Here is a 72,089-nt window from a genome sequence, read left to right as displayed (position 1 = left end):
TGGCACACGGCACAAATTTTCTTTTCTTTTCCATTGTTTCTCTTTCCCCTTTTTCTGTGAAATGTCATTTGGAAGAAGGTTATTTCTGGATGCATTTATCATTTTGCAATTTAAGATGAATATCAAATTCCCTTTTTGTGCTGTGTGCCACTGTCTCACCCGACTGCCTCCAGTTTATTTTATCTGGAGGTCTTGGGTGACACACTGGCACACGACACAAATTTCTTCTCTCCCCCTCTCTTTTTTGTGAAGTGTCTCTTTAAAGAAGTGTGTTTTTTTATTTTTTATTTTTTTATTTTTTTTTAGATATATTTATTACTCTGCAATTTAAAGAATATCGACTTCATTATTATTGGATTTTATGATGTCCTCCCTCTTTTCTTGTTTAATAAATAGACACATAAGCATACTTCATAATGTAAAACTTATCTTTGCAATGTAATAGTTCCCTCTATTAGTTATATGAGTGATCACAGACGATTTGAGTAATGTTATTAGATATAATTTTTATTTGATCTTAGATATAACAACATATAATTTCTTATAAAAATTGTGTTTTATTATATCAGTAACAATATTATTATTATTATTATTATTATTATTATTAGTATTTCTCTATTAAATTAAATATCTTTTGATTCTTTTTTTATTTTTGATCTTTTTTAGCCCTATATTTTCTTCCTTTTTGTTTTAAATAAAATATCTATTTGAGCCCATTGGAAATGATTACCACTGTGGAACTAATAATAAATTAATGATATGTTTTAGAAAGCTATATCTGTATAATCCATTAAATAAATAAGAATGTGTATATTGTAATAGTCCTCATATATCTACACTAGATTCAGTATCAATTGTTTTTTTCATCTTCTTATATGTATTGTGATGACATACTATATTGGTTGAATTCATTTCAGCAGAGACCTGTGTTTAAGAATCAATTAATCAGCACAGCAGATGATTTTTTAATTAACATGGTATTTATACCCTGACAAGTCTTCACTTGCTTATTCATTTCCCTTCTGATGAAACGGCCAGTGCTACAGGCCGAGAAACGCGTTAAGGCACCCAAGTGAAGGACCCGATCTGACTGCGATATTCTCCTGATACTCCTGAGTTGTGTGGGCCGATCAGAGCTCAGCCGCATTATACGGACATTCTTCCAGCGGCGTGACACTCTGTACACTCATTGCATCGAGCCGCAGCACACCCAGCTCAGTACAGCACTCAGAACGAAGAAGCCTTCTTCCATCGGATGACACACCATAGGAGCAATTGGGTTTTCTACACCATTTCCATTTACAAATAAGGTATTAGCAAATTACCGGTGTCCACATTTCCACCTTTGGGACACTGTTTGCTTGGCCATACAGAGCCGTTTCCAACACTTCATGCGGCTTGTATGTGCTTAAAGAGAAGTGAGACTTTATTTGCAAATAGTGATTTACACTAGAGGTACCTCCTATAAGTCTCCCACTTATATTTCATGTTTTTCCGTGGACGCACGGTTGAAAAATCATCAGGCATCATTGCACCCTTTCAATAAGGTTCAACAAGACTTACTCCATATATGTCTTTTCAGGTGTTTTATTGCAGTCATATTCACCATCATATATTTATATGATTTTTTATTCATTGATTAATGGGTCATTTTATGTATGAACATTTTTATTTTTATTTCTGTCTATGTGTTTAATGAAACACTGTTTTATTCATTATAATAATAAATTTACTCTATAGACTCATTCAGCGCTCCCATTTTTTCCATTATCGTATCTCTGCCAGTCCACCTGCCCCCTCCGGCATCAACAATCCCCACTCCCTAGTCGCGGCGCAGGTGGAACAAAAGCTGCGGCGGCCACCGGCATAGATGTGTATGAAAGCGGCGCAGCGGAAGGCTTTCATAGCCCTCCCTGCGCCGCATACTCTCTGAGCCCCGGAGCCTCCTCTGCGCGTGATGTCACAGAAGTGCCTCCCCACTACAGCCGCGCCCAGAGGCCCTGACTCCGCAACACAGCACCTGGGCTGCCGGCCTGGAAGCCCCACGATGGCTAATGTAACGGATAGAGTGGGTGATATCGAGGAGGGTAATGTCTGGACACTGAAATTAAAAGGTGACAGTGCTGTGCAGTGCAGTGGGTGTGCAGTCAGGGCCGGTGCTAGGGTGTTTGGCGCCCCCTGCAAACTATACATAGTAACACATAATACCCACTGTAGTAGAGACACTTACACATGTAATGCCCCCTGTACCAGTGATGCTTACACACGTAATGCCCCCTGTACCAGTGACGCTTACACACGTAATGACCCCTGTACCAGTGCCGCTTAGACATGTAAAGCCCCCTGTACCAGTGACGCTTACACACGTAATGACCCCTGTACCAGTGACGGTTACACACATAACGCCCTCTGTACCAGTGCCGCTTAGACACGTCACACCCTCTGTACCAGTGCCGCTTAGACACGTCACACCCTCTGTACCAGTGCCACTTAGACACGTAACGCCCCTGTATCTGTGCCGCTTAGACACGTAACGGCCCCTCTACCAGTGCCGCTTACACAGGTAATGCCCCCTGTACCAGTGCCGATTACACACGTAATGCCCCCTGTACAAGTGCCGCTTACAAACGTAACGCCTCCTGTACCAGTGACGCTTACACACATGCCGCAGTCACACATACACACACAACACACACATATATATACAAACATGCACACATACATACTGTACATACATTACACACATACACAGTCACACATATATACAGCATACACAGACACTGTATATACACACACACACACACACACACACACACACACACACACACTCACTCTCTTTCCAGACACTTACCTAATGAAGTCTGGCTGGCCGAAGCTGTAGCAGCTCATCCTCCTGCTGCAGCATGGTCCAGTCTAGCTCCGCCCCTTACTCCCATCTAGCTCCACCCACTTTGGCTCCCACCCAGCCACTGAATGTCGGGGAGGGGGAGAGGAGGCTTTGTGCTGCCGGCGCCAAGGGGGGAGGAGGTTTTGTGCTGCCGGCAGCAGGGATAGCAGCAGCAGCTCAACACAGGGATGCAGAGCAGGGAGAACGCCTCTCCTTCCTGGTGCCTCCCTGCACTGCATCCCTTTGATGAGCGGCTAGCGCCGGGCCTGTGTGCAGTGTCACTGACACTGCATAGCACTCTCACCTTTTACATTGATTCAGCCAGTCACTTAGTTCTGCCAACCAGTCACTATTGTTAGCACCAGTGTCCCAACGCGCCGCATTACAGGGAAGAAGACGCACTAAACACACTACACCTCCCAGCAGCCCTTAGTGCCAAAGCATTCTGGCCCTTAGGGCTGCTGGGAGCTGTAGTTTATTGAGTGCATTTTCTTCCCTGTAATGAGGCGCATTGGGACACCGGCTGCTTGGCTGCTGTGCGAGTCTCCGGGAGAGCCAATGCCAATGGGAGGCCAGCAGCTTAGCTGCTGACAGGAGGAGAAGCAGGATAAGCATTACCTTCCCCTTCCCCACTCACAGTACCTCCGGGCCCCATCCGCGGCACCCCCTCCAGCACCCATGGTAGCTCCTGACCCCCTCCCCCACCCACAGAAACACTTGCACCCGCCCCTCCCCCACCCGGGGCACCCCCGCAACTGCTCCTCCCCCACCCAAGGTGCCTCCGAAACCCCCATCCGCGGCACCCACGCACACTCCCCCACCTGTGGCACCACTGCACCAGCCCCTCCCCCTGCCACGGCACCCCAGGATCCCATCTGCATTTTCCCCGCACCCGCCACTCCCCCAACCAAAGAACCTACTAGGTGATACATCAGGCTCTGCGCGCGCTGTTCATGGCTTCGACCCCTTAACCATTGCACGCCCTTTGTCCGTGCAATATTTAACCACTCACACAATTATGATTGGAGGTAATACTCCATATAATAAAAATATTGCACACCACAAGGGTGTGCAAGGGTAGCCCCTTACGACGGTGTGAAGAGCACCCGTAGGGTAGTATTATATATTAGTCCTTACACTGTGCTGTACTTTATTCCCCCTTTAAAAAAAGTCTGAGTTCGGCCGACATCCCTCATAGCCTCCGTACTCAGACTTCATACATCTTGGCCTATGTGAGGGTCTGCATTTACTACACAAACACGACCTTATTCTATGTAATATAGAATTGTATCACAGATAGAACTGAGACGGGACAGCAATGGGCCTCAGCATGTATACAGTATATAACATTGCCGTTATGATTCTCAGGAGAAATACTACTGGGATCCAGCTCAGTTTCCTAGGAAAATGAAGAAGCTCGGTGGTAATGATAATGTCTTGCTGGAGACCCTGTTTGGAATCCCAAGGTGAGCTCCTTATGTCTCAAGCATTAGAAAATCCCTTGGGCAGCGCTTAAAGTGGTCATAGAGAGGTGGTGGAACTCACCCCCCCGCCTATGTAAAAGGGATTGTGGCACGCGCCACAAAGAGGGCGCTGTCTCAAAAAGAAAGGGGGCATGGTCACAATAGTATCCCCAATTCAAATTATGCCACACAGTAGCACAATCTTTTTCACATTACACCACATAGTAGTATCCCTTATTCATGTTATGACACACATTGGAGACCCTTATATACAAAGCCCACAGTAGTAGTACCCCTAATACACATAATGCCCACAGCAGTAACGCCCCTGTAGTAATGGCCCTGTGTAGTAGTGCCCCCAGTAGTTATGCCGCCCAGTATTATTGCCCCCAGTAATTATGCCCCCAGTAGTATTGCTTCCTGTAGTAGTGCCCCAGTAGTATTGCTCCCAGTAGTTATGCCTCCTGTATTAGTGCTCCAGTAGTTTTGCCACATAGTTATGCCCCAGTAGTAGTGCCCCCCTGCAGTAGTGCCCCCAGTAGTTATACCCCCATAGTTATACCTCCTGTAGTAGTGCCCCCCAGTAGTAGTGCCACCAGTGATAGTGCCCCCAGTAGTAGTGCCCCCCAGTAGTAGTGCCCCCCAGTAGTAGTGACCCCAGTATTAGTGCTCCCCTGTAGTAGTGCCCCCAGTTTTAGTGCCCCCTGTAGTAGTGCCCCCAGTAGTAGTGCTCCCTGTAGTAATGCCCCCTGTAGTAGTGCCCCAGTAGAAGTGTCGCTTACACACACAAAAATAAACCCAAAAAACACAATACTCACCTTAAGCCCTGCTCCTGCGTCTGACCGCTGTAGTCCTTCTGGCCGCCCACTCCTCGGAACTATGGGAGAGACGGCTCCCATAGTGCACAGCCACACACTGCCAGAGCCGGAAGCCGAAGCTCAAGAGCAATCTCCAGCCTCTGGCTGCTACTGGGGGGAGGGAGCCAGGCGCACACTGGTAACAAAATCTCTTCCCTGCAGCTCCAGGCACACTTTCTGGGTTAGGCGGGCCGGAGGAGGTGGAACTGACACAACTCAGTTACGCCGCATTCCGGCTCACTTTAACCCCTGACCTTGGGGTGGGGCACACTAGGGGACAGTCCCTAAAACTGCAAACAGCCCGGAAGCAAAAAAAGCTCCTAAATCACAGCAACCAACTTGGTTTAGTATTTTTTGCTTTTATCAGTCTAGTGTGCATGGGGACAGATTAGCAATGACCCTGTGACAGCATGAGGATGACCAGTCACCCAGCTGGCCACACTGTAGGGCATAACTTAGTTTTAGAACTGTATTTCTATTTTTCTCACAAAATGATGCAATTTTTCTACTTTTACCTATTATAGCGGTGTGTGGCATAATGTGTCACAGGCATGTGTGGTAATAGGTATCATGGGCTATGCGGTAATTGGTATAATGGCTCAGGGGCATTGTGGTGTGTGGCATAATGTGTCACCGAACCCCCCCAAACTCCACGTGGTTTACACGGGTCCGAGGCAGGCTCAGTTATTCCCACCTGACTCGGAAAACCTGAACGAGGCAAAACGTCATCATCCCGCTGTCGGATTCTAACGAGATTCGGATTCCATATAAAGAGCTGCACGTCGCCGCCATTTTCACTCATGCATTGTAGAGAGAGCAGAGAGGACGTGGCTACGTTCTCTAGGTGGCAGATCTCAATATATCAGTGCTCATTATCAGTGCTTACTTATTGCTGCTCAGTAATATTAGTAGTGTGTCTCTCTTGTGCATATTGCTGCTCAGTGTCAGTTCTCAGTAGTATCCTCATCAGTGCTCAGTACCACTGCTCACTGTCTTGTGCTGCATTGTGGTGCTCAGTAATACTACAGTACATTACTAATATACTAGTCCAGTGTCTTGTGCTGCATATTGCTGCTCAGTGTCAGTTCTCAGTATTATCCTCATCAGAGCTCAGTACCACTGCTCATTGTCTTGTGCTGCATTGTGGTGCTCAGTAATACTATAGTATATTACTAATATACTAGTCCAGTGTCTTGTGCTGCATCTTGCTGCTGTAGGGTGCTGTGGTAGTGTCCTGTCACTGTGCATAGGTCATCATCATTCCAGTCACAGTGGTATCTTGTATCTCTCTAGTGGTATCTAATTCCAGACATTACCGCCGTCTAATTCCAGATATATTACTGGCATATAATTCCACACATTAAAAAATGGAGGACAAAAATGTGGAGGGTAAAATAGGGAAAGATGAAGATCCACTTCCACCTAGTGCTGAAGCTGTTGCCACTAGTCATGGCAGAGACGATGAAATTACATCAACGTCGTCTGCCAAGGCCGATGCCCAATGTCATAGTAGAGAGCATGTAAAATCCAAAAAGCAAAAGTTCAGTAAAATGACCCAAAAATCTAAATTAAAAGCGTCTGAGGAGAAGCGTAAACTTGCCAATATGCCATTTACGACACTGAGTGGCAAGGAACAGCTAAGGCCCTCTCCTATGTTCCTCATGACTAGTGGTTCAGCTACACATGATGATGGAAGCACTCATCCTCCCGCTAGAAAAATGAAAAGAGTTAAGCTGGCAAAAGCACAGCAAAGAACTGTGCGTTCTTCTAAATCACAAATCCCCAAGGAGAGTCCAATTGTGTCAGTTGCAATGCCTGACCTTCCCAACACTGGACGAGAAGAGGTGGCTCCTTCCACCATTTGCACGCCCCCTGCAAGTGCTGAAAGGAGCACCCACAGTCCAGTTCCTGATATTCAAATTGAAGATGTTACTGTTGAAGTACACCAGGATGAGGATATGGGTGTTGCTGGCGCTCAGGAGGAAATTGACGAGGAGGATTCTGATGGTGAGGTGGTTTGTTTTAGTCAGGAACCCGGGGAGACTCCTGTTGTCCGTGGGATGAATAAGGCCATTGACATGCCTGGTCAAAATACAAAAAAAATCACCTCTTCGGTGTGGAATTGTTTTAACACAAATGCGGACAACAGGTGTCACGCCGTGTGTTGCCTTTGTCAAGCTGTAATAAGTAGGGGTAAGGACGTTAACCACCTAGGAACATCCTCCCTTATACGTCACCTGGAGCGCATTCATCAGAAGTCATTGACAAGTTCAAAAACTTTGGGTGACAGCGTAAGCAGTCCACTGACCACTAAATCCCTTCTTCCTCTTGTACCCAAGCTCCTGCAAACCACACCACCAACTCCCTCAATGTCAATTTCCTCCTTAGACAGGAACGCTAATAGTCCTGCAGGCCATGTCACTGGCAAGTCTGACGAGTCCTCTCCTAACTGGGATTCCTCCAATGGATCCTTGAGTGGAATGCCAACTGCTGCTGTTGCTGCTATTGTTGCTGCTGGGAGTCGATCGTCATCCCAGAGGGGAAGTCGGAAGACCACTTGTACTACTTCCAGTAAGCAATTGACTGTCCAACAGTCCTTTGCGAGGAAGATGAAATATCACAGCAGTCATCCTGTTGCAAAGCGGATAACTCAGGCCTTGACAACTATCTTGGTGTTAGATGTGCGTCTGGTATCCACCGTTAGTTCATAGGGACTTAGAGAATTGCTTGAGGTAGTGTGTCCCCGGTACCAAATCCCATCTAGGTTCTACTTCTCTAGGCAGGTGATACCGAGAATCTACACAGACGTCAGAAAAAGAGTCACCAGTGTTCTAAAAACTGCAGTTGTACTCACTGTCCACTTAACCATGGACATGTGGACAAGTGGAGCAGGGCAGATTAAGGACTATATGACTGTGACAGCCCACTGGGTAGATGTATTGCCTCCCGCAGCAACAACAGCAGCGGCACCAGTAGCAGCATCTTGCAAACGCCAACTCGTTCCTAGACAGGCTACGCTTTGTAACACCGCTTTCCATAAGAGGCACACAGCTGACAACCTCTTACGGAAACTGAGGAACATCATTGCAGATTGGCTTACCCCAATTGGACTCTCCTGGGGATTTGTGATATCGGACAATGCCACCAATATTGTGCATGCATAACATGTGGGCAAATTCCAGCACGTCCCATGTTTTGCACATACAATTAATTTGGTGGTGCAGAATTATTTAAAAAAAACCACAGGGGCGTGCAGGAGATGCTTTCGGTGGCCCGAAGAATTGCGGGCCACTTACAGCATTCAGCCACCGCGTGCCAAAGACTGGAGCGCCAGCAAACACTCATGAACATGCTTTGCCATCAGCTGAAGCAAGAGGTGGTAACGAGGTGGAATTCAACCCTCTATATGCTTCAGAGGATGGAGGAGCAGCAAAAGGCCATTCAAGCCTATACATCTGCCTACGATATAGGCAAAGGAGGGGGAATGCACCTGACTCAAGCGCAGTGGAGAATGATTTCCATGTTGTGCAAGGTTCTCCAACCCTTTGAACTTGCCACACGTGAAGTCAGTTCAGACACTGCCAGCCAGGTCATTCCCCTCATCAGGCTTTTGCAGAAGCAGCTGGAGAGATTGAAGGAGGAGCTAAAACGGAGCGATTCCTCTAGGCATGTGGGGCTTGTGGATGGAGCCCTTCATTCGCTTAACCAGGATTCACGGGTGGTCAATCTGTTGAAATCAGAGCACTACATTTTGGCCACCATGCTCGATCCTAGGTTTAAAGCCTACGTTGCATCTCTCTTTCCGGCAGACACAAGTCTGCAGCTGTTCAAAGACCTTGTCAGCAATCGGCATAGGAGGTTACTTCCAGGAAATGTGGAGAAGATGATGTTCATCAAAATGAATTATAATAAATTCCTCCGTGGAGACATTTACCAGCAATTGCCTCCAGAAAGTATACAGGGACCTGTGATGGTGGATTCCAGTGGGGACGAATTAATACTCTGTGAGGAGGGGGATGTACACAGTAAAAGAGGTGAGGATTCAGGGGATGAGGATGAGGTGGACATCTTGCCTCTGTAGAGACAGTTTGTGCAAGGAGAGATTGATTGCTTCTTTTTTGGTAAGGGCCCAAACCAACCAATTATTTCAGCCACAGTCGTGTGGCAGACCCTGTGGCTGAAATGATGGGTTTGTTAAACTGTGCATGTCCTGTTTATACAACATAAGGGTGGGTGGGAGGGCCCAAAAGTGTCCGGTGCACATCTCTAATAACGGGCATTGCGGTGTGTGTCATAATGTGTCACAGGCATTACGGTGTGTGGTATACTGTATCACAGGCATTGCAGTATGTAGTATAATGTATCAGGGGCATTGCGGTGTGTGACATAATGTGTCACAGGCAATATGGTGTGTGGCATAATATGTCAAGGGCATTACAGTGTGTGGCATATTGTCTAATGGGCATTACGGTGTGTGGCATATTGTGTAATGGGCATTACGGTATAATGTGCAATGGGCAGCTCCATCCTGATGCTGTAAAATATACTGTGCAATGGAAGATGTCTTGCACAGAGAATCTCCCTCTGGCGGTGTTCTCATGGTTTTTTGGCCATAATTTCTCACCAAGGTATTATACTGACTGAGGCCTTTTCTTGCACGCCAATAGCCGCTGTTTAGTCAACAGTTCGCCCTCTGGATTCTGTATTGGGGGGGACATGTATAAAACCTTCTTAAAAGTGCAGAGGTTGGCAACGGCAACGAATCAGGTTCTAGCTACCATTGGTCAAGTACATTTTATAAAATGATAGGTAGAATCTGATTGGTTGCTATGGGAAACACTGCTAAGGATCCACTTCTCCACACTTTAGAAGGTTTGACATATTTCCTCCTAAGCTAAACACTTCCAGCACAGGCTAAAATGCCCACTCATATTCCAAGATCAGTAGCTAGTTATAGCCTCATCTCCATCATAGGAGCCTTAAAAAACTGTGAGGCTTCTAAATTTAGGATAGAGTTCATGATCCTATCCCATAGCTAATTAAACCATTGGTACCCGGGGCCTCGCTGCCTATGAGTAGCTGAGAAGTTTGAGAAACGCCTGTATTGAAGGTCTTACAATACGAAACATAAATGGGATATTATTCAGCATTTCTATCTAGGAGTTTACGTTAGATCGCTTCCGCTTCTTTAAATAAGCTGGTTAGTTTTGCACATCACATCATCAGTGACATTTTCTAATATGACATATAATTGTAATTAACTGTACAACTACATAACCACATAATCACTGCCCTTAGATCTTTACTAATAGCATCATCAGTTCATTTAGTACAGCCCTGACATCCAAATTAAATTAGAGACATTACAGTATATAGACGGATGGAAACATATTGCAGCTTTTCTCCTTATTACTCCTGGCAAGCAGAAACAGTCATAGTATTATTCTGTGCACTGAAAATGTGTAAATTAATTTCTAGTTGTGCCTGACTCATACTTGCCTCCTCTCCCGAATCTCCGCCTGGAAGAGTGGGCGAGTCTACCAGTGTTGCCCGGCCCGCCACCCGCCTTTGGCTGCCCACTTCCTGAGAGAAGTACCGGTCCAGGCAGCCGATGATGCAAATTGTATTGAATTGGGTTATCCTGGCCCCACCCCCACTTCACAATGGCCCAAATGTATTAAGACTTAACAAGTGATAAAGTGGAGACAAATAAAGAGGGATAAATGACCTGCCAATCAGCTTCCTAGCTGCCATTTTTCAAACACAGCCTGTGACATAGAGGTTAGGAGGCTGATTGGCTGGTCATTTATCACTCTTTGGGGGACATACTGTATATTAAGCAGTGATAAGAGCGGAGAAGTGAGCCAGTGGAGAAGATGCCCATGACAACCAATCAGCAGCTCTGTATCATTTTACAGTATGCAAATTATAGGTGTTACTTCAGTGCTGATTGGTTGCCATGGGCAACTTCTCCACTGGCTCACTTCTCTGCTCTTATCACTGCTTAGTAAATGTTCCCATTTATCGCAGACAGCTCTCTGTCTGGATGTGTTTTAGTACGAGCCTTTATCATGAGGCCTTACTGTAGACAAGGCCCTATGTGGGCACTGCTGCTATGTAGTGTTAGGACTGCTGATATCCTTGGCGCGTCTCAGCAGCTAAACATGTCTTTGCAAACACGTGTGACTAATTCTCTGAAATTCTATTACCATATAGGTTCAGGTATGGTTACAGGTAAATTTTTAGTGTGGTGGGGGGATACCAGGTGGAGGGGGAAGCACCCCCCCTCTCTCTGTCTGCAGGTTCAGCCCCATCAGCATGGGGGGTGAGAAGGGGTAGTGAACTTAACCTTGAAGAGGGACGCAATGAAAATAGTGTTATTGCATTAAGATTTCCATGTGGGCGAAACCGCGTGCAAAAAGGTAGTATATATATATATATATATATACCACTGGTTTTATAATGGCACTCACTGTCAAATGACAACTACCGGGGTGCCCTCCTCCACTGCTAATATACCAAAGACGGCTCTCTGGGGGGGATTGCGACTCCTCTCCCCTCAGCTTGAAGAACCAGGCGGCACTCCTTGGATTTGTTCAGCCATAGCAGGCGTGTATTAAATCACATCAAAGTAAATCAACAGTGACAGGCATAGTGAAACACCAACGTTTCAACGCCTCACGGGCGTTTTTTTCAAGGTGCTATGCTGTGAAAAACGGTGTTGTCTTTCACCGTTTTTCACAGCATAGCACCTTGAAAAAAACGCCTGTGAGGCGTTGAAACGTTGGTGTTTCACTATGCCTGTCACTGTTGATTTACTTTGATGTGATTTAATACACGCCTTCTATGGCTGAACAAATCCGAGGAGTGCCGCCTGGTTCTTCAAGCTGAGGGGAGAGGAGTCGCAATCCCCCCCAAAGAGCCGTCTTTGGTATATATATATATATATATATATATATATAAAACACTAACAGAATTCCTAGGTGCGCTATATTCATTAAATATTTATTCTTCAAATCTTCCAAAAATTAACCCAATGGATGCAGACTGTGGATTGGAGAATTCTTAGAAAGATTCTTACAACAGAGGTCTCTCCTGTAGTGCTTCTTTTGTTTGTGCGCAAGATAAGGATATTGTTTTTTATATATATATATATATATATATATATATATATATATGTTGTAACACTGTGGGGGAACCGGATCCCGTTTCGTGGGGTAGATGGCAGCAGGCAGCAGCTGAGGAATCATACAAGTCCAGTTTTTATGGTGCAACTGGCCACAACCAGTTTTGTTAAACAGAAAATAAAACAAACATCAAAAGAAAATACCTTGCATGTTCGGCACTAACTGAACACAAGACGTTCCTAACTGTCTCTAAACAAAAAACACAGAGTTTTTCAGTCAACACTGTATGGCTCACTTGGATAAGGAAGCGTATTTCTCTCACAGAGATCCTGCAGTCTTCCCAGGCAGTCTGTACACACTAATCAGGCTAGCAGCCCTATAACACTTTTACACAGCTGAAACCCTGATTAGCCCTCTGTGAGGCCAAAGACCCGAACTGGGCCCAATGTCTGGAACTTGCCCTCTCTCTCTCGCAGGGCCCTTATCCAGCTTTTCCAGCAAACTGAAAAGGTTCTAACAAAACAAAGCAAAACATTTTCCTTGAAGTTTTCATTTTTCTAAAGCATGTAAGACAAGAACCTGGGACAAACATACCTGCCCTCAAACACTATTCTAGTGTTCTTGTCACATATCCCCCTCCCCTGTTTCAACCTAGGGGCCGGAACACTTGTAGCCCCTAAACAGAAGATTTGGGACAATGTATCTGCTTTGGCCAATTGTGTACCCAGTCTACGTTCGACAGTAAACTTAAAATCTTGCAACGCTAGAAACCATCTAGTTACACGAGCATTCTGAGCTCTATTTACATACATCCATTTTAAAGAGGCGTGATCTGTCACTAGTCTGAACTGTCTACCCAAGAGGTAATATCTCAAGGTATCTAATGCCCACTTAATGGCCAAAGCCTCCTTTTCTACAATGGCATACCTTTTTTCATGCTCATTGAGTTTCCTACTCAAATAAATTATATGGTGTTCGTCCCCATCTCTGGTTTGGGACAACACGGCCCCTATGCCTACCTCTGAGGCATCCGTCTGTGCAACAAATTATTTTGAAAAATCTGGTGTTATCAATACAGGTTGTGAACACAAAGCCACTTTTAACGCTTGGAATGCTTTTTCTGCATCAGGGTTCCATTTCACCATATTTGACTGCTTCCCTTTGGTAAGGTCTGACAACAGCACTGCTGTGGTCGCAAAATTGGGAATAAACCATCTATAGTACCCAGTTATTCCCAAAAAAGCCCTTACCTGTTTTTTATTCACTGGACGAGGCCAGTTTTGAATAGCATCAATTTTATTCAAGTGGGGCCTAATCAGACCTCTGCCTATGGTGAAGCCCAAGTATTTGACCTCCTCCATTGCGAGGCAGCACTTCTTTGGGTTAGCAGTTAACCCTGCTTCTCTGATTAAGTCCAGTACTGCTTGTACTTTAACCAAATGGGACCCCCAGTCTGTACTGTGATTTACCACATCATCCAAATAGGCAGCTGCATATTTTCTATGGGGCCTCAAAATTTTATCCATCGCCCGTTGAAAGGTTGCTGGAGCCCCATGCAACCCAAAGGGTAACATCTTATACTGGTATAGCCCCTCCGGAACCGAAAAGGCTGTTTTTTCTTTTGTGCTATCAGTTAAAGGTATTTGCCAGTAACCTTTGGTCAGGTCCAACGTGGTGAGAAACCTGGCTGTTCCCAGCAGTTCTCTAAGCTCATCCACACGGGGCATGGGGTATGCGTCAAATTTGGACACCTAATTTAACTTATGAAAGTCATTACAGAAGCGTATGCTACCGTCTGGCTTCGGGATGAGAACTATGGGACTGGACCACTCACTGTTAGATTCCTCTATTACTCCAAGTTCTAACATGGTTTTAACTTCTTTAGAAACAGCTTCTCGCTGAGCTTCAGGAATCCTATATGGCTTTAAATGGACCCTGACCCCTGGTTCTGTGACAATGTCATGTTTAATTATGGTCGTTCGGCCAGGCAGCTCTGAAAATGTCTCCCTATTTTGGATGATAAATTCTTTAACCTGATTGTTCTGATCAGCTGATAATGTCTCTGACACCTTTACTGCGGGAAGCAACCTAGGTGAAGATACCGAAGGGCAAGGCTCCGCTGACAGAGACAACCTATCTTTCCAGGGTTTGATTAAGTTAACATGGTAGATGTGTTCGGGTTTTCTCTTTCCCTGTTGGTATACTTTGTAATTAACCTCATTCACTTTTTCCCTAATCTCAAATGGACCCTGCCATTTAGCTAGAAACTTGCTTTCCACAGTTGGTACCAAAACAAGAACTCTATCTCCAGGAGCAAATTCCCGTATCTTGGCACTCCGGTTATATACCCTCTGTTGAGCACTTTGGGCCTGTTCCATGTGCTCTCTGACAATAGGTACCATGGCTGCAATCCTATCCTGCATTTGTGTTACATGTTCAATAACGCTTCTATAAGGAGTGGGCTGTCCTTCCCACGTCTCTTTGGCAATGTCCAACAGCCCTCTGGGGTGTCTACCATACAACAAATCAAATGGAGAAAACCCCGTAGAGGACTGAGGAACTTCTCTGATGGCCATTAACAAGTAGGGCAACAAACAATCCCAGTTTTTCCCATCTCTATCAACAACCTTTTTTAACATACTTTTTAATGTTTTATTAAACCTTTCCACTAACCCATCAGTTTGGGGATGGTAGATGGACGTCCTGAGGTGAGTGACCTTAAATAATTTGCACAATTCTTTCATGATCCTTGACATAAATGGAGTACCTTGGTCAGTCAAAATTTATTTTGGTATTCCCACTCTACTAAAAACCTGCACCAGCTCCCTAGCTATCGCCTTGGTTGTGATAGTGTGTAAAGGGACAGCCTCAGGATATCGAGTGGCATAGTCCATTATTACCAGGATATACTGATGACCCCGAGCAGACTTTAACAAGGGCCCCACGAGATCCATGGCTATTCTGTTAAACGGGACCTCTATAATAGGCATGGGAACTAGTGGGCTCCTGAAATGGGGTCTAGGGGCATGATATTGGCATTCAGGACAGGAAGAACAATATTCAGACACTTCTTTATAAACCCCTGGCTGGCCAAAAGAACCTTTGTAAAACTCTTTCAGTGGTTTTTTCTGCCCCTAAATGTCCTGCTATAACGTGACTATGAGCTAAATCTAGTACCGTTCTCCGATAAGGCTGGGGAACTACCAGCTGTTCCACCACATCCTCACCCCTTTTGACAATGTGGTACAAGAGCTCATTACAGATGGCCATGTGGGGATACGTAACCCTGTCACCTGGTACCACAGGTTCCCCATTAACAATCTTAACATTCTCTCTAGCCTTTATTAAGGTAGGATCCTTTAACTGTTCAGACGCAAACAGAGCCTTCTTTACCTCCAGGTCAGGCACGTTTTCAGTTCTAACTACTATGTCTCTGTTCCCAGCAAGAGGGTCCTCACTGGACTCACCATCTGTCACTTCCCCCGCCAAACTAGCAAAAGGTAAAGGGTCAGAAAGTTCCGAAGACACACGTACATCCATAAAATCACCGGTATTATCAACTGGCTCTTTACTTCTCACATCTTTTGATAAATGTGATTCCCACAGTTTCCAAAAATGAGGAAAATCCCTCCCTATTATGGCCTCAGGGTGGGGACCAGTCCTACCTTAACAATTGCTGACCTACAACAAGTTTCTATATTCACTTCAGCAGTGACATAATGTTGGGTATCCCCATGTATGCAAGTTACCCCAATAGGTATTTGCTGGACCTTTAAGGGGTTCACTAACCCAGCTTTCATGAAGGTAACTAAACTTCCTGAATCTAGCAAGGCCTCTACCTGGTTACCCTCTAAGAACACCTCACACATTTGTTTTTCCAGCTCAGGTGAAGGTACCACCGTACAGGCTAACCTAGCAAAGAAAGACATTCTGCGACATTCAAAGGCAGCATCACATTGCATGGGTTCTTGTGTGACTGGGCAATTGGCAATAACATGACCTGGCATACCACACCTAAAACATTTAACCACACAATTATCAACCCGTTTGGGCAGCATAGACCTTTCTAGCCCCATTGGCCTGTCTCCATGGTCAGGGTTTACAGTCTCTCCAGCCTTGCGTTCTCTTAACTGCCAAGCAATGTTTTCCCACAAAACAGCCTTACCAGTCTTTACTGAAGGGCGCTGTCGAGGATCTATGGGTTGCTGGATGGTCATCAGTAGTTTCTCTGCTGCCAAATATCTCTCTACCATGTCCACTAATTGGTCAGCAGTATCCGGGTTTCCATGGCTCACCCACTTGCGCAGGACCACGGGCAAAGATCTCAAATAGCGGTCCATGACGACTTTCAACCATCTGGGCACCAGTTAATGTCTCTGGCTGTTACCATTTTTTTGTTAGCTGAATAAGGTTGTGCATCTGGGAGCGAGGAGGCTTCTCCATGGCATACACCCAACGGTGCACCCGTTGTGCTCGTACTGACAGCGTGACTCCCAGGTGGGTCAGGATCTCAGTTTTTAATTTGTCATAGTCCCGAGTCTCAGCAGGGCTTAAATCAAAGTACGCTTTTTGGGGCTCACCTGAAAGAAAAGGTGCTAACAGACTGGCCCACTGTGCTTTCGGCCAGTTCTCACGCTCAGCAGTCCTTTCAAACGTGGTCAGATAGGCCTCCACATCATCAGCCTCTGTCATTTTCTGCAGGAAGTGACTGGCCCGTATAGAACTAGGGCTGGTCGGAGCACTGACGGCCACATCTCCAATCTGGGCTGCAAGGCTCCACACCACTTCTGCCAAGGCCTCTCTATCCTGACGCTATTGCCTGTAAAGTTCATCAATAGCCACCTGCTGCTGTCTCCTATTTTCCTCTATTGCCACCTGCTGCTGTCTGTTTGCCTCCTGCTGAGCTGCTGTAGCTTGCAGCAAGGCTTTAAGCAGTTCCTCCATGTCAACAGATTTTTCAGGCGGCTTTGTAGCTGCTTTCACCCAGGACATATATCAAATCCTCAGCGGTGAGTCTCTGCAACTTCACACTGGGCTGTATCTGCATAAACCACTGTTTTCTGCAGGCCTCATAAAGCTGCTGCTTTCACTTATGCGCAGAACGGAATGCTCACATTCTCCACCAAGTTGTAACACTGTAGGGGAACCGGATCCCGTTTCTTGGGGTAGATGGCAGCAGGCAGCAGCTGAGAAATCATACAAGTCCAGTTTTTATGGTGCAACTGGCCACAACCAGTTTTATTAAACAGAAAATAAAACAAACATCAAAAGAAAATACCTTGCCTGTCCGGCACTAACTAAACACAAGACGTTCCTAACTGTCTCTAAACAAAAAACACAGAGTTTTTCAGTCAACACTGTATGGTTCACTTGTATAAGGAAGCGTATTTCTCTCACAGCCATCCTGCAGTCTTCCCAGGCAGTCTGCACACACTAATCAGGCTAGCAGCCCTATAACACTCTTACACAGCTGAAACACTGATTAGTCCTCTGTGAGGCCAAAGACCCGAACTGGGCCCAATGTCTGGAACTTGCCCTCTCTCTCTCGCAGGGCCCTTATCCAGCTTTTCCAGCTAACTGAAAAGGTTCTAACAAAACAAAACATTTTCCTTGAAGTTTTCATTTTTCTAAAACATGTAAGACAAGAACCTGGGACAAACATAACTGCCCTCAAACACTATTCCAGTGTTCTTGTCACAATATATATATATATATATATATATATATATACACACACACACACACACACACACACACACACACACACTCACACACACACGATAGATAGATAGATAGATAGATAGATAGATAGATAGATACAAAATGAATGTCTTTAAATTTGCGCTAAAATCACCAGCAATTTGGAGAGAGCCCGTTAGTGAACTCCCAGAAAACAATTGAAACAAAACAGAAACCAATTGTGCTTAGTTTAGCCTTGTTACGTGCTTGAATTCAGTACTTTCTGATTTTCATATGTGTTCAATGAGCAATCCTCCAAGGTGTGGGTTTTTACATATGATGTCACCAGCAAATATACCCTCACACCAGAGTTACACCAAAAAATGGCCAAAAGCCTAATTAGACATGATACCATGATACCAAAGACTTTTATTAAAAAGTAAATAATGAAATTTCACATGAACAATATAAAACATCGAGATACAGCGAGGAGATTCTTTGTCAGTTTCAACAGATGGAAAAGTCACCCTCACCTTTGCAGGTGTCAGCTCAAAGGGTGTGATGACGAATTGAACAAGAAACCGTAGCTGATTTAACCCAATGCGTTTCGTCAAAATGACATCCTCAGGGGTTCATATATGGAATCAATAGAAGAACGTCCTTCCTGAATAAGGGCATCAACCTTCCATGTACATAATACAGTATTTCTGTTAAAAATAGTCCACCCAAAGTAATTACAGGTATGTGGAACCAAGCCCCAAAAAATATTATGAAAACCTTCTCTACGAATGTTTATCTCTTTATTCTGAGCCTGATTGCAATTTGTGTAGTCAAAGATATTCTCTCTGGCTAAAATCTGCAGCTGTCAGAGTAAAGCACATGTAGAAGCACATGCAGCAAACAAGATCTGATTGCTGCAGATCTTTGTTTATGTATATATTGTAACAGGAGACTTGCTAGAATGTGCTCTGCTACAAAAATCCACCAATGACTGACTCCAGGCTTGTGCAAAAACAACAAATACCTTTTAATCAGGTAGCTCAAAAAGATATACATAAAACAAAGATCACTGTCTTTAGTACAAACTACCAGGGAGGTTAGGCCCTGCCTCACTCCCTCTTACTTAATAAGGAACCCTTCAGGTCCCGGCATCCTGACACTAGTGGACCAGCCCTCCAGATCCCACTGTCCCTAGAAGGCCTATCACCTGGACACTAACTGCCTTCAGGAGCCCTGACTCATGGGAGAGACTCTGCTTTAAACCCAGCACCCAGGTGCTGGCTCCTGCCACATACCCTTTCCCTCAGCTTTTCCTGGCTCAGAATAGTGGCATGTGACTGGCAAGGTTTCACATTTGCCAATTACTTTGGGCTGACAAATATTTGGGACATAACTTGAGCCCATAGACCTGGGTTCCAAGTTCCTCTCCCTAGTACACGCCTGAGGCCCTTTTAACTGGCCTTGGAATCTATTTCCATTAAAGGTTGGTGGCCCCGACTCCACTGTGCTACCTTATCTTTCCCTCCACTTTGGCATAGTGGCCGAAGTTGTCATTTTAATTGACAACTTCCTGTTGCCCACTAAACTTCCCCTTCTCTTCACCTTTCCACCTTTAGAGATGTTTCCCTTATCGGGCTCGGATTTACTGGCTACTGAGGAAGTTGCTTAATTCTTTTCTGGGTGTTTGTGACACCTGACCTTAACTAACTCTGGGCTGAGGAAGGTTTTTAAGTTCACTTTGGGCCTAGTAGTCACCCCGGCCCTCACTGGTCTTGGCCTATATGGACAATTCCACCTTTTATGGCCCAGCTCTTGGCACCGGTAACACCTAGTCTCTGCCCTGACTTTAATAGTTCTGAGGTCATGGTCCAACTTTCCCCCACCCTTTCCCTCGAAGTGAGGTATTGGTCCCGAGTCTCAGAAAGTCATTTTATTTGTTGAACTTTTAGTGCTTCTTTCAGTCTTTCCAGCTTTGGCAACATTTACTTTATTAATGTGTCTGCTTCGTCCTCCGATCTCCCATCCTTAACTCTAGTCACCGACTCCTGCTGCTCTATGACCGGAACATTTTGAGTCTCTTGTCAAGGTCTCTTATTCGATTCCGTAGTTTAGGAATCTCCTTCACTACTTCTTTTAGCTGGCTATTACTTAGGGCCAGCTTTTGGAACTCTCCCCTCAAGTTTTCCAGCTCTCGTGTCTCATATAAAGAACTCTCCCTGGGTAGAGCAACCTCAGAAATGGGACTCTGCACTGATTCATCCGAGACAGGTTCTTACTCCTTACTTAGTGTGTCCTTTATGAACTGTCCCAGTTCAGCAATTGGATCTTGAGCCTCTCGTGGTGGATCATGCCGGGGTGCAACAACCCCAAGATCGAAATCTTGCACCTTATCCTCCTCATACACGTGTGGAACTCCTCCAGAAGCAGGTTCCTGGATAACTTTGGAAGTAGACTCCTGTATTGCAACTAGCTTAGCCATGACTAGCTCACGTAGGTGAGACACCTCCAAAGGTATGGTCTTTGTCTGTGATTCATCAGAGAAAGTCTCACATGTGCACTGGATGTCCATAACCGGGGGCTTCTGAACCTGTGATGTCCCATCAGGGATTAACTTCTGAACGTATATCGCGTCAACAGAAGGATCCTGGGTTTACAAGATCTCAACAGAAGCAATCTCCAGCTCAGATAAGACTTCCTGTTCTAGGATGGGCTCTTGAGTAGTCCTCAAATTGCCATAAGTCCAGGTAGATTCTGATAATGTCGATTTTATCTTAAAACATAAAGCTATACCTTTAAACACACTTTTACCATGGAGCCGCTGCGGCCGCTAGACTTAATATGCACTCTACGTACCTTTTACTCAATTTGCGTAATGAGTCCCGTACAATGTACGGACTTTGCGTACACACGCCGCGCTGAAGATACAAAGTACTCGCAGCGCGTACACACCCAATTAATACGCTTTTAAACCTTATACAATTAGGCAATGCAATACACTTTAAACCTTAGCAGGGAAAAGAGGACACAACACCGATTTGTAGTTAATCACTGGGTTCCGACACACAGAGTAATATTTCTGAAAGGGGGTTAACAATACAAATTATGCACTACAGTATAACAGAGTAAATGGTTACAGTCAATGTACATACATGAGAATATTCGCTTGCGCAACCCGGCCCGGTCCTCCGCTATCAGGTTGATTGCGTTGTGAGTCTTGTGTGTGGCCAGGCTGCAGCAGGCTTTATTTATACAATTCTTCCAAAAGCAATACAATGGATACTGTAATCCCTTTGTCCATTGGACACAGGAATGCACTTTTACAGTACAGGAGAGGTCATAGGTCGATTTGAAAAGGTAGGCAATGTCTTTCCTAACTGCTCTTGTGGGTGGTCTCCTCTGGATTCCCGCCGCATACATAATATACAGTAAATACAGTTTATATCTATATTCTGCTTCTGCACCTAACTATCCTCAGGAACATGCGATCTTCCGCAAACCAACACCGGAATGTTACCCTTAAAATACCCTACAGCTGGATACCAAACACCACCTTATAACCTTAGTCTGTCCCCTCTTATCCTGTAAAGGTGAATCCCTTTGTTCTGGAATCATTTAAACTGTTGTTACTTTCTGATGTGGTGCAGGGGGACTATGTGTACAATGTGCACTATTTGGATTAAATATGTAATGTTTTGATAGCTCTCCATGCGTTCACAAACTCTACCGTAAATACCCATACCACGCGCAGGACCGCGGGAGCGACCATACGCAAATTGCGGATATGTGCACGCACGGCAGAACAAGTGCACACGCAGCGGGCATGTGTGTGTGTTTGTACGTGATGTGTGTTCTGCAATATTTTTCGACTTTGACAGTCCACCCTTTGGCAGTCAACAATAACTGCCACTATCTAATCACTAAACAGAAAAATATCTACACAATATTTACAGAAAATTGGATGATCGGGGGAGAGTTGTAGGCGGGAAATGTATGACCTAGTGGGATAGTAAAAAGCATGTATGTATGAATCCATGTCTGAGGGGCATGTATCATCGTGCCGTATATGTTCTAGATAAGCTTCGAGGTATTGCGAAGTATACATTAAATCCTTCTTATCCCGTATTAAAAGTCTGTAAGTGGGCCAATAAACACTACCGAGCTCTTTTCGGCTTCTTGTTCCAACAAATGGGGTGCACATTTAGTTGATGATACATGGAGGGGGAACATATGTGAGTGCTAGTACATGTGGATATTACCTGTCGACTATGTGTGTCATTAACTGAAGGTTGTAGAGATGAAGATAAGACACATATCTAAAATACATTCACATAACATTTTCATAAACATTCTTGGGTAGGGTTGATGTCTTTTCCGGATGGGTGTATCTGGGCAGAGGGGGAGACAAAGGAAAAACGGGTGAAAGAAACAGGCCATGGAATTCATTTGCAATCCTTATCACAACACTGTCTCTATGGATGGGTTGTAAATTAAATCTGCTGCTGTAACAGCTCCCCCGCTCCTTAAACTCATCAATTTTGTGCCGTGCTTGCGCCGCGTTAGAATTCGAACACACCTAAATATCAAGCCAATAATTATGACGACTCCCAGGATACAAAGAAGAAACTTCCCTACACTCATAATAACATTTTCAGCCCACTCTCCTAAACCTGAGAACCAATTGCGTGGGTTCAACCATGAGACCCAGCCGGTCAGTTCATTACTCACAGCAGTCAGGGTAAGGTTGTGTCTCCTCCGGAACTCCCACTTCAACTGCAAGATATCGTCCATCTTTTGATCGATAATCTCGGTTGGGTCATCAGTGCTGTTTGTGATATACGTGCAGCACTTCACACCATATTGAGTTGCCAAAGTGACACAGTACCCACCCGTCACGGCTGTGATATAATTAAGGACCATCCTGTGCTAAATCAGTTCCGTCTTGTAAGCTTGTAACTCCCTTCCTGTATACCTGAAGGTGTCGTCATACATCTCAGTGATATTATCTATTAAGTTCGCTAGCGCATGGATATACCTATAATTTATAATTCTTCTGGCAGTACGGGTGATGTCTAATGCGAGAAGGAATTGAATCCCGGTGGATTCGTGGATCAAATCAGAGGCTACGTGCTCTGTCCTCTCTATGAGGTGTCTCTTGATGATGTGTTCATAGTGAGTGTGAGTATAAGGAGCCTGAGTACTGCGGTGAACCTCTTTCATCTTATCATGGGTTATGGTCATGACCTCTGGCAACACTCTTCCAATATAACACAATCCTTCTGAGCTCGGGGCAAGCCACTTGTACGCCTTCCTCCCACATATGAAATAGGCATCATCGGGGAGAACATAGGGGACAAAATACGACATCACCATATTACAAACTTTCCAAGTGAAAAACCCAATCCCTAGTTCTCCCATCTGTTCTGTACAAGTATCGGACTGGATGATATGAGCACAATACCCTGGTGATACTTTTCCAACCCACATGGTCTTGCTTCCTCGAGTATACCTATACCGGAAATACCTTCCACTGTTGGCTATTTGGCGTACAAGTTGCGAGTCTATGGGTATCCTATCAGCTCTGTGTGAAAAGGTCATTGTCTGGTTATTCCACGTCACTTCCCAATTTCCCGGTTTTCGGTAACTGGAAATATTGAAACATAATAAGGATCTATCTACATGATACTGGTGGAGCTTCAAGCTAGGGGGCCTAGAAATATTAAATTTCTTGTTCACCAGTCTCCCACCCCGTAATTCGAGTACCTCATCTATTGCTAAAGGGTACGGTACTAATCCTGACTTGCTCTGACCTTGAGGTACTTGTGAGCACACCCAGCATTCTGTCTGGTTTAAGACCTTACCCACTAGTGAGTGGTAATCACTCAATGGATGACGGTCCATGTTGATATTAAGGCTGGACTGACATCTTTGGATGCACCCATCCTCGACTATGTTCTCACAATTCTTACAAATGCAATTTTCCTCAGACAATAACCCTTCACAGTGCCTCCGAGCTCCTTGACTACCAGAGCGCTTTCTGATACTCGCCTTTGCTTGATTAGTGTGTTGCTCTTGAGATTCTACAAATCCATCCTCTCCATCAGAACCCATTCCAGATCCTTTCTCGATCTCTCTGGGACCCTCACCGAAACAGACTGTCCTGGTCAACATCAGGATTAACAGGAAAACCCGGAACGCAGTCTCTTGGGGTAAGTCCATCTTGTTTAAGGGAAGAGAAGGGAAACAAGAAGGCGGAGAAAGAGAAGGAGAGAAGGAGGGTAGTGGGAGATGGAGACAATAAAAATAAAAAACTGGTGCGACAACCACCTCTGGTCTTGTTGTTCTCCGCGCTCAGGTGCCGTCTCAACCTACCCGGAACAGACACTCCAGTGATACAATGTTCTCTACACTTTGCTCTTTGTCGCGGGTTCTCTCCGGGTCAGCGACCTTCTTACAGTGGGACGAGTGGACCCAAGTCTCCCTTTCGGCAACCTTTAATGCTGTCGTGCTGGTTAGCAGGACTTGGTACGGTCCTTCCCACCTGTCAATGAGGCAACCTGAGCGTAGAAAATTTCGAATCATTACATAATCCCCAGGTTCAATGTCATGACAATTACTGTTCGGTAGGTCAGGAATCACCAGCTTTAGATTCCTATTTTGATTCCTCAATTGCTGGCTCATCCTAACCAAATATTTCACAGTCACTTCGTTATTGCATTTCAAATCATCCTGGGGTCTATCATTACATGGGGTTGTCGGCCAAAAAGAATCTCAAAGGGTGACAGATTAAGGGGGGACCTGGGAGTGGTTCTGATGCTGTACAATACTAGTGGCAAAGCTTCTGGCCACAACAATCCAGTCTCAGCCATCACTTTGCTCAGCTTGTTCTTAATAGTGCTGTTCACTCTGTCCACCTTCGCACTCGACTGTGGTCGGTACGGAGTATGCAGCTTGCTATTAATTCCCATCAGTTTGCACATAACCTGAAAGACTTCACCTGTAAAATGGGTACCCCTATCGCTTTCAATTATTCTAGGGATACCATACCTACACACAAATTCCTGCACAATTTTCTTTGCAGTGAACGCAGCAGTATTTGTGGCAGCAGGGAACGCTTCTACCCAATTGGAAAACACATAAATACAGACTAACACATATTTTAAATTCCTACAGGGTGGTAACTGTATGAAATCAATTTGTATTACCTGAAAAGGGCCGTCTGTCAGAGGGATATGGGATGGCTCTGTTGGTATGGACTTTCCAATATTCTTCTTCAAGCAAGTAAGACATGTCATTGCTCTCTTACCTGCATGAGAAGAGAATCCTGGCGCACACCAGTAGGCTCTCACCAGCTTACACATACCCTCTTTACCCAGATGAGTCAGACCGTGTGCCGCCTCAGCTAAGCTTGGGAGATATGCACTGGGGGCTACTGGCATACCTTGTCCACCTGTCCAGAGTCCTGAGGACTCCTGGCCATACCCCTTTGACCTCCAGACCGCCTTTTCCTGTGGAGAACACAAATTTTGCATTTCAATGAATTTTTGTGTGTTGATTGTGTTGAATGTCATCAGTGATGTGGTGTTCGTTTGTATGGGGGTGCTGGCTGCTGATTTAGCAGCTTCATCTGCCCGGCTGTTACCAAGTGAAATTGGGTCTTGGTTGTAAGTGTGTGCTTTGCACTTGATAACAGCCACCCTGTCTGGTTCTTGTATCGCTGTTAGAAGCCTTTTGATGTGGGACGCATGCGCTACGGTGTGCCAGCTGCCGTCATGAAATTTCTGAGACGCCATAGGGCCCCGAAATCATGCACCACTCCAAAGGCATACCTAGAATCTGTGTATATATTAGCTGACTTACCCTTGGCCAATTCACACGCTCTGGTTAGGGCGACCAGCTCAGCAACTTGTGCTGAGTGCGGTGGGCCCAGGGGCTCAGCTTCTATGATACTTCTGTCGTCTACAACTGCATATCCAGTGCACAGGTCTCCCGAGTCCGTCTGTCTGTGGCAACTACCGTCAGTGTAAAAAGTAAAATCTACGCCTTCCAGTGGGTTGTCACTAATGTCAGGTCTTGCAGTGAAAGTCTGGTTCAGGTATTCCATACAATCATGCGTATCAGTGTCTGCACTAAATCCTCCTTCACCATCATTCTCATCCTCCACCCTTTGTGTCTGTCCAGGCACACTTGGCAGATAAGTTGCAGGATTTAGTGAGCTGCATCTTTTAATGGTGATGTTTACAGGGGCAATTAGTGATAATTCCCACCTTGCAAACCGCGCAGATGAGACATGTCTGGTTTGGGCAGAGTTCAGTAAGGCTGATACTGCATGAGGTGTATGGACGGTCAGGTTGTGTCCTAACACTACGTCTTCGCTTTTACTCACTACCAAAGCTATAGCTGCAATACTTCGCAAGCATGTGGGGAGAGACCGCGCTACGGTGTCCAACTGTGCACTGTAGTAAGCTACCGGCCTGCTGGCATCACCATGTCTCTGGGTTAGGACACCTGCCGCACACCCAGCACTTTCCGTACCGTACAATTCAAAGGGTTTCCCATAATCTGGCATGCCTAAAGCAGGTGCCTGTGATAGGCACTGTTTGAGTTTCTCAAATGCCAGTTCGGACTCATCTGTGTGCAAGATCCGATCTGGTTTGTTAGAAGAGACCATCTCTTGCAAAGGTAAAGCCAGTATGGAGAACCCTGGGATCCAGTTTCGGCAGTACCCACACATTCCAAGAAAAGTGCGGATCGGTTGCTGGGTTTGTGGCAGAGTCATGTCGCGAATCACCTGTATTCTATCAGCGGTGAGGTGTCTAAGTCCTTGCGTCAAGCAATGTCCCAAATATTTCACCCTGGTCTGGCACAGCTGTAACTTATCTTTTGAAACCTTGTGTCCCGTATGGGAAAGATAAAACAGAAGCTGTTTCGTGTCTTTCAAGGACGATTCGAGTGAATCAGAACACAGCAATAAGTCATCGACATACTGTATTAATACTGATCCACTCTCAGGTTGAAAGGATTGTAAACAGTGATGCAAAGCCTGGGAGAAAATACTTGGGCTGTCAATGAAACCTTGGGGGAGACGAGTCCAGGTGTACTGTACTTCCCTGTATGTAAATGCAAAGAGGTATTGGCTGTCAGGGTGCAGAGGGACAGAAAAGAAAGCAGAACAGAGGTCAATAACAGTGAAAAATTTCGCAGTAGGGGGAATTTGCATGAGGATGACAGCTGGATTGGGCACTACGGGGAATTGGCTCTCAACTATCTTGTTTATCCCCCTTAGATCCTGCACTAGCCGGTAACCCCTCCCCCCACTCTTTTTCACAGGGAAGATGGGACTATTGGCGGTGCTGGACGTCCTGACTAGGATGCCCTGTTGTAGCAACCGCTCTATGACGGGGTACACTCCTAATTCCACCTCTGGCTTCAGAGGATACTGAGGGATTTTTGGAGCTATCCTACCATCTTTTACTTGCACTACTATTGGAGCTACATTTGCCATCAATCCAGTGTCTTGTCCATCTTTGGTCCAAAGGGAACCTGGTATTTGTGAGATCATTTCCTCTACCTTTGATGTACTTGTCTATAACAGCAGAATGTGACATTAGCCTTTGTGGGGTGTCTAACATATCCTGCACTTCCTGAACGTGATTCTCGGGTATATCCAAGAAGACACCCTCAGGAGTACAATATATGACACACCGCATTTTACACAATAAATCTCTTCCAAGCAGGTTAGTCGGAGCCGATGCAGCTAGCAAAAAGGAATGCTTGGTCTGAAAAGGCCCTATCGTAATCTCTGCTGGTCTACTCAAAGGGTATTGTTGCACTATTCCTGTTACTCCCATTGCCGAAATTGTTTTACCCGTGGTTTTCATACCTACCGTTGAATTTAACACTGACCTGGCCGCCCCTGTATCTACAAGAAAAGGTAATGATCTACCAGCTACATCAACTGTGACCTCAGGTTCACTACCAAGGCTAGCAATCAACTTCACTGGCTGCAGACTACAGGTGTGGCCCAACCCCTATTGTATATTGTGACCCTCCCGCAGCGCACTGGCAGCTACAATATGTGAGGGGGTAACTGAGAGTTTTCGGAGGTCTGCCAGTCCCTCCTAGGTGGGTACCTCCTTGTTTCCACTGCATGTGGCTCATAACTTCTCCTATGCGGTCCCTGATCCCATTTATGTGTATTATAGTGTGGTTCATATCCTGGTCTAGGTGGTCGGTATACATTATGTGTGTCTTTATACCCACAGTTCCGTGCAAAATGTCCTTCCTTCCGACAGTTATAGCATACTACTACATGCGACTTACCATCAGGGGTCTGGGGTTTTGGCTGATGTGGTTTTGTTGTAAGAGCATTTATACTTACTGTCATCAGCTTATCCCCCTGAGACTCCCTGTGCTTAATGACGTTCCGGTCGTGCTCGATAGCGGACTCTCTTAATGCAGCCACCGAGATACCTCTCCAGTTAGGTAGAGAAGTTTGTACCCTTGCTCTTAATGCCTCTTTTAACCCGTCCATTAATACTGACACAGCTACCTCCCTGTGATGTACATTGTCCTTAATGTCCTCGATCCCAGTGTATCTAGCCATTTCCTGCAGTGCTCGATGGAAATATTCAGATGCCATTTCACCTTCTTTTTGTCTTATGGAAAATATTTTATTCCATTTGACAACAGTAGGGAAATATACTCCTAATTGCAGATTGATTTGTCGTACATTCTCCTGAGTGTACTCATCAGTGAGAGGTACTTCTGCGTCTAATCTACAATCAGTAATGAATTTCGCGGGGTCAATATTGGAGGGTAAACATACTCGTAGCACTGTTCGCCAATCTTTGTTTGTGGGTTCGGTGGCGTTACCTAACTCTTTAATGAACCTCTGGCATGCGACTAGATCTTTTCTGGGATCGGGGAATTCTGCCATAATTTACCTTAACTCTGTCCGGGACCAGGGACAATGCATGGCAATGTTCCTGATGGGAGTTACTCCCTGAGCGTCAGTCCTCCCATTGGGGACTGCGATCACCCTGACAGGATTTAATTCAATTACGTCATTCTGAGTTGATTCTACAATGTGAGGTGCAATTGTCTCTGCATAATGTTTGGTACCGTACTTACCTGTGGACACGACCTCACTTATCCCTCCGCTAGGGGGCCTTACTACTGCTCTTGCTGGTTGGGCCGTGCCCACCTGAGTATTCTGTATGGTGGCTGCTAGAGAGAGTGCCGATATCGTGCTGGGCTCATCTTCCTGCTCGCGGTCCTGGGGAAAATTTAAAATGGGATACAACTGGCAAGGATTAGCGTTAGTACATTTATCACCTATACTTTTATCTGTTACCAATATGCCATTGTCTGTAGCCACTTTCGCCCCCACAATATATGGTGGTGGTGGTGCGGTTGCCATCATTTTCCTGCTAGGTTTGGAACCTGCTGCGTGAGCTAATTCTCTTTGCATATCACCCTCTTGCTGCCATAAGTTTAAGCAATCTATATGTCTAATCCTTTGTTTTCTGTACTTTATTAGACATATCCTAATCCTTAAATTCTGCAATACCTCTGGTTCAAAACTACCTACCTTAGGGAATGGTTCCCTATCTTCTGCAGTCAAACGTTCCCATTCATTGCATAAAACTTCTGTGTGTGAACCATACTTTTCACACATAATGAACCTCGCTGACCCCCTGGGCCGCGGTATGTCAACCTGAACCCTGGTTGCATGTCCCTTACTTGAGCAACTGGCCCCCATAATTTGCAGGTATTGCCCTATCGGCTAATCCCACAAAAAAACAAAATACTCAATACAATGCAACGGTGAAAGTTCCTTGAGTGCTTTCACCCACTCACGCCCACGTTGGCCAGTACTACCATACACTGTTGATAGCGAAGGCAATGTACCCAACCTAGGGCCCCTATGTAACCTCTATTTACTGGAAGTTTATGGGAATAACTTACCCTTTCCAGTAAATATAGGCCGTTGGAGATTTTCTGAGAGAGGCCAGCGAAAACTCCCTAAACCTTTATTATACACAAATCACGCTTGCGTATGATATATACAGCGCTAATGATACCGCGATTTTACGCAAAGCTCGTAAAAAGGGTATCACGTTGCGCTAAATATTGCACCCACGAACGCGCGGTCCAATCGCACAGCGTATAGGTACTTGTTACTTATCCGCCGTACGACCACTGGAATCGAATCACAAGCTGCGAAACCTCAGCCGGAGCGTATCAAAAACTATATGGGTAAACATCACTGACCCCCTGGGCCGTGGTACTCTAAACCTCGCTGACCTCCTGGGCCGCGGTACTCTAAACCTCGCTGACCTCCTGGGCCGCGGTACTCTACTACCTTGCTCCTTTGTACTTCAATCTATATTAACATGAGTCAGTTGCCTCACGCCACCAAGCCTCCACTCACTCGGTGTACCACTTCGACGGGATCCCGAATTCCTGGGGTCCACTACGTTCAATGTTACGTTCGCTCACTCACGTTCGCTCACTCAAATACACTTTGGTTTTTCTGTACATAAAATTATCTTTCATTCAGATAAAACAGCTTTATTCCCAGAGGCAATACAGTAAAAAAGGTTTTATTTAAACTAAATCTTGGAAACCGAGCAATTTGTGCTAATGTAGCGTGGCTACTGTCCCGCCTTTAAACTAAACGATACTATTGTGTAATTTGTACTTAGCGGCCATACCCTTACGCCCGTTGCTTAAACACGCGACCGTGCGTATGTATTTACGTTGCGTACGCAGTCCCGTACTTTGTCTGAGACACGTGTACAAAAACCGTACGTCCGCAATAGTACAAATCCCACACTTCTATAAATGTAAGCGATATTACCTATAATCGCTCACTTAACACAACACAGTGTCTTTCTGTATAAACCTTTTTAACTAGGCCAGACTGTGTTTGTGTTTTACGTTTATTTCCTTAATATTTACTCTATATTTTAACTATATAGCAACAAATTTTTCTGGCCTTTACACAGGTCTAAATGAATCTAGTAATCAGTACTTATGGCAACAATGTGAGCGGGTATACAAAGGGTATGGGTGTACGTTTGTGTTGTGTGCGCATTTGGCGCCAAACAGAAATTCACTGACTTTTTAAATAGCGTTGCGTATTTACTTTACGGGTCCTACCAGCATCCCTTCAAACCATGCAGAGCAGACGCCATCTAATCAGCAATAAAAAAAATAGGGTTTCCAGTGTATCCACCGACCAGAAAAAGGTTTACGTAGGATACCTGTCCGCCCTTTGCTGATAGATAAAGTCTGCTTTAACCTGCTAGGCTGCGGGTATGAGGAAAAACCGGACGATGCCCCCAATTGATAATGTCGATTTTATCTTAAAACATAAAGCTATACCTTTAAACACACCCCTTTACCATGGAGCCGCTGCGGCCGCTAGACTTAATATGCACTCTACGTACCTTTTATGCAATTTGCGTAATGAGTCCCGTACAATGTACGGACTTTGCATACACACGCCGTGCTGAAGATACAAAGTACTCACAGCGCGTACACACCCAATTAATAGGCTTTTAAACCTTATACAATTAGGCAATGCAATACACTTTAAACCTTAGCAGGGAAAAGAGGACACAACACCGATTTGTAGTTACTCACTGGGTTCCGACACCACAGAGTAATATTTCTGAAAGGGGGTTAACAATACAAATTATGCACTACAATACAACAGAGTAAATGGCTACAGTCAATGTACATACGTAAGAATATTCGCTTGCGCAACCCGGCCCGGTCCTCCGCTATCAGGTTGATTGCGTTGTGAGTCTTGTGTGTGGCCAGGCTGCAGCAGGCTTTATTTATACAATTCTTCCAAAAGCAATACAATGGATACTGTAATCCCTTTGTCCATTGGACACAGGAATGCACTTTTACAGTACAGGAGAGGTCATAGGTCGATTTGAAAAGGTAGGCGATGTCTTTCCTAACTGCTCTTGTGGGTGGTCTCCTCTGGATTCCCGCCGTATACATATTATACAGTAAATACAGTTTATATCTATATTCTGCTTCTGCACCTAACTATCCTCAGGAACATGCAATCTTCCGCAAACCAACACCGGAATGTTACCCTTAAAATACCCTACAGCTGGATACCAAACACCACCTTATAACCTTAGTCTGTCCCCTCTTATCCTGTAAAGGTGAATCCCTTTGTTCTGGAATCATTTAAACTGTTGTTACTTTCTGATGTGGTGCAGGGGGACTATGTGTACAATGTGCACTATTTGGATTAAATATGTAATGTTTTGATAGCTCTCCATGCGTTCACAAACTCTACCGTAAATACCCATACCACGCGCAGGACCGCGGGAGCGACCATACGCAAATTGCGGATATGTGCACGCACGGCAGAACAAGTGCACGCGCAGCGGGCATGTGTGTGTGTTTGTACGTGATGTGTGTTCTGCAATATTTTTCGACTTTGACAATTCCTGGGGTTCATCATTCTGCCACAGATCCAGCAGTTTAGAGGATTCTTGTTTTGGAGGTGGATGATTACTTGACATCAAGTCAACCTCTCCAAGCTCCATTATCGCTTCCTCCTCAATCCCTGTCAACTGAGGAGCAGCCGGGAACCCCACATCCTCATCTTGTGTCTCCATAAACACATCTTCTGTGAGCTCCTGTGGCTGCCATGCTCCATCTTGAACAGGTTCCACTGAATTTAGGGCTTTGTTCCACTCTTCACCCAAGCTACTACAACATTCTTTTTCCGGAGAATGAGGTGGTCCTGCTTTGGAGGAACTTCTCACTGCCGTCCTAGGGGGTTAACAACAAAACACTGCCATTTGATGTGGCTCTCTCTTGCTGCTTGAAAAATCCCTGTGGATTTTTTGTGCACTGCGCAATAATGGCTGCAGCTTCCTCCATGCTTTGGAACAGCAGTACCAACTGAATGGACATTAGTGCCTGTAAATGCTCTATCTCTGAGGAAGGGCCCTCATTTCCACTTTCCAGGCAGATGGCTTTGCTAGTGGCATAGCAGGGAGCCTTCCGGGCCTTAGGCACTGGCAGCTCTGGCGTAACTTTCCTGTTCATTCTGGCTGTAACAGGGAATCCAGTATAGTCGGGTTCCACTACAGTATGGTACCATTCTTCCACAGCCTGCACCATCGTTGGCATCATTTCCCCTGAAGATGGCATCTCCATTTCGGCTGATAATGTCTCTAACCCAACATTCGGCATAACGTCTTCTGCAACTGGTATAGCTACGCCTGTCTATGAACTGAAACTAGGCATAGCCAATGGTTTTAGCTGAGAAACCTCCTCCTGAAGCTCCGCCCATTCTTGCGACAGAGCCTTATTGGCCAGCACCAGACTTCCATCTCGTGTCTGGTCACAGGAGATTTTCTCTAATAGTCCATGGCTATGTACTACAAAGTTTTCAGATCTGGGCTTAGCCTTTGCCAAGGTTTTCTGCAACTCTGACACCTGGCCTGAGAGCTTGGCAATCTCTTCTCTACTCCTTCCCAATTTGGTCAGAGAGAAATTGAGATTCCTTCTCCTCCAGCTTTTGCGTTAAGGTGTTCGCCTGCTCTTGAAGGAAATCACATTTTTCCTTAAGCTCTTCTAGCTCCTGGTCCTTTAATTGGACATTCCTTTCAAGGTTATTTATCATGTGACACCAAAAAAAAAGGTTCCATGCTAAAATCTTCCCCAAGATATGGATTACTCCCCAATAAGCTTTCCACTTCACTCGCCAACTGTGGGGCTTTAATAGGGTCACATAAGTTCTTGACCTGAGGTATTAGAGCTGTCACCCCTTTTGTTTTTTTAGCATAAATCCTCTTTTTGTAACCCATTTGAAGAGACACTTCAGAATATGCTGTATATCTGAAAATCTTTATTCACCCTGTTACCTTTGAAAACTGTAAGTGAAAGGGAAAATAAAAATTCCTTTTTTCTTTTTTTTTTTTAGCACAGATTAACTTTACACTGGTAGTGCACATAAACAACTTCTACCTTCTGGCTCTTAAAGTAGAACTTTAGGGATTGCTGGGACACATAGTGCCACAAAATTTCTCTATTTAAATAGAACCACATTTATAAAAGGTTTCAACTTTGCCTGATTGGACTTAATGAGCTAATTATCAGGGACATCAGACTCCCATTACCAGATTTTGCAGGCACAGGTAAAAATAAGCTTGGAAAAGAAATTCAGTCATAAATTATCAGCTGCTTGCAACCCCTTAGAGCAAATCAGAACAGCTATTTTCAATGAATGGTGCAAAGCATATAAGGCAGAACAGGCTATGCACCCTGTTTAACCTCTTTGCTGCCAATGCAAACCTTTGCACCAAAATCAAACACATTCAGTTTAAACAAAACATATTATTTTTACCCCGTGGGGTTGGGTTTAACCACTACTCACAACACCCTTGGTCTGGTACTGATGCCCACGAGTTCAGCTTGGTCTGGAGTTCGCTGGTATGTGTGCCGCTACCTTGCGGCTGTTGGGTCCTCTGCCATGTGTGACACAACTAGCAGAATGGTCCCTGTTCAGGCGCCATTTGTAACAGGAGACTTGCTAGAATGTGCTCTGCTACAAAAATCCACCAACAACCGACTCCAGGCTTTTGCAAAAACAACAAATACCTTTTATTCAGGTAGCTCAGAAACAAAGATATACATAAAACAAAGATCACAGTCTTTAGTATAAACTACCAGGGAGGTTAGGCCCTGCCTCACTCCCTCTTACTTAATAAGGAACCCTTCAGGTCCCGGCATCCTTCCTGACACTAGTGGACCAGCCCTCCGGATCCCACTGTCCCTAGCAGGCCTATCATCTGGACACTAACTGCCTTCAGGAGCCCTGACTCATGGGAGAGACTCTCCTTTAAACCCAGCACCCAGGTGCTGGCTGATGAAGCAGCTTCTTGGGCTAAGAAGCCTATAAGACCTGGTCTGGGCCAAATGGATGGGAACCTGGTCCATCCACACTACCCATCTACCCCCAGGACCCTGTGTATAGCTTACAGGTGGAAAGTACCTCTCCTGCCACAATATATATATATATATCTAGCAAAGAAATGTGAAGAGGGGGCGCTTCATAGTGTAAAACCGTTTTATTCAAAAAACTCTCAGACACAGATAGTACGTTTTTAGATATCAAGACTCGTACCGCAAATAAACCAGGGTGGGCTGGTTACCACATGATACACTCAATTATAACTCCCGGCATACCCCGAACCTCGTCTCGTGAATCCCTGGACTCCTGCCTTCCACGTCAAACCGCTAAACAACGGTAGTCGCGGGTCGGATCACTGGACAACTTGCTTCGGGACGGAGACAGCCGGAGAGTGATGACGTCAGAACAGCTCCACCCTAACGCGTTTCGTCACAGACTTCGTCAGAGGGCGGTGCTGTTCAGACGATACAACTGGACATTTATTTGCTCTCATAGCTCGCAGTTAATTACATAGCTAATCAGTTGAAATAAAATACATGGAGTCAGCTATGGGCTTACTCCAAAATTGGCTACAGATGTTATTCATCTGACTTAATCACACAGCTATACTATATACTGATTCCGTATCTCTTTTTTATCTAAAAACAATTCCATAAGCCTAATGCAGCTGGATACCTCATGATCTCAGTTACATATTTGTAATCTATATTTAAACATAAAACAATTCATTTTAATATAATGTTATAAAAAACATGTCTATTTAAAAATATACATATGTGTCCATTTCAAGAACACACTTATAAACGAATGACAACGAGGAAAAGATTACTTATATTGTATTGCAAATGCTCTTTTAAAAATAGTTATTAACTTACTTCTTTAAGAGCTATGTGACATTTATATAATTCATATGTACCACATAAAAATCATTAAACCGTTACTATATCAAAACATAATTAAAAATAATGTACTTTATATTTTTATATTTTTAAAAAACCATTCAGGATTACTGTTTTTTTATATATATGTATATATATATATATATTCCGTTATCAGGAGGACCATGACAAAATATAGAAACGAACTAATAACTAACCGACCAGAGGGTTCAGATGTATGGGGTAATTTCTAAACCTTCATTTAACCCTTTAGGGGTTAACGTATCAAGTGCTAATATCCAATACGTTTCCTTCTTCAACAATTCCTTTTCTCTATCTCCCCCATTATTCTGGACATGTTGTATACCTTTAAAACGGAGCTTATTTGGATCACTATCATGATGTGTCTGAAAGTGTCGTGGCACGCTATGATTGGCAACTTTGTTTTTAATGTTGCGCATATGTTCTAAAATGCGTATTTTCAACACTCTTTTAGTTTTGCCTACATAGAGATACCCACAAGGGCAACTCAACAGATATACGACAAATGTTGAGTTACAATTCATATAACTCATCACAGTATAGTTTCTGTCACCTTTGGTATTGCTGAAGTTTTTTCTATTCTTATCCATCAATTTACACGTTTTGCAACTTCCACACGGGTAACATCCCTTTATCTTGTTTTGAATCTTAGTGACTGAGCTTTCATTATTCACTTTTGAGAGTTTACTTCGTGACACCAGTGATTTCAAGTTCCTGGCTTTTCTATATATTATATTAGGATGATCAGGTAGATGTTGAGCCAGTACAGGGTCCATTTTCAATAAATGCCAGTTCTTTTGCATACATTTTTGAATACTAGGCACATCGGTATTATAATCAGTGACAAATGGACATAGTTTGTTCATTATTCCACCTTTTTGAGAGGCGGTCACTTTATCTTTAGGAACCAAAAGGTCTATTCTGTTTCTTTCTCTCGCTCTCACTCTCGAGTTTTCTATGACCTCAGGTGGATATCCTCTCTCAGTGAATCTTTCCAAGTACACATTTGCCTGTTCATCATACTTTTCTATGGTGGTGCAGTTCCGACGTAGTCGGGTAAACTGCGAGTAGGGGATGTTTTTCTTCCATTGTGGGAAATGACAACTTGTATATTCCAAGTAGCTATTAACATCGACTTTTTTTAAAAAAAGTGTATGTATCTATACATCCTCTAGTCGTAAACTCAGTGGTGTCGAATATAAGATCTAGAAATTCAATTTTCTCATTTTGAATATTATATGTGAACTTCAGATTATATGTGTTCACATTAATCGACTCAATTAATTCTCTGAACATATCTTCAGTGCCATCCCACACAATTATTATATCATCGATGTAGCGTTTAAACATTTTAATTTTATCCGCATTTTTATACATACTGAGATCAGCCTCCCAGGACCCCATATAAATATTTGCCAGGCTTGGGGCACAAATCGTGCCCATCGCTGTCCCGCAGATTTGGACATACCAGTCCTCCAAAAACGTAAAATAATTACGAGTAAGAACAAATTTTAAACAGTCACATACAAAGGTCACTAAGTCACTTCCAATATCTGGGTCCCTACTTAACATAATTCTTATACTTTCAATCCCCTTTTCATGTGGGATTGCAGTGTAGAGGGACTGCACGTCCACAGTGCACCATTTGTATTGTGGTTTCCACTCTAGTTCACTTATAATTTTTAAAATATGGGTGGAGTCCCGAACATAGGATTCAAGTGATGATACATATTTCTTTATATAAATATCTACATATTCCGAAATTCTTGATGTCAATGATCCTATACCCACTATTATAGGGCGACCTGGCGGTCTAAGGCTATCCTTATGTAACTTCGGAATATGATAAAAGGTGGCTGATTTAGGAAACTGGTTAAAAAGATATTTATATTCCTCTAATGACACACATTTGTTCCTAAGGCCTCTTTTTAAAATATCATCCAATTCAGCCAAATATTCTTGAGTCGGATCACGCTCAAGTCGCTGATAAGAGCTTTCATCCTCAAGTAATTTACATGCTTCATCTATATAGTAAGAACGATCTAATATAACGATTCCTCCCCCCTTATCAGCACTTTTTATTACTATATCATTGTTTTCAGCTAGGCTTTTAATTGCACAACGCTCCTCTGCTGTTAAGTTCTGGGAGTGTTTATTTTTCTTAATATGTTCTAGATCTTGTTTCATTTTCTGTGAGAACATTTCAATGTATGGTCCTTTGGACTCAATTGGAAAAAATGTGGACTTATTTTTTAGTCCTGATGAAGGGTTTGGATTATTTTCCTCCCAATTTCTCAATGTGGCATCACCCTTTTTAAAAAAATGCCTCTTAAGGGTGAGATTTCTTACATACAGATTAAGGTCTAGGTATACATTAATTTTATTTACTGGACATGCCGGTGCAAAAGATAGACCCTTTTGAAGTACTTTAACTTCAGAGGATTTAAGTTCAATTTTAGACAAGTTATAAATTCCAATGCTGGGGGTTTCTAATGTTGGAGGTACCATTTTTTGGGGTCCTTTTCCACTCCCTCTCTTTCCCCTCCTGCATTATTAGCACCTGTATGATATGTCCTTGGGCGGTAATCTCTCTATCATACAGGTGCTAATAATGGTATAGTCCATATGAACAGATATGAAAGATTAAGATCTGTAGAAGATCATGAGTATCAAAATAACCGGGATTTTCGGGAGCAGCAGCACCCACCCAAATACAAGCAAAACAAAATGCCACCCACCCCTATAGGGCAAAAAAGGAGAAGGGATGCAGGAGGGGAAAGAGAGGGAGTGGAAAAGGACCCCAAAAAACGGTACCTCCAACATTAGAAACCCCCAGCATTGGAATTTATAACTTGTCTAAAATTGAACTTAAATCCTCTGAAGTTAAAGTACTTCAAAAGGGTCTATCTTTTGCACCGGCATGTCCAGTAAATAAAATTAATGTATACCTAGACCTTAATCTGTATGTAAGAAATCTCACCCTTAAGAGGCATTTTTTAAAAAAGGGTGATGCCACATTGAGAAATTGGGAGGAAAATAATCCAAACCCTTCATCAGGACTAAAAAATAAGTCCACATTTTTTCCAATTGAGTCCAAAGGACCATACATTGAAATGTTCTCACAGAAAATGAAACAAGATCTAGAACATATTAAGAAAAATAAACACTCCCAGAACTTAACAGCAGAGGAGCGTTGTGCAATTAAAAGCCTAGCTGAAAACAACGATATAGTAATAAAAAGTGCTGATAAGGGGGGAGGAATCGTTATATTAGATCGTTCTTACTATATAGATGAAGCATGTAAATTACTTGAGGATGAAAGCTCTTATCAGCGACTTGAGCGTGATCCGACTCAAGAATATTTGGCTGAATTGGATGATATTTTAAAAAGAGGCCTTAGGAACAAATGTGTGTCATTAGAGGAATATAAATATCTTTTTAACCAGTTTCCTAAATCAGCCACCTTTTATCATATTCCGAAGTTACATAAGGATAGCCTTAGACCGCCAGGTCGCCCTATAATAGCGGGTATAGGATCATTGACATCAAGAATTTCGGAATATGTAGATATTTATATAAAGAAATATGTATCATCACTTGAATCCTATGTTCGGGACTCCACCCATATTTTAAAAATTATAAGTGAACTAGAGTGGAAACAACAATACAAATGGTGCACTGTGGACGTGCAGTCCCTCTACACTGCAATCCCACATGAAAAGGGGATTGAAAGTATAAGAATTATGTTAAGTAGAGACCCAGATATTGGAAGTGACTTAGTGACCTTTGTATGTGACTGTTTAAAATTTGTTCTTACTCGTAATTATTTTACGTTTTTGGAGGACTGGTATGTCCAAATCTGCGGGACAGCGATGGGCACGATTTGTGCCCCAAGCCTGGCAAATATTTATATGGGGTCCTGGGAGGCTGATCTCAGTATGTATAAAAATGCGGATAAAATTAAAATGTTTAAACGCTACATCGATGATATAATAATTGTGTGGGATGGCACTGAAGATATGTTCAGAGAATTCATTGAGTCGATTAATGTGAACACATATAATCTGAAGTTCACATATAATATTCAAAATGAGAAAATTGAATTTCTAGATCTTATATTCGACACCACTGAGTTTGCGACTAGAGGATGTATAGATACATACACTTTTTTTTTAAAAAGTCGATGTTAATAGCTACTTGGAATATACAAGTTGTCATTTCCCACAATGGAAGAAAAACATCCCCTACTCGCAGTTTACCCGACTACGTCGGAACTGCACCACCATAGAAAAGTATGATGAACAGGCAAATGTGTACTTGGAAAGATTCACTGAGAGAGGATATCCACCTGAGGTCATAGAAAACTCGAGAGTGAGAGCGAGAGAAAGTAACAGAATAGACCTTTTGGTTCCTAAAGATAAAGTGACCGCCTCTCAAAAAGGTGGAATAATGAACAAACTATGTCCATTTGTCACTGATTATAATACCGATGTGCCTAGTATTCAAAAATGTATGCAAAAGAACTGGCATTTATTGAAAATGGACCCTGTACTGGCTCAACATCTACCTGATCATCCTAATATAATATATAGAAAAGCCAGGAACTTGAAATCACTGGTGTCACGAAGTAAACTCTCAAAAGTGAATAATGAAAGCTCAGTCACTAAGATTCAAAACAAGATAAAGGGATGTTACCCGTGTGGAAGTTGCAAAACGTGTAAATTGATGGATAAGAATAGAAAAAACTTCAGCAATACCAAAGGTGACAGAAACTATACTGTGATGAGTTATATGAATTGTAACTCAACATTTGTCGTATATCTGTTGAGTTGCCCTTGTGGGTATCTCTATGTAGGCAAAACTAAAAGAGTGTTGAAAATACGCATTTTAGAACATATGCGCAACATTAAAAACAAAGTTGCCAATCATAGCGTGCCACGACACTTTCAGACACATCATGATAGCGATCCAAATAAGCTCCGTTTTAAAGGTATACAACATGTCCAGAATAATGGGGGAGATAGAGAAAAGGAATTGTTGAAGAAGGAAACGTATTGGATATTAGCACTTGATACGTTAACCCCTAAAGGGTTAAATGAAGGTTTAGAAATTACCCCATACATCTGAACCCTCTGGTCGGTTAGTTATTAGTTCGTTTCTATATTTTGTCATGGTCCTCCTGATAACGGAATATATATATATATATACATATATATAAAAAAACAGTAATCCTGAATGGTTTTTTAAAAATATAAAAATATAAAGTACATTATTTTTAATTATGTTTTGATATACTGTAGTAACGGTTTAATGATTTTTATGTGGTACATATGAATTATATAAATGTCACATAGCTCTTAAAGAAGTAAGTTAATAACTATTTTTAAAAGAGCATTTGCAATACAATATAAGTAATCTTTTCCTCGTTGTCATTCGTTTATAAGTGTGTTCTTGAAATGGACACATATGTATGTACATGTATGGACATGTTTTTTATAACATTATATTAAAATGAATTGTTTTATGTTTAAATATAGATTACAAATATGTAACTGAGATCATGAGGTATCCAGCTGCATTAGGCTTATGGAATTGTTTTTAGATAAAAAAGAGATACGGAATCAGTATATAGTATAGCTGTGTGATTAATTCAGATGAATAACATCTGTAGCCAATTTTGGAGTAAGCCCATAGCTGACTCCATGTATTTTATTTCAACTGATTAGCTATGTAATTAACTGCGAGCTATGAGAGCAAATAAATGTCCAGTTGTATCGTCTGAACAGCACCGCCCTCTGACGAAGTCTGTGACGAAACGCGTTAGGGCGGAGCTGTTCTGACGTCATCACTCTCCGGCTGTCTCCGTCCCGAAGCAAGTTGTCCAGTGATCCGACCCGCGACTACCGTTGTTTAGCGGTTTGACGTGGAAGGCAGGAGTCCAGGGATTCACGAGACGAGGTTCGGGGTATGCCGGGAGTTATAATTGAGTGTATCATGTGGTAACCAGCCCACCCTGGTTTATTTGCGGTACGAGTCTTGATATCTAAAAACGTACTATCTGTGTCTGAGAGTTTTTTGAATAAAACGGTTTTACACTATGAAGCGCCCCCTCTTCCCATTTCTTTGCTAGATCCATTTACCCGAGGAGTTCCGGGGATACAGAACGAGGGAGAGCTGCAGTCCAGGAAATTTGAAAGAGGACTTTTTAGTGATCAGTATATTGGGAGAAAAAACTATTAATACCTATTGTGGCCACAGATGTGGATCTAATTTACTCAATCAATTACAAGTAAACGAGCGCTGAGTCCACATTTTTACCTGTATATATATATATATATATATATAGTTATACCAACAGCCCGGCACTCTCTTAAATACTGAAATGCCCCGGTGCCCTCAGAGTAAATGGAACACTGTACGAAGAAAACTGCGGCACTCAAGGACTGCTGAAAAGTCACTGTATTAAATACAATACATCATTCATCGACGTTTTGGAGAATTTAACCCCTTTCTCAAGATGTGGAAGAGACAAGAAGAAAAAGAAAGACACACTCACCTTTATAGGAGGAAGAAGAACCCGCCACAGCACCCGTGCGTGTAGACCTGGAGCTCCGTGTCCAGCGTGTGGGAGGCGCCTGGAAATGACGTGCCCGTGATGTCCGTGCTGAGTGCGGACGTCCGTTGCCTAGCAGCAGCAGATGCTGTACCCGCAGGCCGGAGGCTGGAGAACGGGGAGAGAGAAAGGACATACAGCATAGCGCAATGCTCAAAAAACATAGTGTCTACATAAAAACACCAATTTACAACAGAAAGGAGTAGAAATATCGACCCAGCACCATCTATGTATCCAAGTCCGCTGAAGCATCCCAAACAAAAGCTTAAAAATGGAGTGCCCAGCATGCAGAGTGTACAGAGAAAGCGTTAATAGACCGGATATTTATATAAATAGACCCACGATAATAGAGCCTGGGTATTGTGATGACCAAGAGAGGGTCCCCATAGTCCCCACTTCAGTGATGTTAAAGTCACTATTGTTAATAGTAGTGGTGATACACTGACAGGGATACAGTCCAGGGGTGTCACCACACCCCTTGGTCTTGTTAAGCCTGAGGCCCGTCCATATTCGTAACCTATAGATATGCTCTGATGTACCAATCAGCAGCTATCCAAATGTGCTCCACATAATTCTCTCATTGAGGCCCTTGGGATGAATCGTGTTGAGCCCGTAGATCCAAGTCGCCTCTTTACGAAGCAATAAGCCATCGCGGTCGCCCCCCCGGATGTGTTTGGGGACGTGATCGATGATAATGTGCTTGAGGTCTCCCAGTGAGTGTCCAGCCTCGTGGAAATGTCTGGCCACAGGTTGGTCAGAGGAACTTCCCGTGATGGCAGACTTAATAGCCGAACGGTGAAGAGCCATGCGTTCTCTCAAAGTCCTAATTGTCTTCCCTACATAGCAGAGGTTGCAGGGACAGATGATAAGGTAGATTATGTGTGTGGTAGTACACGAGACAACATGTCTGATGGTGATTTTTCTACCTGTGAGGGGTAACGTAAACGAAGCCCAGTGATCATGTGGCTGCAGGTAGTACACCCTAAGCATCGGTAGCAGCTAGAGATGAGCGGGTTCGGTTTCTCTGAATCCAACCCGCCAGAACTTCATGGTTTTTTTCACGGGTCCGAGCGACTCGGATCTTCCCGCCTTGCTCGGTTAACCCGAGCGCGCCCGAACGTCATCATGACGCTGTCGGATTCTCGCGAGGCTCGGATTCTATCGCGAGACTCGGATTCTATATAAGGAGCCGCGCGTCGCCGCCATTTTCACACGTGCATTGAGATTGATAGGGAGAGGACGTGGCTGGCGTCCTCTCCGTTTAGAATAGATTAGAGAGACACTTGATTTACTAATTTTGGGGAGCATTAGGAGTACTCAGTACAGTGCAGAGTTTTGCTGATAGTGACCACCAGTTTTATTTATAATCCGTTCTCTGCCTGAAAAAAGCGATACACAGCACACAGTGACTCAGTCACATACCATATCTGTGTGCACTGCTCAGGCTCAGGCCAGTGTGCTGCATCATCTATTATCTATATATAATATTATATATATCTGTCTGACTGCTCAGCTCACACAGCTTATAATTGTGGGGGAGACTGGGGAGCACTACTGCAGTGCCAGTTATAGGTTATAGCAGGAGCCAGGAGTACATAATATATTATATAGTGAGTGACCACCAGACACACAGTGCAGTTTATTTAATATATCCGTTCTCTGCCTGAAAAAAGCGATACACACAGTGACTCAGTCAGTCACATACCATATCTGTGTGCACTGCTCAGGCTCAGGCCAGTGTGCTGCATCATCTATATATATTATATATCTGTCTGACTGCTCAGCTCACACAGCTTATAATTGTGGGGGAGACTGGGGAGCACTACTGCAGTGCCAGTTATAGGTTATAGCAGGAGCCAGGAGTACATAATATTATATTAAAATTAAACAGTGCACACTTTTGCTGCAGGAGTGCCACTGCCAGTGTGACTAGTGACCAGTGACCTGACCACCAGTATATATAATATTAGTAGTATACTATCTCTTTATCAACCAGTCTATATTAGCAGCAGACACAGTACAGTGCGGTAGTTCACGGCTGTGGCTACCTCTGTGTCGGCACTCGGCAGCCCGTCCATAATTGTATATACCACCTAACCGTGGTTTTTTTTTCTTTCTTTATACATACATACTAGTTACGAGTATACTATCTCTTTATCAACCAGTCTATATTAGCAGCAGACACAGTACAGTGCGGTAGTTCACGGCTGTGGCTACCTCTGTGTCGGCACTCGGCAGCCCGTCCATAATTGTATATACCACCTAACCGTGGTTTTTTTTTCTTTCTTTATACATACATACTAGTTACGAGTATACTATCTCTTTATCAACCAGTCTATATATTAGCAGCAGACACAGTACAGTGCGGTAGTTCACGGCTGTGGCTACCTCTGTGTCGGCACTCGGCAGCCCGTCCATAATTGTATATACCACCTAACCGTGGTTTTTTTTTCTTTCTTTATACATACATACTAGTTACGAGTATACTATCTCTTTATCAACCAGTCTATATATTAGCAGCAGACACAGTACAGTGCGGTAGTTCACGGCTGTGGCTACCTCTGTGTCGGCACTCGGCAGCCCGTCCATAATTGTATATACCACCTAACCGTGGTTTTTTTTTCTTTCTTTATACATACATACTAGTTACGAGTATACTATCTCTTTATCAACCAGTCTATATATTAGCAGCAGACACAGTACAGTGCGGTAGTTCACGGCTGTGGCTACCTCTGTGTCGGCACTCGGCAGCCCGTCCATAATTGTATATACCACCTAACCGTGGTTTTTTTTTCTTTCTTTATACATACATACTAGTTACGAGTATACTATCTCTTTATCAACCAGTCTATATATTAGCAGCAGACACAGTACAGTGCGGTAGTTCACGGCTGTGGCTACCTCTGTGTCGGCACTCGGCAGCCCGTCCATAATTGTATATACCACCTAACCGTGGTTTTTTTTCTTTCTTTATACATACATACTAGTTACGAGTATACTATCTCTTTATCAACCAGTCTATATATTAGCAGCAGACACAGTACAGTGCGGTACTTCACGGCTGTGGCTACCTCTGTGTCGGCACTCGGCAGCCCGTCCATAATTGTATATACCACCTAACCGTGTTTTTTTTTTCTTTCTTTATACATACATACTAGTTATGAGTATACTATCTCTTTATCAACCAGTCTATATATTAGCAGCAGACACAGTACAGTGCGGTAGTTCACGGCTGTGGCTACCTCTGTGTCGGCACTCGGCAGCCCGTCCATAATTGTATATACCACCTAACCGTGGTTTTTTTTTCTTTCTTTATACATACATACTAGTTACGAGTATACTATCTCTTTATCAACCAGTCTATATATTAGCAGCAGACACAGTACAGTGCGGTAGTTCACGGCTGTGGCTACCTCTGTGTCGGCACTCGGCAGCCCGTCCATAATTGTATATACCACCTAACCGTGGTTTTTTTTTCTTTCTTTATACATACATACTAGTTACGAGTATACTATCTCTTTATCAACCAGTCTATATATTAGCAGCAGACACAGTACAGTGCGGTAGTTCACGGCTGTGGCTACCTCTGTGTCGGCACTCGGCAGCCCGTCCATAATTGTATATACCACCTAACCGTGGTTTTTTTTTCTTTCTTTATACATACATACTAGTTACGAGTATACTATCTCTTTATCAACCAGTCTATATATTAGCAGCAGACACAGTACAGTGCGGTAGTTCACGGCTGTGGCTACCTCTGTGTCGGCACTCGGCAGCCCGTCCATAATTGTATATACCACCTAACCGTGGTTTTTTTTTCTTTCTTTATACATACATACTAGTTACGAGTATACTATCTCTTTATCAACCAGTCTATATATTAGCAGCAGACACAGTACAGTGCGGTAGTTCACGGCTGTGGCTACCTCTGTGTCGGCACTCGGCAGCCCGTCCATAATTGTATATACCACCTAACCGTGGTTTTTTTTTCTTTCTTTATACATACATACTAGTTACGAGTATACTATCTCTTTATCAACCAGTCTATATATTAGCAGCAGACACAGTACAGTGCGGTAGTTCACGGCTGTGGTTACCTCTGTGTCGGCACTCGGCAGCCCGTCCATAATTGTATATACCACCTAACCGTGGTTTTTTTTTCTTTCTTTATACATACATACTAGTTACGAGTATACTATCTCTTTATCAACCAGTCTATATATTAGCAGCAGACACAGTACAGTGCGGTAGTTCACGGCTGTGGCTACCTCTGTGTCGGCACTCGGCAGCCCGTCCATAATTGTATATACCACCTAACCGTGGTTTTTTTTTCTTTCTTTATACATACATACTAGTTACGAGTATACTATCTCTTTATCAACCAGTCTATATTAGCAGCAGACACAGTACAGTGCGGTAGTTCACGGCTGTGGCTACCTCTGTGTCGGCACTCGGCAGCCCGTCCATAATTGTATATACCACCTAACCGTGGTTTTTTTTTCTTTCTTTATACATACATACTAGTTACGAGTATACTATCTCTTTATCAACCAGTCTATATTAGCAGCAGACACAGTACAGTGCGGTAGTTCACGGCTGTGGCTACCTCTGTGTCGGCACTCGGCAGCCCGTCCATAATTGTATATACCACCTAACCGTGGTTTTTTTTTCTTTCTTTATACATACATACTAGTTACGAGTATACTATCTCTTTATCAACCAGTCTATATATTAGCAGCAGACACAGTACAGTGCGGTAGTTCACGGCTGTGGCTACCTCTGTGTCGGCACTCGGCAGCCCGTCCATAATTGTATATACCACCTAACCGTGGGTTTTTTTTCTTTCTTTATACATACATACTAGTTACGAGTATACTATCTCTTTATCAACCAGTCTATATATTAGCAGCAGACACAGTACAGTGCGGTAGTTCACGGCTGTGGCTACCTCTGTGTCGGCACTCGGCAGCCCGTCCATAATTGTATATACCACCTAACCGTGGTTTTTTTTTCTTTCTTTATACATACATACTAGTTACGAGTATACTATCTCTTTATCAACCAGTCTATATATTAGCAGCAGACACAGTACAGTGCGGTAGTTCACGGCTGTGGCTACCTCTGTGTCGGCACTCGGCAGCCCGTCCATAATTGTATATACCACCTAACCGTGGTTTTTTTTTCTTTCTTTATACATACATACTAGTTACGAGTATACTATCTCTTTATCAACCAGTCTATATATTAGCAGCAGACACAGTACAGTGCAGTAGTTCACGGCTGTGGCTACCTCTGTGTCGGCACTCGGCAGCCCGTCCATAATTGTATATACCACCTAACCGTGGTTTTTTTTCTTTCTTTATACATACATACTAGTTACGAGTATACTATCTCTTTATCAACCAGTCTATATATTAGCAGCAGACACAGTACAGTGCGGTACTTCACGGCTGTGGCTACCTCTGTGTCGGCACTCGGCAGCCCGTCCATAATTGTATATACCACCTAACCGTGTTTTTTTTTTCTTTCTTTATACATACATACTAGTTATGAGTATACTATCTCTTTATCAACCAGTCTATATATTAGCAGCAGACACAGTACAGTGCGGTAGTTCACGGCTGTGGCTACCTCTGTGTCGGCACTCGGCAGCCCGTCCATAATTGTATATACCACCTAACCGTGGTTTTTTTTTCTTTCTTTATACATACATACTAGTTACGAGTATACTATCTCTTTATCAACCAGTCTATATATTAGCAGCAGACACAGTACAGTGCGGTAGTTCACGGCTGTGGCTACCTCTGTGTCGGCACTCGGCAGCCCGTCCATAATTGTATATACCACCTAACCGTGGTTTTTTTTTCTTTCTTTATACATACATACTAGTTACGAGTATACTATCTCTTTATCAACCAGTCTATATATTAGCAGCAGACACAGTACAGTGCGGTAGTTCACGGCTGTGGCTACCTCTGTGTCGGCACTCGGCAGCCCGTCCATAATTGTATATACCACCTAACCGTGGTTTTTTTTTCTTTCTTTATACATACATACTAGTTACGAGTATACTATCTCTTTATCAACCAGTCTATATATTAGCAGCAGACACAGTACAGTGCGGTAGTTCACGGCTGTGGCTACCTCTGTGTCGGCACTCGGCAGCCCGTCCATAATTGTATATACCACCTAACCGTGGTTTTTTTTTCTTTCTTTATACATACATACTAGTTACGAGTATACTATCTCTTTATCAACCAGTCTATATATTAGCAGCAGACACAGTACAGTGCGGTAGTTCACGGCTGTGGCTACCTCTGTGTCGGCACTCGGCAGCCCGTCCATAATTGTATATACCACCTAACCGTGGTTTTTTTTTCTTTCTTTATACATACATACTAGTTACGAGTATACTATCTCTTTATCAACCAGTCTATATTAGCAGCAGACACAGTACAGTGCGGTAGTTCACGGCTGTGGCTACCTCTGTGTCGGCACTCGGCAGCCCGTCCATAATTGTATATACCACCTAACCGTGGTTTTTTTTTCTTTCTTTATACATACATACTAGTTACGAGTATACTATCTCTTTATCAACCAGTCTATATATTAGCAGCAGACACAGTACAGTGCGGTAGTTCACGGCTGTGGCTACCTCTGTGTCGGCACTCGGCAGCCCGTCCATAATTGTATATACCACCTAACCGTGGTTTTTTTTTCTTTCTTTATACATACATACTAGTTACGAGTATACTATCTCTTTATCAACCAGTCTATATATTAGCAGCAGACACAGTACAGTGCGGTAGTTCACGGCTGTGGCTACCTCTGTGTCGGCACTCGGCAGCCCGTCCATAATTGTATACTAGTATCCAATCCATCCATCTCCATTGTTTACCTGAGGTGCCTTTTAGTTGTGCCTATTAAAATATGGAGAACAAAAATGTTGAGGTTCCAAAATTAGGGAAAGATCAAGATCCACTTCCACCTCGTGCTGAAGCTGCTGCCACTAGTCATGGCCGAGACGATGAAATGCCAGCAACGTCGTCTGCCAAGGCCGATGCCCAATGTCATAGTACAGAGCATGTCAAATCCAAAACACCAAATATCAGAAAAAAAAGGACTCCAAAACCTAAAATAAAATTGTCGGAGGAGAAGCGTAAACTTGCCAATATGCCATTTACCACACGGAGTGGCAAGGAACGGCTGAGGCCCTGGCCTATGTTCATGGCTAGTGGTTCAGCTTCACATGAGGATGGAAGCACTCAGCCTCTCGCTAGAAAAATGAAAAGACTCAAGCTGGCAAAAGCAGCACAGCAAAGAACTGTGCATTCTTCGAAATCCCAAATCCACAAGGAGAGTCCAATTGTGTCGGTTGCGATGCCTGACCTTCCCAACACTGGACGTGAAGAGCATGCGCCTTCCACCATTTGCACGCCCCCTGCAAGTGCTGGAAGGAGCACCCGCAGTCCAGTTCCTGATAGTCAGATTGAAGATGTCAGTGTTGAAGTACACCAGGATGAGGAGGATATGGGTGTTGCTGGCGCTGGGGAGGAAATTGACCAGGAGGATTCTGATGGTGAGGTGGTTTGTTTAAGTCAGGCACCCGGGGAGACACCTGTTGTCCGTGGGAGGAATATGGCCGTTGACATGCCAGGTGAAAATACAAAAAAAATCAGCTCTTCGGTGTGGAGGTATTTCACCAGAAATGCGGACAACAGGTGTCAAGCCGTGTGTTCCCTTTGTCAAGCTGTAATAAGTAGGGGTAAGGACGTTAACCACCTCGGAACATCCTCCCTTATACGTCACCTGCAGCGCATTCATAATAAGTCAGTGACAAGTTCAAAAACTTTGGGTGACAGCGGAAGCAGTCCACTGACCAGTAAATCCCTTCCTCTTGTAACCAAGCTCACGCAAACCACCCCACCAACTCCCTCAGTGTCAATTTCCTCCTTCCCCAGGAATGCCAATAGTCCTGCAGGCCATGTCACTGGCAATTCTGACGAGTCCTCTCCTGCCTGGGATTCCTCCGATGCATCCTTGCGTGTAACGCCTACTGCTGCTGGCGCTGCTGTTGTTGCCGCTGGGAGTCGATGGTCATCCCAGAGGGGAAGTCGTAAGCCCACTTGTACTACTTCCAGTAAGCAATTGACTGTTCAACAGTCCTTTGCGAGGAAGATGAAATATCACAGCAGTCATCCTACTGCAAAGCGGATAACTGAGTCCTTGACAACTATGTTGGTGTTAGACGTGCGTCCGGTATCCGCCGTTAGTTCACAGGGAACTAGACAATTTATTGAGGCAGTGTGCCCCCGTTACCAAATACCATCTAGGTTCCACTTCTCTAGGCAGGCGATACCGAGAATGTACACGGACGTCAGAAAAAGACTCACCAGTGTCCTAAAAAATGCAGTTGTACCCAATGTCCACTTAACCACGGACATGTGGACAAGTGGAGCAGGGCAGGGTCAGGACTATATGACTGTGACAGCCCACTGGGTAGATGTATGGACTCCCGCCGCAAGAACAGCAGCGGCGGCACCAGTAGCAGCATCTCGCAAACGCCAACTCTTTCCTAGGCAGGCTACGCTTTGTATCACCGCTTTCCAGAATACGCACACAGCTGAAAACCTCTTACGGCAACTGAGGAAGATCATCGCGGAATGGCTTACCCCAATTGGACTCTCCTGTGGATTTGTGGCATCGGACAACGCCAGCAATATTGTGTGTGCATTAAATATGGGCAAATTCCAGCACGTCCCATGTTTTGCACATACCTTGAATTTGGTGGTGCAGAATTTTTTTAAAAACGACAGGGGCGTGCAAGAGATGCTGTCGGTGGCCAGAAAAATTGCGGGACACTTTCGGCGTACAGGCACCACGTACAGAAGACTGGAGCACCACCAAAAACTACTGAACCTGCCCTGCCATCATCTGAAGCAAGAAGTGGTAACGAGGTGGAATTCAACCCTCTATATGCTTCAGAGGTTGGAGGAGCAGCAAAAGGCCATTCAAGCCTATACAATTGAGCACGATATAGTAGGTGGAATGCACCTGTCTCAAGTGCAGTGGAGAATGATTTCAACGTTGTGCAAGGTTCTGATGCCCTTTGAACTTGCCACACGTGAAGTCAGTTCAGACACTGCCAGCCTGAGTCAGGTCATTCCCCTCATCAGGCTTTTGCAGAAGAAGCTGGAGGCATTGAAGAAGGAGCTAAAAGGGAGCGATTCCGCTAGGCATGTGGGACTTGTGGATGCAGCCCTTAATTCGCTTAACAAGGATTCACGGGTGGTCAATCTGTTGAAATCAGAGCACTACATTTTGGCCACCGTGCTCGATCCTAGATTTAAAGCCTACCTTGGATCTCTCTTTCCGGCAGACACAGGTCTGCTGGGGTTGAAAGACCTGCTGGTGACAAAATTGTCAAGTCAAGCGGAACGCGACCTGTCAACATCTCCTCCTTCACATTCTCCCGCAACTGGGGGTGCGAGGAAAAGGCTCAGAATTCCGAGCCCACCCGCTGGCGGTGATGCAGGGCAGTCTGGAGCGACTGCTGATGCTGACATCTGGTCCGGACTGAAGGACCTGACAACGATTACGGACATGTCGTCTACTGTCACTGCATATGATTCTCTCAACATTGATAGAATGGTGGAGGATTATATGAGTGACCGCATCCAAGTAGGCACGTCACACAGTCCGTACTTATACTGGCAGGAAAAAGAGGCAATTTGGAGGCCCTTGCACAAACTGGCTTTATTCTACCTAAGTTGCCCTCCCACAAGTGTGTACTCCGAAAGAGTGTTTAGTGCCGCCGCTCACCTTGTCAGCAATCGGCGTACGAGGTTACATCCAGAAAATGTGGAGAAGATGATGTTCATTAAAATGAATTATAATCAATTCCTCCGCGGAGACATTGACCAGCAGCAATTGCCTCCACAAAGTACACAGGGAGCTGAGATGGTGGATTCCAGTGGGGACGAATTGATAATCTGTGAGGAGGGGGATGTACACGGTGATATATCGGAGGGTGAAGATGAGGTGGACATCTTGCCTCTGTAGAGCCAGTTTGTGCAAGGAGAGATTAATTGCTTCTTTTTTGGGGGGGGTCCAAACCAACCCGTCATATCAGTCACAGTCGTGTGGCAGACCCTGTCACTGAAATGATGGGTTGGTTAAAGTGTGCATGTCCTGTTTTGTTTATACAACATAAGGGTGGGTGGGAGGGCCCAAGGACAATTCCATCTTGCACCTCTTTTTTCTTTTCTTTTTCTTTGCATCATGTGCTGATTGGGGAGGGTTTTTTGGAAGGGACATCCTGCGTGACACTGCAGTGCCACTCCTAGATGGGCCCGGTGTTTGTGTCGGCCACTAGGGTCGCTAATCTTACTCACACAGCTACCTCATTGCGCCTCTTTTTTTCTTTGCGTCATGTGCTGTTTGGGGAGGGTTTTTTGGAAGGGACATCCTGCGTGACACTGCAGTGCCACTCCTAGATGGGCCCGGTGTTTGTGTCGGCCACTAGGGTCGCTTATCTTACTCACACAGCGACCTCGGTGCAAATTTTAGGACTAAAAATAATATTGTGAGGTGTGAGGTATTCAGAATAGACTGAAAATGAGTGTAAATTATGGTTTTTGAGGTTAATAATACTTTGGGATCAAAATGACCCCCAAATTCTATGATTTAAGCTGTTTTTTAGTGTTTTTTGAAAAAAACACCCGAATCCAAAACACACCCGAATCCGACAAAAAAAATTCGGTGAGGTTTTGCCAAAACGCGTTCGAACCCAAAACACGGCCGCGGAACCGAACCCAAAACCAAAACACAAAACCCGAAAAATTTCAGGCGCTCATCTCTAGTAGCAGCCTGTTTTTTTTTAAAGAAAAGTTGCTTTGGAAGACTTCGAAACACTGGAAATATCCGTGTGTACCACCAGGTCTTTAATATTGCGACCCCTCCTGTAACACATCATGGGGGTGATGTGTTTGAATGGGAGAGAAGTGTCCGTGGAAACTATGGGCCAGAGGGCTCTATTGGCTCTGTTCAAGATAGCACTAGATGTGTCAAAAGAAGTAGTCCACGGAATTCTGTAAACCAGTGATCTTGTAGTAGGTTGTAAGAGCTCGTCCTGTTTTAAATGCAACATTTCCCTTTTGGTGCAAACCAAAGCTGTTTTGTCATACCCCCTTTGAGTGAATTTGATGACCATCTTGTCCAGTTCTTGTTCAAGCTTGTCGGGTTGATTACAAATATGTGCCGCCCTTAGCATTTGAGATCTGGGTAGACCCTGTTTTAAGGGGCGAGGATGGTGGCTGTTAGCACGTAAGAGGGTATTCTTATTCGTTGGTTTGCTATAGATGTTGGTCAGGAGTTTCCCGGAGCTCAGTGATACCAAGACATCCAAATAGTTGATGGACGTCGGGGACCATTGACAAGTGATCCTGATGGGGGAGGGTCTGGTGTTGATGAATTCCAATAGCCGTATTAGTGCCGCCTCTCCTCCTGTCCAAAGGATGAATATGTCATCGATGTACAGATGTAGCCAACTTTATCTTGACTGATTCTCCGCCTAGACGGACGTTTAGTCACGCTAAGGCGATAGCTGAGTTTAATCACAGGTATGCGCATTGAGGCGATCTAGATACTCATCATGCATTACACATCTCCACCACTGTGTGGCTAATGCTCCACTAATCCAGTACTTTCGATCGTACAGTATAGCGGCGGATTGATCTACAGCTCTGGTAATTGGTCAGTGACGACTGTAATGTTAATACTGTAGGCGTAACGGGAGGCGGTGGAAAAAGATGGTGACCTACTGTAGAGTACTGTATGTGTATGGAGTACTGTATGTGTATGGAGACGCAACTAATTGTGTAAAAGGAAGAATGTACAGGACAATGTATAAACACCGTGCTTTTAAAATACATGAGCGTCTGAGTTCGCTAATGCATAATGGGAATGGAGGGCTAGCAGGAGGCGGTGGAAAATACCGTGCTTTACAAATGCGAGCGTCCGAGTCCTCTAAGGCATAAACCAACACCAATGGGCTGGGGGCCGGGCGCTGTTTGCAGTACTTTTACACATTAAATTGGGAATCCCTCATGAGGCGTCGTGGGCTAGGGGTGAAGGCTCCCACCTCCCATGCTGGGTGTCCAGGGTTCGAGACCTGATGTGCCTTCTTTTTTTTTATTTTTTTATTTTTATTGTAATAATACACTGTATTATTTTATTTACATTGTAAGACAGTCAATGGAAAGGTGCACACAAGTTACATATAAATCAGAGTACATCTGCAGGAGTGATTCTTTACGCTAAATGCAACTACACAGCGGGAATGAAATGAGTGTATTCTGACGCTACTAACTGAGCAAAACAGTACTGTAGATCTTCGGCGTTTGTGTATTGCACAGGACCTGAATTCCCTCCCTGTGCAGGCTCCCAGGGGGGAAGGGCGATGGGGGTAGGGGGAGACGATGGAAAATACTGTGCCTTTGAAATGCAATTACATGAGCGTCCGAGTCCACTACGGCATACTGTAAACCAACACCAATGGGAAGGAAGTGCCAACCTTTTTTTTAATGTGTTCCCGTGACATTCACTTTAATATTTTTTTTTTCTCTCTAATACATCCAATGGAAGGATGCACACAGGTTTCACATAAATCAAAGTACATCTGCAGGAGCGATTCTTTACGCTAAATGCAACTGCACAGCGGCAATGAGTAGAAATGAGTGTATTCTGACGCTACTAAGTGAGCAAAACAGTACTGTAGATCTGTGCAGGCTCCCAGGAGGGAAGGGTGTAGGGCAAGACAGTGGAAAATACCGTGGTCAAAGAAAGGGCATATTCAAAACTACAGTAAGGAAAACTGTCACACAGTAACACCGTTGAATGCCTGGAACGCACGACGTCTGGGGGTTCACGGTCGGCGGCCATTTTGTCAGGTTGCTATGCGATCGAGCTCGGTGCAATGTACTGTGCATAGACCTCGCTTATCCCGGTGTATTTTAGCTAGGGGATTGTGACGCTCCTTCAGCATTGCCCCTTGGCCTGTAAAACTCATGCCATCTCTCACTCCATATCTGAGCGCTGCCACGTGCTGGGGGTTCACGGTCGGCGGCCATTTTGTCAGGTTGCTATGCGATCGAGCTCGGTGCAATGTACTGTGCATAGACCTCGCTTATCCCGGTGTATTTTAGCTAGGGGATTGTGACGCTCCTTCAGCATTGCCCCTTGGCCTGTAAAACTCATGCCATCTCTCACTCCATATCTGAGCGCTGCCACATGCTGGGGGTTCACGGTCGGCGGCCATTTTGTCAGGTTGCTATGCGATCGAGCTCGGTGCAATGTACTGTGCATAGACCTCGCTTATCCCGGTGTATTTTAGCTAGGGGATTGTGACGCTCCTTCAGCATTGCCCCTTGGCCTGTAAAACTCATGCCATCTCTCACTCCATATCTGAGCGCTGCCACGTGCTGGGGGTTCACGGTCGGCGGCCATTTTTAGTGTGCATAGAACTCGCTTATCTGCATAGGCCACTGTGTTTTTAACTACTATATTGAGATGCACATTTCTAGGCCTACAGTATTTAATATACAGTAAACAGCATTGTTGTTAGGCAATAATTGAAGAATTTACATACAGTACTGACATGTACTGTATGTAATGCTTGTACATCATGTCAGTCGCCCCTTATACTGTACACTACTGTAAGTCTCACAGGGCCCATGCACTTCCAAGGAGGGTTATTTACTGTATCTGTTTTATACAGGAAACTAATTGCAGTCCATAACACTGATGTGGTATTTTCAGTACTGTACAGTATACAATACTAAAATTTGAACATCAGGTACTGTATAGTAAACATGTACAGTATTAACTTCTATCATAAAACTCTTACAAATTTTCAGATGTGTAAATTTTAGACTACAGTATTCACAAATGTTTTTTCTCCATACAGGAATTATAGTTGGACAACATGCCAGTAACTATCAACAAAACGATGAGCAAGATAATCGCCAACATGAAAAAAGAAAATAAAACCATCAAAGAGATCCATGCATGGCTCAAGGAAAGTGGCATTATAGTCACTTTAGAAACGGTGCGCTATCATGCATTCGAGAGAACAACGCCCAGATTTGTATTTCCTACAAAATGCACATGGTACGTACTGTACACTACTGTAATGTTTAAATGACTTGCTTTATACCATAGACAATTTTTTGGAAATAAAAAAAAAACTTAATCTAACTGTGATTGTGCTGTTCATTAATGCATATTTTTCATACTGTATTGTACTGTAGGAGAGTGCAACAAATTGTGGAGGAACTAACTCGTGAGGATGATGAGCGTACTGCTTTGCAAATAAAACGAATTCTCCATTCCAAGTATGACCTGGACATATCGGCCACCAGCGTCAGAAGGATGCGACGGAAAATGGGATGGACCTTTGGCGCAACAAGCTAAAATACTGAAAGCAGTATAAACCATACAGTAAATGCACTGTTAATAATCCCTTGATACGTGATATAACAATGCCATAAATCATTATACAGAGTGTGTACTTTATACTATATACAGTATGTGTGTGTGTATATACTGTATATATTCTATCCCAAAAGAGATACCTACTGTATAGGCACTCAGAGACAGCAATGAAGCATTGCCGGCTTATTGTGATGATTACATACTGTATACTGTGTGTGTGTGTGTGTGTGTGTGTGTGTGTATGTACAGTATGTATATATATATTACTCTGTATATACTGTAATGTATGTACAGTTTAATGTATACAGTAGGTATATAATACAGTATACTGCACATACAGTCTACTGTATATACAGTAATCTGTAAATCTGTAATTTCATAACTGTATCTGATTTCATTATTTTTGGCTCTTCACAGGATATCTCCCATGATAAGAGATGTGAATAAAGAAAAGAGAGTGGAACAGGCACGGCGATGGATTGAGAGTGGTGAAACATTTCATGATGTCATTTTCACAGATGAATCGTCTGTTGCCCTTGAGCGGTTCTTCAGAATGTCATTCCGGAAACGTAACCATATCTCATTAAAACCACGCCCAAAGCATCCATTGAAAGTCCATGTATGGGGAGGCATATCACGATTAGGAGCTGGTCCCCTATTATTTTTCGAAGGTACAGTACTATACTTTATTCTGTGCCTGTGTTCTGTAAAAATACATGCTGTACTGTAGAGTACATGTAACTGCACAATAAAATGAGTTGCTTATTAATGAACAACATTTTTTTATTTCTGTAGGGATCATGGATAAGAATTTTTTCCAAGAAACAATAGTAGAGGGATGTATGGTGCCATTTGTGAATAAATATTACCCAACTCACCATAGGATATTCCAAGACAATGATCCTAAACACTCCGCCTCAGCCAAATTTATGGAAGAGAAAGGTATGAATTGGGAACGCACACCACCAGAGTGAGTATTCTTTCAACAGTGTACAAGTAAAATTTTGGATAGCACTCTAGTACTGTAAATTATTTTTTTTGTTTAATAAACAGTACAATATTGTATGTTTAATTTTCTCTATTTACTGTAATGTCATTAATTTTTTCTATACGCTTTTTTTTATTTTTTTTATATAGATCACCAGACATGAACCCAATCGAATTAGTGTGGGCTCAATTGAAGAGGTACATTAGGAGTGTTGCGAAGCCAACAACAAAACAGCAGCTGTTAGATGGGATAAAGAAATTTTGGCTAGAAGTACTCACACCTGAACATTGTAATAATTATATAAATCACCTGTATAAAGTATTACCTGTTATAGTCGAAAGAAATGGTCAAGCCACAAATATGTAGTTCTGTACTGTATTTTCTGTTTAAAATTTAAAATTGGTGCATTATTAACAATTTTTATAAAATTGCCTTTGTCTGATTATTGCATAAACTAATGTAGAATATTATACAGTAGTAATGTTATTGATGTGTATGAACAGTTATTTTCAGTTTTATAAGTCCTGAATAAGAGTACTGTACATTTTGATCAGTGCAGTACATGGAATCGGATGTTGTAAAAAAAACTTTTTTTTTACATTAATATTGATGCTTTTCCAATAAATATTCCATTTTACAGTATGGTACGGTACAGTACATGAGGGTACCTGTACAGTATGATACGTCATTATGGGGGAGAAATACTGTATCCACTAAATGTACAGTAAAATGTTTTTTTCTTATTACAAACACACAAATGCATCCCAGATGGAAATCATGCCATACACAGCAGACAGCTTATGGTGACAGAACTTCCCTACTGTATCCCCACCCATAGTCGTTGTATATTTTAGATTGCCTAATGAGACACTCCTGCAGCATTGCCAATGATTCATGTAAAACCTGTGTGCAAACAGTATCTGTATTGAATGCAAAGTACAGTAAGAGTACAGTATACAGTATTATCAGAGCCATACCTGACCAACATGATGCCCTAGGCTAGATTTTGGCTGATGCCCTCTTGCACAGATGCTACGTAGTTCCGCCTCTAACCCTGCACCCCTTTCCCAGCACCATCACCCATTTTGGTGCTCCTACCCCCTATAATCTAAATAAGAACAATGTGCACATTTAGTGCCAGCCCAAAACAGTGTACAGTATGTTCTTGCTGGGAAGGGGCATGGTAACACAATAATACCCCAAGATGAAATGACACAACACAGTACTGCAACTTTATTCACATTATATCATGCAGTAGTGTCTCTTATTCTCATTACATCATATCATAGTACCACATTACTCCTAACAGTATTGCCCCTTATTCACATTACACCCCACCACATTGATCTTTATTTACATTAGACCACAGGTTCTCAAACTCAGTCCTCAGGACCCCACACAGTGCATGTTTTGCAGGTCTCACAGAATCCCAAGTGAAAAAATTAGCTCCACCTACTGTATGGACCTTTTAAAATGTGTCAGTTAGTAATTAATACACCTGTGCACTTGCTGGTTTACCTGCAAAACATGCACTGTGTGGGGTCCTGAGGACCGAGTTTGAGAACCACTGCATTAGACCATGCAGTAGTGCCCTTTCCTTATGTTACACCAGAAAATATTGTAGTACACCTTATACACATACAGTACAGTAATGCCACACATTAGTAATGCATTTCATATTTACATTTTCTGATTTAATTTCATAGAGCCGCAGTCACTCACAGAATATAGGCATGTACTGTAGCATCTCATTTTATTCAGCAGAAGCTGATTATTCCCGTTTGGCTAGTTTGCCGCCTCTGTACAGTATATTACAATAGAAAAAAGTTATAGTGTCAGTGAAAAAAGCACCTCATGACAGATACTGTACACAAGCTCATGTCTAAATACTGTATACTGTAAGCAGTGATATTAAGGGGTACAGTATATGCAATTGCGGTCGAATTCCGGCAGGAATACGGGGAAAAAATGGACATGGGATCCCCCATCTTTTTAGAACCAGCACCGGGCTCTGCGCCTGGTCCTGGTGCAAAAAATATGGGGGACAAAAAGCATAGGGGTTCCACCTGTTTTTTGAACCAGCACCGGGCTCCACTAGCTGGACAGATAATGCACAGCCGGGGGACACTTTTATACCGGTCCCTGCGGCCGTGGAATTAAATACCCAAATAGTCACACCTGGCCGGGGTACCCTGGAGGAGTGGGGACCCCTTAAATCAAGGGGACCCCCCCTCCAGCCACTCGATTATCCCTATCGCCCCTGTGTATTGTAGCTAGGGGATTGTGACGCTCCTTCAGCATAGCCCCATAGCCTGCAAAATCTGTGCTGTTACTTGCTCCATATCTGAGTGCCTCCTAGGAGCTACTGTAGGAGTCACAGGCGGTAGCCATTTCAATTGAGTCTGCCCTGCTATAGAATTGTATGTGTACCGTACGGTGCATAGAACCTTTACAGTAGAAACTCTCCTGCAGCTTTGGCCTGCTTTATGTAAAACTTGTGTTTTGTCAGTTTGCTATGCGATCGAGCCCGGTGTAACGTAATGTGCATAGACCTCGCTTATCTCTGTGTATTTTGGCTAGGGGATTGTGACGCTCCTTCAGCATTGCCCCGTAGCCTGCACAACTTATGCCATTTCTCACTCCATACCCGAGTGCTGCCTGCCACGAGGTGGGGGTTCAGGGGTAGTGGTCATTTTGCCAGTGTGCTATGCGATTGAGTCCGGTGTACCGTAATACTGTATGCAGACCTATCTTATCCCCATCGCCCCTGTGTATTTTGGCTAGGGGATTGTGACGCTCCTTCAGCATTGCCCCATAGCCTGCAAAAGGGTTCAGGGGCGGCGGCCATTTTGCCAGTGTGCTATGCGATCGAGTCCGGTGTACCATAATGTGCATACTGTACTGTAGACCTCGCTTATTCCTGTCGCCCCTGTGTATTTTAGCTAGGGGATTGTGACGCTCCTTCAGCATTGCCCCATAGCCTGTACAATCTGGACTGTTACTTGCTCCGTAGCCTAGGGCCTCTGTGGGGCAAGGAGTCATAGGTGGTAGCCATTTCTATTGAGTCTGCCCAGCTACAGAATTGTATGTGTACTGTACGGTGCATAGAACCTTAACAGTAGAACCGCTCATGCAGCTTTGCCCTGGTTTATGTGAATAAAAATAATAATAATAAAGTGTCTGAAAAAAACTAACATGCATTCGTACTTTAGGAATCGAACCCGGGACTCTGAGTATAGGAAGCGGAACACTTCACCACTTCGCCACAGACAGATGAATAAATCCATTGGTTTTGATTATGCTGTAATGGCTACGGGATTAGGACGCTAACATACTGTACAAAATTCCTAATCTTGAGAGGCAATAGTCAACTTCTAACACATCCATTTGCGACAGTGTACACTACTGGTTTTATGTTGTTTTGTCTGCGGGACTTGGACGCTCACATATTCATAAAGTACTGTAGATGGATCATATACTGTATGCTGTACTATTTGCGTCTGTGTCGTATACACTGTATTAAATAATGCAGCGTAATGAGACGCCTTAGTAAAGTAGTCCTTATTATATATTTCAGTATTGTATTTTACGGGAGACCACACGCATGCTCAGTGGTGATTGTAAAAAGCGACATCTGGTGGCTGATCGCAGGTATTACACGTAAAGGTAACGCCAAAAGCTCTGTCTGCCTCCGTGCGATTAGGTACGCCTCTCTGTGACTAGGCGCGCCTCCCTACGCTGCGTATGCTCAATCGGGACAAACACCTCAGCCACTCAAGATAAAGGTGGCTACATCTGTATCTTGCGTAAAGGGCTATGGACTGAGCTACTAAGGGATCTTGGAAGAACATCAATGACTCATCTTGTAACATGTAGATGTTGGCATAGGATGGTGCCACGTTACTGCCCATGGCACATCCTGATTTCTGTTGGTAAAATCTACCGTCGAAAAGGAAAAAGTTTCTTGTTAAGGTAAGCTCCAATAGGGTCATGGACAAGTCAAGGTCCACGTCACACATAGATTCCTCACGTAGAAAAGACCTCATTGCGTTCAAGCCCCCTTCGTGGGTTATGCTGGTGTACAAGCTGCAGATGTCAATCGTACACAGCAATGTTCCCTCTGGGACTGGACCAAAAGAGTCCAAAAGCAAAAGGAAGGACGTGGTGTCTTTCAAGCATTTTGGTTGTTTCAAAACAAGTGGCTGTAGCACACAATCCAGAAACTGGGAAACGGGTTGATACAGAGATTGACGTGCAGAAATGATCGGGCGACCGGGAGGTTTATTGAGATCCTTGTGGATTTTGGGAACTGTAAAAAAGATTGGAACCATGGGAAAGTCCTGCATAAATGCTCTGGTGATTTTATCTGATATAAGGCCTTGGGAGTTGGCTTCAGTCAGAATCCCGTCCAGTTCCATTTTGTATTGAGAGGACGGATCTGTTTCCAACTGGCAGTAGGTATTGGAATCCGACAATTGAGCCAGAATCTCTGTTTTATAGTACGCCATGTCCAATACAACGATTCCGCCCCCCTTATCCGCTGGGCGGATGACCACATCAGAATAGGATCCCAGATCCTTAAGCGCAGACCACTGTTGTTTAGATAGATTGTAATGTTGTTGCTTAGAGGCCTTAGTGTACTTATTCATAGACTCAGCTACTAGCCGAATGTAGGACTTGATGGAGGCATTGGTCGATTTTGTTAAGGAAAGGCTGAAAAATGGCTGGTACTGTAGAAATGGAAGTAGGAGAGGGATGCATGGAGAAGAATTCCTGTCTTCGCAATCTTCTAGAAAACTGGTATAGGTCTATTTTCCAGTTCAATTCCTTGTGTTGGTTGGTAGGAACGAAAGAAAGACCATTCCCCAAAACTTCCAGTTCTGTTGAGGTAAGAGTGCGTTTGGATAAGTTGTAAACTAAGTTTTCTTTTTTACTGCCCGATCGAATGAGTCGCGTGTTCTGGCCACCCCTGCGGGTGGTCGACCTCTTCCTCTGGAAGCCGGGGTAGGTGTCGCTCCTAAAGGGACAGATGAATTATCTTGAGCCCCATCTGAGTCACCAACCGCGAACTCGCTATCACTATTGGATGATGCTCCAGACCGTAGCTTGTTCTCCCTATGTCTGCGCCACCCCTGCTTGGATTTCGGTTGGGTCACATACTGACTGCCTGAACTGCCCCCCATCAGCCAGCGGTGTACCCTGTTAGTATTGTAATCCTCCTGGACGTTACTGAGTTTATTCTTCTTGAATCTAATCAGATCACGGCGGTACGTGTCACATTGAGACTGAAGCTTCTGTAACCAGTTTTGGGATTCATCCTGTTGTAGTGTGGCTATATGTGTCGCCTCAAACACGGAGATCTTATCTTTAACTGTCGACAGTTCCTTGCCAGCCTCCTCAATCACTAGTAGCATCAGATCAAGGCTACATTTATTAGTGATGCCAATCCATTTTTTTTACAAAACTCTGGATTGAATCGACCTATTGTGGGGGTATTTTTGACCCTAAACCCCCTGGGAATCATGCATTCCCGATGGTAATCAGAGAGAGAAATGCCGTGGAGCATAAAGTCGATTTCCCTGCGTTTCAATTTATACAGTTGCTGATATAGGTCCTCAGAACTTGATTGTTGATCTGTGGAGGACAGCTTCTCTTTGAAGCGCAGTCTGTCAGCATCCTCATCTGTGAAACCAAAAAGGTCCCTCCTGTTAATGTTCAGATGTGCATATCCTCTGGTGCCATCAGAAGCAGAGGTGGATGGATGGGCCTCCATGAAAAGTGGCGCTATGCTGATGAACTTCCAGAAAAAAGTGCAATTGCTGTTTTCTGCAAACCTGCAGTGAAAAGTGTCCAGTGTTTGTTAAAATCGACCACTATGCGGCCATGTGTGACACTGCAGTGGTGTCTGGCTGAAGCTCTGATCCCAAACAAGAGGCAAATGAGGAAAAAGTAATGATAAAATAATAATAAAATTAAAGGGTGCCCTGGCTCAAGCAGGGGACGTCCTGGCACAGCAGCTCCTGAAGAGATAGTTATATCAACAGCCCGGCACTCTCTTAAATACTGAAATGCCCCGGTGCCCTCAGAGTAAATGGAACACTGTACGAAGAAAACTGCGGCACTCAAGGACTGCTGAAAAATCACTGTATTAAATACAATACATCATTCATCAACGTTTCGGTGAATTTAACCCCTTTCTCAAGATGTGGAAGAGACAAGAAGAAAAAGAAAGACCCACTCACCTTTATAGGAGGAAGAAGAACCCACCACAGCACCCGTGCATGTAGACCCGGAGCTCCGTGTCCAGCGTGTGGGAGGAGCCTGGAGATGACTTGCCGTGACGTCCGTGCTGAGCGCGGACGTCCGTTGCCTAGCAGCAGCAGACGCTGTACCCGCAGGCCGGAGGCTGGAGAACGGGGAGAGTGAAAGGACATACAGCATAGCGCAATGCTCAAAAACATAGTGTCTACATAAAGACACCAATTTACAACAGAAAGGAGTAGAAATATCGACCCAGCACCATCTATGTATCCAAGTCCGCTGAAGCATCCCAAACAAAAGCTTAAAAATGGAGTGCCCAGCATGCAGAGTGTACAGAGAAAGCGTTAATAGACCAGATATTTATATAAATAGACCCAGGATAATAGAGCCTAGGTATTGTGATGACCAAGAGAGGGTCCCCATAGTCCCCACTTCAGTGATGTTAAAGTCACTATTGTTAATAGTAGTGGTGATACACCGACAGGGATACAGTCCAGGGGTGTCACCACAGCCCTTGGTCTTGTTAAGCCTGAGGCCCGTCCATATTCGTAACCTATAGATATGCTCTGATGTACCAATCAGCAGCTATCCAAATGTGCTCCACATAATTCTCTCATTGAGGCCCTTGGGATGAATTTACCTTATCATCTGTCCCTGCAACCTCTGCTATGTAGGGAAGACAATTAGGACTTGGAGGGAACGCATGGCTCTTCACCGTTTGGCTATTAAGTCCGCCATCACGGGAAGCTCCTCTGACCAACCTGTGGCAAGACATTTCCTCGAGGCTGGACACTCACTGGGAGACCTCAAGCACATTATCATCAATCACGTCCCCAAACACATCCGGGGGGGCGACCGCGATGGCTTATTGCTTCGTAAAGAGGCGACTTGGATCTACGGGCTCAACACGATTCATCCCAAGGGCCTCAATGAGAGAATTATGTGGAGCACATTTGGATAGCTGCTGATTGGTACATCAGAGCATATCTATAGGTTACGAATATGGACGGGCCTCAGGCTTAACAAGACCAAGGGGTGTGGTGACACCCCTGGACTGTATCCCTGTCAGTGTATCACCACTACTATTAACAATAGTGACTTTAACATCACTGAAGTGGGGACTATGGGGACCCTCTCTTGGTCATCACAATACCTAGGCTCTATTATCGTGGGCCTATTTATATAAATATCCGGTCTATTAACGCTTTCTCTGTACACTCTGCATGCTGGGCACTCCATTTTTAAGCTTTTGTTTGGGATGCTTCAGCGGACTTAGATACATAGATGGTGCTGGGTCGATATTTCTACTCCTTTCTGTTGTAAATTGGTGTTTTTATGTAGGCACTATGTATTTTGAGCATTGCGCTATGCTGTATGTCCTTTCTCCCCGTTCTCCAGCCTCCGGCCTGCGGGTACAGCGTCTGCTGCTGCTAGGCAACGGACGTCCGCGCTCAGCACGGACGTCACGGCACGTCATCTCCAGGCGCCTCCCACACGCTGGACACGGAGCTCCGGGTCTACACACATGGGTGCTGTGGCGGGTTCTTCTTCCTCCTATAAAGGTGAGTGGGTCTTTCTTTTTCTTCTTGTCTCTTCCACATCTTGAGAAAGGGGTTAAATTCCCCGAAACGTCGATAATTGATGTATTGTATTTAATACAGTGACTTTTCAGCAGTCCTTGAGTGCCGCAGTTTTCTTCGTACAGTATATATATATATATATATATATATATATATACACACAAAAAAAACAAGAATGTCTTTAACCTTGCGCCCAATGCACCAGCAGCAATTTGGAGAAATTCCCTGTTAGTGGACTACCAAAGAATACATACAATAGAAAGACCAAATGTGCTTAGTGTATAGCCTTCTAAAATTCTGGTATCTCCAGTGAATGTTCTTCCACAGTGTGGGTTCTAAAAACTGGTATCACCTGTAAATATACCCTCATACCAGAAACACACCCAAAACAAAAAAGGCCAAATTGCCCAATTAGTTGTGATACCAATTTACTTTTATTAAAAGTACATAAAATTCCATAGATTCATTAGAACATTTTTCTTAAAAAATACATTGAGATACAGTCCATTAGTTTGTTGTCAGTTTTAGCCTTTTTAGATAATCACCCTCACCTATACAGGTTTAAATTCTATAGGGTGTAGTGGCACACTGGACAAGAGACCGTAGCTGTTTCGTCAAAACATCAGGGGTATCACAATGAAAAAGGAGTCAGTCCTTCATGGATATAAACATCCAGATTCCATATATGTAGCAAACTTTCTATTGAGATGATTACAATGATTCCCCCAAGATCAATATAGGGCAATGAAACCAAACATAGAAAAAAATGACGCCTTTGTGGACATTCAACTTTACATTGAGCCTGGTTGTGAGTTCTGAATTACGTTTCTGAACAAAATCCATATATTAGTCCTATAGCCAGCAAGAAAGGGCACATACAGCAACCAGGTTCAGAGTATGTATACAGTATATATATATATATATATATATATATATATACACACATATATATATATATATACACACACACACACACACACACACACACACACACACACACACACATATATATATATATATATATATATATATATATACTGTATATATTCAGTATATCGCACATACTTGGCTGATTAAGCCTGGCTGATTGATCCAGGGTGTAGGACTCTAAGGGAGGAGGCTCAAAGGGAGCAGATTTATAATTTTAATATCAAAGTCTGGACTTATCCTGAATGAAATACAGCAGGCAAAGGATCTCCCCCTAACATCTTATTCTCTCACCTACAGGTAATCAAAACAATTACTACAACTCTCAACAGCTGCACAGTGAACTAGGATACTATAGCCTGCAGTGTCTGTTTTGTTTAGGTAATCAAAACAATTACTACAACTCTCAACAGCTGCACAGTGAACTAGGATACTATAGCCTGCAGTGTCTGTTTTGTTTAGGTAATCTGGAGTTATTGTTATATGCAGAATTTAGGCTGTTTAATCGTTAGATATTTGGGGAATTTTGGGATCTCCTCCTCCCATATCATTATCTGTTTGTTTTATAATTTTAATAATTTTAATATCAAAGCCTGGACTTAGCCTGGACTTAAACTGGACGAAAAACTGAAAGAAAACCTCAAACAACACAAACAACAACAGATGAACTACTTATCAATATCAACTGTATATGCAAATTTATCACCCTCAAACTTTCACTCTGTGAACACTATGCAACCCATTTGCAGAAAGAAACATATGTAAGTTTCCATCCATAATTAGGATCACAAAGATCTTCTTTGGGACAATTGTGAGTTCATCTTCTCATCTACAAACACTTAAAAAAATCAAACAAAATTACCATTGCTTCTTAACCCTCTCACAATCCTTTCATTTCTTACAGCCCAAATACATTTCTGCACCCATTTTATCTACGCTTTTGACTCATTTCATACTAAATCTACACTCATTGAGCCTACACTGCTTTTCTCACCTGCATTTCTGCAATTCTTCTGCTCTGATTCCCTTACAGTCTCCTCTCCTACTCCCACTTTCCCTCAACCTATTTACCTACTTAACACTATGTCAAGGCTTTCTTATACTCCCCACATCACTCAGTGTCTACCTAATCAGAATCAGAATCAGCTTTATTGGCCAGGTGTACTCACGTACACTAGGAATTGTTTGTGGTACAATGCATCGCCAAGCAGCAACATGAAGGGGGAATACATAGCATACGAAGGGGGAAGAACATAGCATACATTACACACATTACACGTATGAGTTGATACTGCACATTGCACCTGTACAATAGACTCAACATATTAGACATATTATACACGTAGGACTAAACACAAAGGCTGCTTGGCAGAGCAGCACCGAGGCAGCCATCCGCGGCGCCAACTAGAACTCAAACAATGCACATAATACAGAAGATTTAAGTATTACATCAAAAGATAAACCACACAGACAATAAAGACAGAAAGCATAATGCAGGGTTGGTGTAAGCATTTTGGGTAATAACCTCCAGGGGTTGTGTATTCCACCCTCACAAGGTACCAGGTGCGGCAGCCATCTTAGGCGCTCTGCGTAGGATTACCCAGGGTGGAATAGTCCACCCCTAGAAAAGAACACAAAACGGGGAGATTGCAGAGTCCTTAGGTTCAGAGTAGGGTTCCAATAAAACCATCAGGTCCATGTATTTTTCATCCCATCCACAAGTTTACCAGATAAGGCAGCCATGTTGGGCGCACTACGAAGGTTACACAGTGGGAGATGAGCTATACAAGGGCCAAATGCATTCACGGGAAAACTGACACAAGTGTAGGAGTATGCTATACCCTGCATGGAAAGATCCAAATGAAGCACACCCTGCCCATGGAGGAACCATCCGAGGCAGCCATGTGAGGCGCACTGTGTAGGTTACTGCTGGCAGAGTGTGCAACCAATGGAGGTACACATTACAGGAATAGCACACAGTGGGGGGAAAGTACCCTGTAAGAAGAAAGAAGAGAAAGACACATTTGCAGGAAATCATTAATTTGTGAAAATGATAAATGTCCTGGTCTCATGAGAGCAGTGCGGGTGGGTGTGAGAGTGTGGGGAGCAGTGCGGGTGGGTGTAAGAATGTGGAGTGCACACTAATGTCCAATGGAACTGACCCAGCAAAATAATGTATCTTTATCCTTCCACCCTAGTCTCCTGCACCTCCTCCTCTGTCCCCCCTCCATACCTCTGTTTCCTTCCCTCTCCTTTCCTGTTACCCCACTTTCATTCACCTCTGCCCCATAGTCCTGCTACCCCACAACTCAGCCCTGCTCCCTCTCTCCCTTCCCTGTCACCTCCCCACACCCCCATCCACATCACACTTACCTCCCTCCCTGCCCACCTCCTGCAGTTTCCCCTCCTAGCTCAGGCACCCGTACCATCACTACTCTCTCATCATCCCTGCCCTCAAAGTTAATCTCACCTCATCGCTACAGCAACCCTGATAATCTCATTCACATCTCTCCCACAAACTCATACTCCCTATCCTGTGCCCTCTGGAATGCCAGATCTGTTTGTAACAAACTGGTCCCCACTCATGACCTTTTCATTTCCAACTCCCTACACCTACTAGCCATTACTGAAACTACTTCTCCTGCTGCTCTCTCAACTGGGGGCCTAACATTCACACCCCCCCCCCCCGACTTGGGGGTCGCCATGGGGGTGGTGTAGGGGTCCTTTTACCTTCTAGTTACTCCTACCAACTCATATCACCAGAACCATCCCTTACATTCTCTACATTTGAGGTCCATGCCATACGCCTCTTCCAACCAGTCCATCTTAGAGTAGCTGTCATTTACCGCCTCCCTGGCACTGCTTCCAAATTCATCGACAACTTTGCTTCTTGGCTTCCTCATTTCCTCTCTTCTGACATTCCCTCCATTATCTTAGGCGATTTCAACATCCCTATTGACATCCCCACACAATCCCCTGCCTCTAAACTCCTTAACCTCACCTCTTCACTTGGTCTCTCCCAGTGGACCTCCTCACCCTCCCATGTGAATGGGAGCTCACTGGATCTGGTCTTCACTCACTGCTGTGATATTTCAGATTTCTCCAGCTCCCCATTTCTCCTCTCTGACTTCCCCATCTCTACCTCCTAAGGCTACCATCACCAAGCGTAACATTGAAGCTATTGACACCACATTCCTTTCCTCCCTGTTTGACTCACTTCTCTCTCCTATTCTCTCTCTCTCTCTCTCTCTCATGCCCTGAACAAGCCACTTCCACATACAATGCATCCCTTACTTCTGCTCTTGACTCTGTTGCTCCACCAACCACTATTCACCCTCGCAAATTAACACCTCAACCCTGGCACACCAAATGCACCAGATATCTGCAAAAATGCTCACGTACTGCTGAGCGACACTGGAGGAAATCACGCTCTAAGGCAGACTTCCTCCATTTCAAACTTATGCTCTCATCCTTCAGTGCTGCCCTTTCTCTTGCTAAACAGTCATACTTCAAGAACCTCATCTCCTTCCTGTCTTCCAACCCCCGGCGCCTCTTTGCCACTCTCAACTCACTCCTCTGCCCACCTACACCTAGTCTCCCCTCCTCACTCTCTGCTCTTGACTTTGCCACATACTTCACATCCAAAATTGACTCCATACGTCAGGACATCACATCACACCAGGCCATCAGTAACCAGCCTTCTCCAATCCCTTACCAACCCTCCCCATCCCTCGCACCTACTCTGACATCTTTCTCCCATGCATCTGGAGAGGAAGTCATGGCCCTCATTCATTCCTGTCCCCTCACCACCTCCCCACTTGACCCTATCCCCTCCTGCCTCCTCCGCTACCTCTCTCCTTCTGCTTGTTCCCATCTTTCCCACTTTCTCAATCTCTCCCTCTCATCAGGCACTGTCCCCTCTGCCTTCAAGCATGCACTCATCTCTCCTATTCTTAAAAAAACCTACCCTTGATCCAAACACTCTCTCCAACTACCGACCCATCTCTCTCCTCCCTTTTGCCTCCAAACTTCTTGAGCATATTGTCTACAACCACCTTACTTCCTTTCTTTCCTCACACTCACTGCTTGACCCATTCCAGTCTGGCTTCCGTCCTCTCCACTCCACTGAAACTGCCCTTACAAAAGTATGCAATGACCTCCATGCTGCTAAATCTAAGGGACACTACTCTCTACTTATTCTGCTTGATCTCTCTGCTGCTTTTGACACTGTGGACCATCCTCTCCTACTGCAAATCCTTTACTCCATTGGTCTGCGTGACACTGCCCTCTCTTGGCTGTCCTCCTACCTTTCTGACCATTAATTCTCTGTCTCCTCTCATGACTCCACCTCCCCCTCACTTCCACTAACTGTAGGGGTACCCCAAGGTTCTGTCCTTGGTCCTCTTCTCTTCTCTCTCTATATGTCCTCACTAGGTAAGCTCATTAGTTCTTTTGGTTTCCAATATCATCTCTATGCTGATGACACCCAAATCTATCTTTCCTCTCCAGACCTCTCCCCTGCGGGTATTCAGCTAGTAGCCTGTAAATATTGTCTGGTAGGGTCTTCACCCAATAACTTTTATATAATTTAAGTAATTCCGCCGGCCCATATTTTTTGTAGTTTAGTGCCCCCTTTTTTGAGAGTGGTAATAATCGATGCCCCCCAACCCCTTATTAGAATAGCAATAATCTATGCACCCTTTATTAGAATAGTCATAATCTGTACCCCCTTTATTAGAATAGTCATAATCTGTGCCCACTTTATTAAACTAGTAAGTGTGCCCCTGAATTTTTAAGAAAATAATATATGTAATGTCCCCTTTAGTTTTGTATATTTATTTACACAATAGGGGGCGAATCACTCCTCTCTACCCTTCTCTGCAGGGTTTAGCTCCAACACTGCCAGTGCACAGACCGCTGGGGAGATCCTCTGCCTCTCAGGTGCTCTGCACAGCTGGATCTTTCTGCTTCCATTTACTCCTCACCCCGCAATCTGCAGCCACTGTCAAACCTGAGCTTTACCTTTATTTTCCACCTGCTGCCCCATACTTACCTTTTACGAAGCAGTGTCCATGACTCAGTGCTCTCTTGAACAGTGGCTATAGTGAGTACTGTGGTGGCAGAGGTGGCCTGGTAGCGGGTGGCCTATGGCGGATCCTGACGAATGCCCCATTTGCTAACAGTTACTGACTGATGCTAAGTCTCCCACGTCACTATTGTGGATATTGAGAGCTGAGAACTTTGACTACACATTTGCTACAAATTTTGGACCTCTTTACTTCCAGGTGTAACTCACGTTACCTTCGGCAGCTACGTTCTCAATATTGCTGGCACCTT

Source organism: Pseudophryne corroboree, chromosome 7 (genome assembly GCF_028390025.1).
Source record: "Pseudophryne corroboree isolate aPseCor3 chromosome 7, aPseCor3.hap2, whole genome shotgun sequence".
Lineage (NCBI taxonomy): Eukaryota > Metazoa > Chordata > Amphibia > Anura > Myobatrachidae > Pseudophryne > Pseudophryne corroboree.
The sequence above is the reverse complement of the archived record's forward strand: the minus strand, read 5'-3'. Positions refer to the sequence as shown.